This window comes from Atractosteus spatula, chromosome 1, assembly GCF_055471065.1.
Source record: "Atractosteus spatula isolate fAtrSpa1 chromosome 1, fAtrSpa1.hap1, whole genome shotgun sequence".
Classification (NCBI taxonomy): Eukaryota; Metazoa; Chordata; class Actinopteri; order Semionotiformes; family Lepisosteidae; genus Atractosteus; species Atractosteus spatula.
In genome coordinates this window covers 45,349,254-45,405,465 of record NC_142706.1, presented here as the reverse complement: position 1 = coordinate 45,405,465, position 56,212 = coordinate 45,349,254, and the positions used below count along the sequence as shown (strand labels likewise).

The window sequence follows — 56,212 nt, the reverse complement described above, 5'->3', positions numbered from 1 at the left end:
TCTGATATGACCAACCACTGTAAAAGTTGTTGCTTGACATCCATCCATCACCTTGACACCAAGCCCCACTCATTCCAATTTCCCCACAATGACCATTCCAAATGGTGGCTGCAGATATCACTGAACTCCCAGTATCGAGCAAGGGTAATCGTTATGTACTGGTCGTCATGGAGTCATACATAAAATTTGTTAATCTTTACCCACTGCCTGACCAGACTGCTCAATCCATGACACGCTGCATTTTTAAGAATTTTATTTCGCAACATGGAATGCCTGAAACTTTGCACTCAGATCAGGGCTGACAGTTTGAATCAAACCTTATAAAACACCTATGTTCCTTTCCATTCACAAACTTCGATCATACACGTATCATGCGCAGTGTGATGGTGTAGTCAAGCGATACAATGGTATGCTCAAAGAAGAACTTGCCAAGTATTTGTTTGACAAAGGTTCTGAATGGGATGAATACCTTCCCCAGGTTGCCTTGGCACCTAACACCACCATCCACATTAGCAGAGGTTTTACCCCTTTCTTTCTCGCACGGTCGTGAGGCCTGAGTGCCCCTCCGTGCCCTTCTGGCTGATACCAACACAGTTTGCTCAGCCTCACCTGGGGCACCAGCAGCAGATGCAAATATGTTTAAGGTACAATTACATCAAGCTTTTCAGGCAGCATCCACGTTTCGAGAGAAAGAACAACACCAGCAAAAGCTCTTTTATGACCGTCGCATGAGGTATGTGCCTTACAAACCAGGAGGCTTAGTCCTAATTGATAGTCCCGCCAACCGTTGGAACAAATTGGCCCCTCACTGGGGTGGTCCGTATGTGGTGGTTTGTCCTGTGACTTTCCTGTTCCTGTTAACTTTGAAATCAGTGGGTGTGGAAACACTGATGCTAAGCCAAAATGACTGCACTACAACCGCATGCAGCCTTACATTGCAGGCCCCTCTCCAGTCCGCCGCAGCCCGGTTGCCAGAATTGCAAAACCACCACTCACTGCATTGTCAGGGTACCTTCTAAATCCAGTGGTTCTCACGCTGCCAACACAAGTGCAAACACCCACACTCGTTGAAGTGGTGCCCATACCCTCAGCAGGCACCCAGGTGCCACAGTCAGCAACTTCAGGCCCCGCTGGGTCTGTTCCCACCATTGTCACCACACACACCAGGGCATTGGATAACTCCTGACAGTTCTAGGGTTAGGACAACCTCGGGAGGCAGACAGAGACAACTGCCTCTTAGGTTCTCTGACTATCACCTGTATTAATGATTTTTTTTTATTATGCATTGAGTTTGTGTCTGGTGTCCTTAATGGGAATCCTTTTTTCCCCCTTGTTCTCTAGTTACAACAACAACAAAAAAGTTCTGATGTTCTGTTCCTTCTTATTCTAGGCATTCTTTTTCTGTTTAATTTGTTGTTACTCTGCAGTGTCTCATTATACTTAGAAATGAGGACATTTCTTTTGTGGCGAGGGAATGATATAAGACATAATTTGGTAAATGTTCAGAGTTTTGAGTTTTCAAAATAATTGTATGTTTCAGATGTGAGAGGGTGAAAGGTCGTGGTGACGACACGGGAAGGGCAAGAAAGAGTAAGGTGGGCGGCTAAGGGATGAAGTGTGTTAAGCAAGGAGAAGAGTTAGGATCATCGATTTTTGTGTAGCTGGTATGGTGCTGTGTAACGACAAAGCAGACAATAAACAACTTGCCGAGGAAAAAGAGTATACTGCCTCCATCTTTTATACTTCTCCATTGTAACGGCACTTAATCGTGAGGAGGAGCCGGCAGTGGACAGTTACCGAAACTTCCTGGTGAGTGGCTATAAGGCACCTGCCTACCCAAAAGAAAAAAGTAAGCCCCCGCGGCTATACAATATATATACATAGAAAAGTAGCCGCTTACAAGCGTTTCACATTATCTGCACACTCTTTCTAAAAAAGTTCTCAATCAACCTTGAAAATGACACGTTCTCACCTCTTCACAAGCATCTACAGCACTGTGCCTTACTGCCCTTTTCTTCTGAGTTCACGCAGTTTACTCTTGTGTGCCTTATTGAATATTGCTTTTACACATGATATCAAAACCATTTCTTTTGTTTGTTGGAAACCATTCCCTTCATTTCTCTGCTATTTCTTTATCATTTGCCCCTCTGCTTCCTTTAAAAATGAATGCAGTTAACGACTTCCCACATAAACACGACTGAATAATCTTTGGCCCATATCTAACTCTTCTTTGCGAAATATTTAGAAGGTTGCAATGCAAGTAGTCATCTCACTGTAAATCTGGCTCTTGTCGACTTTGCTAATCATCTCCTTATGAAAGCTGGCTCAAGTGCACTTCATCAGTTCTCTTAAGATCTCAGCGCTGAATAAGATCATGTATTGGCAGTGCAAGAAAAGTGTGGCTTTGTTGTTTCATCGAAAAACCAATTTGGCCCAATTTACCGTTTTTGCTAAGCCTGTCAAAAATGGTCGAAAATCAAAAGTTTGAAAACACTTTCTAACATGCTAAGCTGTTTTCTTTTCTGTGTTTAAAATGAAAGGAAATAAGTTTAGCCAAACTATACTGGTAATTGTAATCCTCACATGAAAACAACTCAAAAATAGTAGATTTTAGATGCTATTTCAGCAGCAGATTTAAAAAAAAATGCAAAGACACAAAATTGAAACCCATTCATACTAGGTGCATTGAAAATACTTTTAAATTGGTCATTTGAGTAGATTTTGTAACAGTTTTTTAAGGAATGGATTTGGAAATGCTGTAATGTAAATCGTGGAAATGCTCAGTTGACACCCCAGCTAGGGTTAGGGTTAACATTCACACACTACTTAGACAATTTTTAAGTTCAGTGCTGGATTTTGGGGCCCAAGTCAAGTTTAGATTGAGTGGTTTTCTGCTCCTATCAGAATTTTGTTTTCTGAAACTCTCTGGGGCCTGGATGGCGCGGTGCACCGTGTGGTAATTGTATCCCTAAAATGAGTCGGTTGGATCAAAAGTTGTAACCAAACATTATAGAATCTAAAACATTTGCAAGAGCTTTTATCAATGGTATTGATAGTTTCCCACTCATAATTTTCATGTCATGTCAAAATCATGTCAAAATCCAATGCTCAAAGAGATTAAGATATACGTCGCGGAAATTCTCAGTTGATACCCCAGCTAGGGTTAGCATTCACACACTACTGAGACAATTTTTAATCTCAGTGCTGGATTTTAGGGTCCAAGTCAGGTTTAGGACGGGTGTTTTTTTAGTCCTACCTGAAAATGTTTTTTTCGGAACTCTCTGAGGCTTGGGTGGCGCGGTGCACTGTGTGGTAGTTGTATCCCGAAACCGAGTTGATCGAATCAAAAGTTGTTACCAAGCATTATTGAATAGCATTCAATTGCAATAGCTTTGATCAACAGTCTTGATTGTTTCTCACTCATACATTTTCGTTTGGGGAACTAGTCAAAATCTGATGCCCAGATTGACTCAGATATCGATCGCGGAAATGCTATGTTGACAGCCGAGGTAGGGTTAGGGTTAAGATTCGCACAGTACTTAGATCATTTTTAATCTCAGCACTGCATTATGGGGCCCAAGTCAGGTTACGGACGGGTGGTTTTTTAGTCCTACCTGAAAATGTTTTTTACGGATCTCTCTAGGGATTGGGTGGCGCGGTGCACCTCGCGGTAGTTGCATCTCGAAACTGAGTTGATCGAATCAAGAGTTGTTACTAAACTTTTTTGAATCTCATTTAATTGCAAGAGCTTTCATCTGTAGGCATCCTCTCACGAGGCACCAGTAAATGTAGGGGTTTTGTGCTTAACTGGGACAATTATTAATTGTAGCAGCAAGTCACAAAAATGATTCTTCTGATGGTTATTAGAGTCAACCTTGCGGGATAACTCAAACAACGCACACACACGGGACCTAATACACAAAAATACATTTATTAATACATAAAATATGCATATAAACATAACAGATCTTATCGTGAGGGTTAGCAGAATACAAAAGGTGTATATTCAGTCACAAAGATTTACAAATACCAAGAGGGACATACGTTCAGTATATCATTCATTTAGACCGTTTCGTAAATGAAAATGGTTACAACTTCTACACTAGATACACAAAACAAGTACATCACTCATAGGAATTAAATTGATATCAACTGGTTGAGGTAACAATTGAATTCTCAAGCTGTAATGCAGAATGTTGAATACTCATCCAATCTGTGGGGATTCAGATCTCCTGCAGGCACAAACAGCGGTGGCAGGCTTGTTGCTGTCCAGGCGGCGCTGTCTGGCTTGGTGCCAGGCAGTGCTGGGTGAGGCTTGCGACGTGGTGGTAGAGATTCCTGTGGCGATGCGCTGCTGATGCTCTCTGAAGCTGAAACTAGCAAAGTTTGTACACAGGAGAAAAGTGACTGCGGGTCCCAGCCGGGCAGGAAGAAGACCGGTTCGTTCCTGATGAAGCGCCAGTCTTGAATACTTAGATTCAGATTGGGTTCACGACGCTTGCTGCTGGCTAACCTCGGGTGGATCCTTTGGTTACGCGCTGGCAACCTCCATTCTCGACTCTTAGAACAAAGGAAAGTCCTGCACTTGGACACACTGGCCATTACGTGGTTGTCCGGGCTGAGGCTGAAAATGTCCAGGAGGCGCACTGAGGGGCTCTGTGTTGCCTGTTTTACCTGGAGGACCTACAGTACCATTCGTTCATTGGTTGAAAGTTTCATGGGTATCAGAGACCCACGTGGGGTTAACCTGCCCTACCAGTTCCTGATTGGCTGATGATGAGTAACCATGCCCTCTGACCTTAGAGTTGTAAACAAACTTTGAATCAGACTCTCCCTTGGAATCTCAGACTTTAAGGCACCAGAGATGACCATTTGTTAGGGTGGTTGATGTGTCTCAGCCTTGGGAGTTGTTCCTTATCAGGACACTATCAGCTAGAAAAGCACCTTAATTGTGAACCAAATGGAATGGCCTCTCTGTATCAAGCACCACTGAGATGAAGGAGAGAGGGGCTGGCAAGGGAGCAGCAAACTTAATTCCTGTATTTTAATAAGCCGTGCCGCTACACATCAGTGGTCTTGATTGTTTCCCACTTGTACCTTTAGGTTTGGGGAAAATGTCAAAATCAGTTGCCAAGTGATGCTGAGATAGGATCAAGGAAATGCACTGTTGACAGCCCAGGTAGGGTTAGGGTTAAGATTCACACTGTACTTAGACAATATTTAATCTCAGCACTGGATTTAGGGGCCAAAGTCTTGTTTAGGACGGGTGTTTTTTTAGTCCTGCCTGAAAAAATTGTTTTCAGATACTCTCGGGTTTGGGTGGCGCGGTGCACCTCGCGGTAATTTTATCCCTAATCTGAATTGGTCCCATCAAAAGATATAACCAAGCATTATTGAATATCGTTCAATTGCAAGAACTTTGATCACCAGTCTTGATTGTTTCCCACTTCTACCTTTAAGTTTGGGGAACATGTCAAAATCCTTTGCCAAGTGTGGCTCAGATATCGATTGTGGAAATGCATCGTTGACAGCACAGGTAGGGTTAGGGTTAAGATTCACACAGTACTTAGATCATTTTTAATCTCAGCACTGCATTTTGGGGCCCAAGTCAGGTTAAGGACGGGTGGTTTTTTAGTCCTACCTGAACATTTTTTTTCAGATACTCTCTGGGATATGGGTGGTGCGGTGCACCTCGCATTTGTTGTTTCCTGAAACTGAGTCAATCGAATCAAAAGTTGTTACTAAACTTTATTGAATCTCATTTAATTGCAAGAGCTTTGATCATCGGTCTTGATTGTTTTCCACTTCTACCTTTAGGTTTGGGGAAAATTTCAAAATCCAATGCCCAGAGAGGCTCGGATATCGATCGCGGAAATGCATAGTTGACAGCCCAGGTAGGGTTAGGGTTAAGATTCACACAGTACTTAAACAATTTTTCAGTGCTGGATTTTGGGGCCCAAGTCAGGTTTAGGACGGGTTGTTTTTTAGTCCTACCTGAAAATGTTTTTTTCAGAAACGTGACATTCACTAATGTATTGACGTTAACATCAGTAGATCTTAAATAATTCGGAGCACAATAACTTACCTAGTTTACAGGATTTTTTCAAAACAACAAACTCAAAAAGTGTTAAAAACTGAAATATTCACTATATACATATTATCTGCAATTTTAATATTTGGAGAAGAATATACTGTAACATTACCAGATGCACAATTTTTTCAGGGAGATAGGAAAGACAAAAGAGGGAAAATAATAGAGCTATATATCTATATATATTGAGGTTCAGGCACTGTAACTAGAGGACTGATGTGTCTGAGAATTTATATGGAACTGGTCAAAAATTCTGAGAACCACCAAATACAGATGCTGATTATAATACAACAATGTGTAATGAAATTCATAATCTATGTATTAAAGAAGCTGTTTATACATGAGACCTCAATTGTTTTCCACTTAGACTGGGAAAAACAAATAGGAATGATAGCACCAGAAACTGAAATGGTAGACAAGATTAATGACTACTTTCTTACCGATTGTGCTGTAGCTTGTAATGATGTTGTCTTTTCAAACAATCAAGACAGTGAGGCAAACAGATTAGAGAACTATTAGAGAGCTGTTTTCATAATGTTCTGTGGTATGAAACTATATGTACCGAGTCCAAATCAATAGTTACAATCCAGTTCACAGGAAAGGACACCTTGAAGAAATGCAAGAGTACTTTAGAGATATAGAATGAGATGGGATAGACATGGACTTAGTGTAGAATGGGTTGAAGCACAAAACAGATTTATTCCAATACCTAGTAAAGCTAAACAAAACTCTCAAATTGTTCAACAAATCAGCAAAGAAAATATAAAGTAAAAGAAAGGGCTTTATAAAATGATCAGAAACAACAGGATCCACTAAAAGAAATGGGAGTACAATTAAAGGGGAAGATGGGAAAGAATATTGCAATATAGGCTAAAATACTGTTCAGTACTACAACAACAAAAGAATCATTAATAATGAAGTAAAACATTATGGACAACAATGGGAAACATGCAATGAAAGGGAAATAGCTGATACACTAAAAGAGTGTTTCTTTGCAGTGTTTGCTTTGCATGCTTCAGACACAAGATGGACAAAGTTCTTTATTAGTAGCATAAGCACAGGAGCTATTGCAGTGTTGCAAATACTAGAAACACTCAAGATTAACAAGTCCCCAAGGCCTAACTGATTGTACTCAAGGAAACAGTTATTATTCAGAAGCCATTGACACAACTTTTCCAACAGTCACTCAGGAAAGGTATACTACCTACTGTATGGGCTGGAGAATATGTAGTACCCATCCATACGAAGGGTGAGAAAACTGAGCCAAGTTATTATAGATCAATAAGTCTGATTTGTATTGTCTATAAGGATATAGAAAGAAATAGAACTAAAGAATCACTTCTCAGATCCTGATCCTTTAAGAATCAAATAGATGAGGTCCTTGTATCAATCTATTAATTTCCAGATGGGCTGAATGGGCTCTTGTTTGTAACATGTTTTCTTAACAAAAATATATATTTAATAAATTCTTGCTACAATGTTTCTAGAGGCCTGTGTAATGGATAGCCTTTCACTTCATAAAGTGAACATCAGTCCCCATATACTACATTTTATATTCCGGACAAATCTTTTCTGAAGGCTAGTTCTGACCTCTTTGGAAACTCCTTTGAAGATTTTGTAAGTAGTGTTCTTACTAACCCACCGTGGCAGTGTGTTCTATTTTAACAGACAGCTCTGTGTTGACAGGTTTATAAACAATTAATAAAACCCAGTTTATAAAGCAGTTTTCAATGGAAAAGAGGTGGACAGTGCAATTGATGTAATTTATGAAAAGGATAATTAAACAGATGACTGACAACAAGGAATAAGTGACAGGAATACAGGTCCATTTTATTCAGAAGCAGCTGTTAGATTTATAACATTGACAGTGACATTAATGTTTGGGTTGAGCACACAGAGCAGAATATCTTGTTCTTGTTGTCTTGCAGACTCCAGCTGGAACCCTTGTTAAGGTGAAGTTTGCGATTTCATGTGCTGATAATTGCACTAGCTCACCTTACCAACCCCATTGTACAGCAATTCATTACAGCGTCCCTCCAAGAGGCACTGACTAGGGAAGGAGCTGCTCTGGTGTAAAACTGGTGGCATAGGTATTCAGTTTTCATTCTTCATCTTATATAATATCCCTACCTGTTGGGATAAGTATAACTATAGCCAACTGGGAAATTTTATATTAATCTAAATTTAAATTTAAAAATTATACAGTTGCAAGAAAAAGTTTGTGAGCCCTTTGGAATTACCTGGATTTCTGCATTAATTACTCATAAAAAGGTGGTCTGATCTTCAACTAAGTCACAATAACACAAACACAATCTGCATAAACTAATAACACAAACCAATTGTAAACAATAAACAATATCGAACACTTTAAACATTCACAGTCTAGGTTGGAAGTAGTATGTGAACCCTTGCATTTAGTAACTGGTAGAACCTCCTTTAGCAGCAATAACCTCCACCCAATGCTTTCTGTAGCTGCTGATGAGACTTGCACAACGGTCAGGAGGAAATTTAAGCCATTCCTCCTGACAAAACTGTTTCTGTTCATTGATATTTCTGGGATTCCTTGCGTGAACAGCTCTCTTCAGCTCATGCCACAGCATCTCAATTGGGTTGAGGTCTGGACTCTGACATGGCCATTCCAGAACACAAATATTCTACTGTTTAAGCCATTCTGTTGATTTATTCCTGTGTTTCAGGTCATTGTCTTGTTGCATCACTCAACTTCTGTTAAGCTTCATGTGACGGACCGCATTCTCCTGTAAAATTTCTTGATACAGTTTTGAATTAATTGTTCCCTCTATGATAACAAGCTGTCCAGGCCCTGAGGCAGCAAAGCAGCCCCAAACCATGATGCTCCCTCCACCATGCTTCACAGTTGGGATGAGGTTTTGGAGTTGGTGTGCAGTGCTTTTTTTCCTCCAAACATAGCGTGGCGAGTTTCTCCCAGAGAGAACAACATTTGTCTCATCCGTCCACAAAACATTGTCCCAGAAGCATTGTGGAACATCCAGGTGGTCTTTTGCAAACTTGAGACGTGCAGCAATTTTGGAGAGCAGTGGTTTCCTCTGTGGTGTCCTTCCATTAACACCATTCTTGTTCAGTGTTTGTCTTATAGACTTAGCAAGTTCAGAAGATTTCTGCAGGTCCTTTGCTGTTACCCTACGGTTCTTTTTCACCTCCTTCAGCATTGCATGCTGCGCTCTTGCTGTGATCTTTGCAGGACGCCCACTCCTAGGAAGAGGAGCAACAGTACTGAATTTCTTCCATTTGTAGACAATTTGTCTTACTGTGGATTAATGAACAACCGGACCTTTAGAAATGCTTTTGTAGCCTTTTCCAGCTTTATGCATCTCTACAATTCTTCTTCTAAGGTCCTCTGATATTTCTTTTGATCAGGGCATGGTTCACATGAACAGCTCTTTCTTGAGAAGAGCAGACTCTGTCAGTAACCAACCTTTGTTTGCCTTTTTTATAGGGCACGGCACCTCCAACCCACACCTCCAATCTCATCTCATTGATTGGAACACCTAACTCGAATTAGCTTTTGGTGAAATCATTAGTCTAAAGGTTCAACATACTTTTTCCAACCTAGACTGTTTAGAAACAACCTAGAATGTTTAAACGATGTATTCAGCACTAACAAGATGAAGTACAATTGTTTGTTTGTTATTAGTTTAAGCCGATTGTGTTGTGTTGGTCTATTATTATGACTTAGTTGAAGATCAGACCACATTTTTACGAGTAATGAATGCAGAAATCCAAGTAATTCCAAAGGGTTCACAAACTTTTTCTTGCAATTGTACACAACTACTAACACGTAGATTCCATTAGGGATTTTATACAGTATTGTAGATGAATGCTAATTTCCTATTTATGGTTTTATTTGGTCAGGCACACCACATACACATTAGGAACTTCAGAACAATAAAATACACACTTTCCTGCTATAAATGATGCTTTAATACCTGCACATACAATCTTATATGTGTAGAATATAAATAATAACCAATAAAAGATGTAGAACTGTAATCCTGAACAATCCTGTCTACCTCTTGACTAGGATAATTTTAGCATTAAATCACTTATTTATGACTATATATGCTGCTCAAAGATCCATTTAGGCTTAAAATGCCTGACATTTCTTAATGTATATACTGTATGAAGGTCTACTTCACTACTTCACTAAGTTTTAAAAATATAGTGATAGACACTTTACTTTAGTCTTGACACTAGTTTTTTTTGCGAGTACTCCAATAATATAGGGGGCAGAGCGTTGGCACTGTGGCTAAGGATCTGTGCCTGTGGCCGGTTCAAATCCCGCAGCCAGCAGAGGAATCCTACTCCGTTGGGCCCCTGAGCAAGGCCCTTAACCCAAACTGCTCCACGGGCGCTGTACAATAACTGACCCTGTGCTCTAACCCCAGGCTTCTCTCTCTGTCAGCGTGTCTCATGGAGAGCAAGCTGGGGTATGTGAAAAGAAGAATTCCTAATGCAAGAAATTGTATATGGCTAATAAAGTGATCTTATCTTACAGTATATACATTTTCCATAGTGTCAAGAAATTTCACATACTGTATGATTGAAATATTTGAATTTAGCCAGAGAATTTACCCAGCAAATGAGGGTTTTACCACGTTAATCAATTATATACTTGTAGCTTAGGTACAAGTTGTCTTGGCTGCCATAATTATAAAAGAAAGTATCATAATAAAGTAATGAATTAATAAAAATGTATAGATTTAGCTTCTTTGAAATTTTATGGGGAATACAAAGGTAACAATGCTTTAGCTTTCTTTATTATCCTGCATCTTATCACATTACAAAGGTTTTATAGAAAAATTGCTTTTTTAGTGGATTAAATAAAAAATATAACTGGTCAAGGGGCTTATTGGATTTAGATTAAAAAAACAGGTGTGTGTATTTAAAATGGCACAATTTGAGAAAATGTTGAAGCAGTAATTCACTGTTTCAACACCAAATAAATTTTGTCCTGGTATCATTACCGCCAGCAGCCATATCACTCTGCAACTCACAACTGCCAACCCACTGAAGCTAAACAGGCATGAGCCTGGTCAGTACCTGGATGGGAGACCTCCTCGGAAAAACTAAGGCTGCTGCCGGAAGAGGTGTTAGTGGGACCAGCAGGGGGCGCTCACCCTGTGGTCCATGTGGGTCCTAATGCCCCAGTCTAGTGACAGGGACACTATACTGTAAACAGGTGCCGTCCTTCGGATGAGATGTAAAACTGAGGTCCTGACTCTCTGTGGTCATTAAAAATCCCAGGGCGTTTCTCGAAAAGAGTAGGGGTGTAACCCTGACGTCCTGGCCAAATTTCCCCGTCCCTTACCGATCGTGGCCTCCTAATAATCCCCATCTAGGAATTAGCTTCATTACTCTGCTCTCCCCCCCACTGATAGCTGGTGTGTGGGGAGCGTTCTGGTGCACTATGGCTGTCGTCACATCATCCAGGTGGGGCTGCACATTGGTGGTGGTGGAAGGGAGACCCCATTACCTGTAAAGCGCTTTGAGTAAGGTGGAGTGTCCAGAAAAGTGCTATATAAGTGTAAGCAATTATTATTATTATATCTATACTTTTTTCAAATATCATACTTCAATTTCCAATTCCACAGATAAGACTAGAATTACTGTGGGCAAATGATGGCTGAATTTTTTTTTATACACCTCTCCTGATACAGTATGTACCTTTCAAGAGTTATATCCCCAAAATATATATTTAGTAAATTCTCTAGTTTACTATATATATATATGATGATGCATGATTTGTAATTAAACAAAATGGGAAATCACTGAAAGTGCTGAATACTTTTTGCAAGGCAATGTATGGACCACTTTAAGTGTTTTGCTCTAAAAAGCACTTGTACTGTATATCAGCAGTATAGTTAAGAGAGCCAAAAAAAATGGCCAAATCTGTTCCTTTGTTCTTTTTCTTTAAGATGGTGTATTATGTGCTTGAGAATAAGGTACCTTACTGTATATTTCTGACATTTAGCATGTTTTAAGAGAATTATATATGTAAAATCATAAATCGGTCAATGGTGTGTCCAGGTTCATTTTCCAAGCAAAACATTCATATTACTGTGGTTATAATCCTATTAACAAAAGGACTCAATGATTCATTCACTTTTGATCATTCAGCAAGCTTATAGCTGCCTCACAGAACACAGTTCAATATTGAATCTCTTAAAGACTCAAGCGTCAGATGTTGTCTTGTGAAACTGAATAAGAACACTAAAAATATTGCCAATTTTTAAAGATTTTCTTCAGAGCTCCATTCAAAGCTGGTCTCTCACTTGTCAGTTTTGTTCCTTGCCCAGCAGAAGTTGGTCTTACAAATAGCTCATTCCAATTCATCAATAAGTAAAGAAGTAGGAAACATATGACTTGAATCTGAATATTCTCTCAGGACAGTCAAAAGGAAAATGAATGAAAAAGGAAAACAGCAATTTATTTTTATTAAACAACCTTGATTAGCAATTTTACATGAACAATCTTTCCTATAATCTACCAATATAAACATGCATAAGTATTTTCTAAAACTGTCTTCTACAATTCCAATACTAAACTGACTTAACAGATCAGAAGCAGCAGGCTTTCTGAAATCATAAAGGGAGTTTTATCTATGAATGCGCAGTTTGAATAGCATTAGTTAGTCCCAGCCAAAGTAACACCTTTAAATGCAAATCAAAGTTTTAGATGTCCTAATCTGTATTTAAAAAAAACAGTGCTGCAGTTCATCACCAGTAAGGTAAATCTGCTGATGGACTTACCATCTGAATAAAAAAGGGCAGAAGCACTTGGAATTAAGATGAGCCTCTACTCACAACACTAATGAAACTAATTTCTTAATGTTCACTGAAAAAAAAGTCCTTTAACAGTATAAGTCCCCACAATCAAAACATGAATGTCACTTTCAAATCTTATTGTTTCAGGATTCTTCTCATTACAGAAACTCCAGGGGGATTAAGCGATATTTGCTCTTTGGTCATAAGAAACAATGGCATCTGTGTGCAGCTTGGACTCCGGAGAGACTGGGGTTCACTGCCATCGTGCTCTCAGACCAGGCTGGGCTGTCTCCACACCCTATACATCCTGCAGTTCTGCTTCTCTGCAAGTCTACATGATGTAGACTTTCTCAGCCTGGGAGAAGCTGAAGACTTCTTTGGTTCTTGGGCAGATCACTTTGTCATCTTGACGAATGGAAAGGAGGGACTGAAGAACACGACAAAACATTTAAGAAACAGATTAGATTTTCAGTACAATTCCCCGGCACAGAACTGAATTCTTGATGGTTTATGTCTATCTGGTAACAAGGCAGCAACATTTCACAGTAGGAAAAAACAGACAAATAGTTGGCACACTCAAGTGAGAATAACACATACTTACATTATATCCGTAAACATAGCCATTGGGAAGCATCATTGGGGGATTGTTTTCATTCATCACTTCCCCCGAGATTTTACACACTAGTCTGGAGTTGGCACAGTGGGCCATGGGTAACGGCTGGGCTAGCTTGTTCAGAGACTTGCTGCAGACAGGGCAGTCCGGATTTTTTGAAGTTCCATCTTCCTTATAGCACTGTCTGTGAGCCACGTGATTTAAGGATTAACACATTTTATAATGCTAATTTAGGATGTCAAATGGTATCTAATTGTAATACTAAGCATGTCATATACAATCCCTTGACAGAATTAAGCAGCCCGTTTATAAGTACTTCTATATGTTTATTGTGGGATTGCTAAAGCTTTTTTTTGTATTCCACACTTTGTGTGGAATCCCAGGGTGTTTCTTGAAAAGAGGAAGGGTGTAATAATCCCCATCTATGAATTAGCTTAATTACTCTGCTCTCCTCCCCACTGTTAGCTGGTGTGTGGTGAGGGTTCTGGCACACTATGGCTGCTGTCGCATCATCAAGGTGGATGCTGCACATTGGTGGTGAAGGAGAGTCCCCATTACCTGTACAGCGCTTTGAATGTAGTGTCCAGAAAAGCACTATATAAGTATAAGCAATTATCTGAAATGCAAGAGACTGAAAAGGATACGGTGTTTTGATTGCAGAGAGTCCTGCCTGAAGAGTGATGGTGAACACAGAGTTGTTGCCAAGCTGATGTAATCTGTAGTTATCATATCTGAACTGTTGAATAAGCATCTTCCAGCGAGCCGGGTCCAAGAGGTCCTTTGAAGACAGGATTACATCTTTGAATTTAACTGAATAACAGTTACAGTATGTTCCCTTCTCACTGCTGAACATATTGCCAAACAAAGGATTCTGCTGAAAAAAAAACAGTACTATAGCAATCAAAATCTCAGAAAAGACAGTGAAAAGAATATAATGTGATAGTAGCAATAGAAGATCATTTTGAATTCTACTTAATAGGTCAGGTGTACATTATCCAGTGTTAATGTAATTAACACCATAAATAAAAAGCTGCATCCTCCTTATCAAAACTATATTTACCCACTTCTTCTCAATTAAGTCACTTTTAACATTTTTAACAACAATTTGGCTCATCTGGCCTGTTTCATAGTTAGCAACTAATTGATGCAAGGATCTCAACCAGACATTTCTTGAAAGAAACCAGTGTTTCAGGCTTCAAAAACGCACAGAGTTGTTAATTCCATACTTTGTTTTTTCTTCAAACCATCATTTTTATACATTAAAGGTTTTTTTCCCTCTGAACACTGAATTGACATGAATCTTTTCAATGTTGGAGTTTATGTTCTGTAGCAATACAGAATTGGTTGCTAATGTTCTGTATGCCTTTCTTGCCTTCAGTAGCATTACAAATATAATTGATGGACCAGGTAAAGCATAAAACGTCTAATCTATATAGAAAGACTTACCCTCCAAGATTACACTCACTATTCTAGCACCTAGCAACAAACGATGCAGCCAATAGCAGACACAGCTTTGAAATGATCTAATTCAACTAGCAGAATAATGTTGGCACCTGCTCGCTGCACACACAAGTGATTAAACCAGCTGTGTAACTAACTTTATTACCACAAGAATATGACTTCTAAACACCATCCAATAATAAAATGTCACAAATAGAATGTACAACCATGCATTAAGTGATCCTCAGTAAATGCCTTCCTACTAATCATACAGTCAAAACCTTAAGTACTGCATGGAGTTCTGGAACTGGACATGGATGTATTTAAAGATGGACGATTGCCTAATTCCAAGGCTAGAAGGAACCAATTTTGTTTATGAATTGAAAATAGCGCAAATACATTAGTCTTATAGTAGATGAAAGCTCAGCATGGGTAAGATTAAGTCTCAAGTTCTTTTGGGAAACAAAGAATTTTGATTAAACATCACACAACGTGCCCAGTTGTGGTTAATACGCAGTGCTAATTTAGTCAATGTAAATGATGCCAAAAATGTTCATCAATGACTGGTTTTTAATTTTAGTTTACAAATGAGAAAAGGCTTGTGAAAATAATCCACAATGATTGCTAAATTGCTTAGAATTTTTGAGTGCATTAAGACAAGACAAAATGACCCATTTGACTCAAATTCGTACTGAAATGAAATTCATCACATGAGGCACATTTACCTTCTGTTCGGCAAATAACAGGCTAGCACAACATGCAATATTATGGCATCAAAAGAGTTAGTTAATAATATACTAGTGAGTTAAATGAATGCCAAGTATACATTACTTGTTCTGTCCAGTAGTAATATTTTCAAGTAACACATTCAGTAATTGCAAATTCAGTATTGATAGGAACTGCTGCTGAATAAAGTTGTAATAATTTTGCACTGAAACACTGAAAAAAGTAACTTTACAAAAAAAATAGATTTTCTTATTAGGAAAGACTCATATGATGTCTCCGTACAAGATTATTTATTAACAACAATTATTATTGCACTTTTTTTCTTGTACTTGATATTTTACCTTTGTGGGGATCAATTCACTTTAGATTGTGCAACAAAGACTTATGCTTTTTGACAGAATCTTATCAGATGTGTTAAATGTTTTTTAGAAATACATTTTTTACACCTTTATACATTATACAAGTGAACTAAATTCCCTGATTAAAATGTGACAAAACACAATTCTATTTTGGCTGACAAAAGGAAGACTTATTACAGTCAAAATGTAATTGACTAGACTAAATTAAAAGTGGGTGACTAGAAAGTGACCAACATACACTTTAGTTTACTAAGACTATGGCTAAATCAAAAATTGGTGACTAAATTAACACTGCGAATACCTGATATTCAATTAAATTCAAAATACTTTATTCATTCCCAAGAGGGACAATTTAAGATACTGATTATGTCCCAAGTGACCTTAAACTGAATTGCCATTTACATTTTGTAAATCTTAGATATTCTTGTTCTAGCTCCAGGCTGTTCTCTTTTGTCTTGAATGGTACAGCATGAAAGCTGTGGTCTTCTCTACACTAGTAGAAATGAAGTGGAGAATCAGCAATGACACAAAGGGTCACTATGAACCCTTTCCACCCTGCCAGGACGCGTTACCTTGTATGGAGAAATGTGTGTATCGGAGGGAAACGCCAGCATTCCCATCACCTGTCGGACCTCATCCAGCTGGCCCCCCTCTGCCTGGCTGAAGTGTTTCCTTGCATGCCTGGGAAAAATAAAATACTTGGTTCATATTGTTCAAATACCAGAGTGTATCCATGCAGACATTTGACCAGCACTAAAATGAAAATGTAGCATCACTCAGATCATGACTCATAAATACAGTCGGATAAGGTATAAAGAAATACTGTTTACTTGTCGCTAAATGTCTTCTTACAAACATGGCTTGTGGTGATGGATTCTGATGATCACAACAGCAGTGTTTGAATAAAGCACAATTCAAAATGCATTAGGTCCTTACCCGATAGCAGCCTAGGTTTAGTATAGTTTATCAATACATTACAGGCCTCATTAAGTAAATGGCTATGTAAATTAAGCACAGAAAATGTTTTGTGTGTTAACAGCAGAATCCAATAGCAGTGTGCAACATGGCACTTGAAATGCTGCACATGTAAAAAAAGCATTGTGCTAGAGTAGTTTACTTATAAGGATTAATTTAATGGAAATAAATGAAAACGATGTTGCCAAACACTTGCACGAAGGTAATTAATATGCAAATAGTAGTCACCAAGATAAGTAAATGTCTCTGCACACCTTTGTACATATAAAAAAAAGATTATAATAAAAAGCAAAAATTAGGCACAGTGGCTGCAGAGTCCTAGCACAAACTGGTAAGGGATGAAGGGTCAGTGAGAGGACATTTCAGACCAAGCAGATGTTAAGGACATATTAGGAAGAGGGGATTATGGGATCCATAATGGCCTTGCATGAGGTCCGGTTAGATTTCATGTGGTCAGATCTGAAATCCTGCTATCATGGCAACAGGCAGAACTACAACTGGTCAACAATGAAGGGCAGTCAGATAATTGGTCCCCCAAGAAGTGCCTGTATCTAACAACAGATTACCCAACTATAAATAATTTATCTTCACAATGAAGTAAATGCCATCAAATAGGAGGAGCTGAAAAGTAACTCAAATTTGCTCAATGGTATCCACGACTTCAGCAGCAAGCCAAATAAAGATAACCAAGACTTTCCTAGCCATGGCAGGCAGACTATCTACAGCAGATAAATCACACAGATGTGTCTTTGTAATGGTGTTGCATTTTGGGACCAATAAAACCCTGTAGTGCGGCATGAGGAGTGAAGCAGCAAGTCCAATAAGCAAATTAAGCAAATCATTGGATTATGAAAGATCTTTAAATGTAAAGCAAATTCACATGAGGGCCGTTTTTCTTGAAAAGCTCTGTACAAAATAAATTAATCTGAGCTTGTAAATTTCTAAGACATTCACCAAGTTGTAGCAGTAACTTCACATACAGAGAACGTAAGAGAGATGTGTTGTGCAGTATTTACAGGAGTGGTTTACTTGCAGGACTTCCAAGTTACTTGAGGTGCTGCCTCACCATTATCCAGCCTAGTCAGGGGAGGAGAAAAATGATCAGTTCTGATCAGGTGGGTATTTACTGAATAGGTGGAACTAAAAAGCATGAACTTAGAAACCTGGAACATTCACACTCTGATGAGCCAAGAGAACTGCCAAGGTAAAAAAAACAACAACTTATGGAACCCATTTCACAGGAGCTATATACACCAACAGACATTTCTGCTTTATGACATTTTTCTGGAGAAAAGAAGTTCACTGAAGACCTACACAAGAGAGAAGTGGACTCAATTATTTAATTTTTCTTTAATGCCAATCCCTAGAATATAGATTAAAAAGGATGGTGTAGGCAAGACTAACCACAATTCCCTACTCCAATTGAGGATGTGCTCTTTGAATGACTTCTCAACTTCTAACATGTGCTTTCAGCTTCCTAGCCATGACAAAACTGGCAGGATGCACTCTAGATCAAAACGAGCACTAATATATTACATGACATTTAAAAGATAATAAGACAAGTGATAAGGGGCGTGTGTGGGGATATTGAGCATTGCATCTAAAAGTAAGACTGCACAACCTATAACAAAGTGACACTAGTGGTAAACAGAAACACATCTCTTTTGGCTCTTTTGCCTTATAAGAAACCCATGCCATGAACTATGCTGGTAAAGGTTTAAGGGCACACAGTCTATATGGTCTCCTCAAAAATTCTTGATGCTCCAAGAAGAGACAGGAATTGGTTTGATAGAAACCACAGACGGATCCAGAAACTACTGAATACCAAAACCCCCAGTGTACACTGCCTTACCTCAAGGCTCCAAGACCTGTGGGAAGAAATGAGCACAACAAACATCCGTTTTCCAGAAGAAACGAGAAGTGGAAAATAAACGTTGGCAATATAATTAAAATTCAGCACTTGCAGTCACAAAAATACTACCAATTATATAAAGCACTCGATGGATGCATTGTTGGCAGGTACCCAGCAAGGACAGAAGGTCTCCCTTTTATTAATTTTATGTAATTGTTCAAGCTCATTCAAAAATAGTGTCAATAAAACCATTAAAACGCAATTGTACATAAAAACCAAGCGGTTTTATTGAAGGTTGTGGCTTAATGGCCATGAGCTTAAGTCTCGGACAATTACAAGTATATTGAATACCACCATGTTTTATATGTGACCTTTGTTGACCTTATTAAGCCTTTTTGACTCTGCAGAGAGTCTATGGAAACTACTTAAAATGCCTGGGCATCCAGTCAGGATCCAGGATAAAATCACAATTTCATGATGGTATGACAAGTAGGTTTTGCCTTCTTCAGGCCAATCAGGACCATTTAATTCTACAAATGGGGTAAAAATGTCCTACCTACAAGTATAAAATGGCTCCAATAGCAGAAGTAGTGATCCAGACCAAATCTACTTCATTTACATGCCAAGACTCTCATCAGGGAGACTGCAGAACATGAACTCCAGTATACTAATGACTGTGTGCTCACTGATCATACTGAAGGGGACACGGAACTGCTAACCAGCTCTTATTAATTCATCTACTTATGGATTTCACTATAGGCCTCAAGAAAACAGAGGTCACATAGCATCCAGCTCCAGGAAGTAATGGTATTGGAGCAAGGATCCTGCCTGACCAGCAGCAACATAGCTAAGTCAGTAAGGTCACTTTTCTGGTAAGCACAGAGACAAATTGTAGCAGTCTGTATCAAAAGATCTGAAAAACAAGCACAGCTTCATCAGCTATTGTCCACTTAAAGAGCTATAGAAAATTACCTTAAGGATAAAGTGTTGTGTTTACAGAGAAATTATCACCACTATTCATTACTGGGACCCCTTACTTCACCTTCACTTTTACACCAACAGACTCCAATAAAGACACCTGAGAAGCCTAATGGGGATTGAATGACAAAACCGAGAACAAACTGTACTCTGGCACTTCTCCATTTTAGTCTGTGCTCTGGGATCTCTAAGTACAGCACTGGCACCTCCATAAGACAAGCTTTTACAACTGACATCATTAAAACTGACTTGAAGTGTAAAACAATGGATCAATATATGGAGCTTCACAATTTGCTGTGCAAGCCTTCAGTACAGTATCATATTCTTCTGCTTGAGATAAAAACAGAGAAAGACAATAGATAACGAAATACTACCAGTTATATAAAGGTTGTGCAACCTGCTTAAACCAAAACTCATTTAGCAACAACTAGCATTTCCAAGAAACTAAAGGAGATACTTATTGAAGATCATCATCGATATTCAATCTGAACAAATATCAGAGCGCCACTCCCTAGACAGCGAGTAACTCTGCTGAGCTAAATAACCGGTCTTCTGTCGGGATTATTGGTAGTAACCAATCATCTTCAACAGAACATACCAAGTTAACAAGCCTCCACCTGTGTTAAATTGCGGCGAATCACATGATTTCAAATTAAATGAACGAGTTCCTGTATATTCTCTCAACTGGTTACTGCATTTCAAAGCAAAGAGTCAACCATGTGCACCCACAAGATTTCCAAAGCAATTCAGGACAAAGTTTTGGAGACACAAATCAGAGGATGGGTATAAAAAAAAATTCAAAGGCCGTGAATGTGCCTTGCAGCACAGTCAAGATGATTAAGTGGAAGGTGTGCGACACCACCAAGACCCTGCCTAGATCTTCCATCCCTCTAAACCGGATGGTCGAGCAAGAAGGAAACTGATCAGAGAGGCTACCAAGAAGCCAATGACAACTTTGAAAGAGCTACAGGCTTTTATGGCCTAGATTGGTCAAAGTGTACCTGTGACAACAACAGCATCTCAAGTAATCCATAAATCTGTCTTATACGGAAAGATGGCAAGAAGGAAGCCATTTCTGTAAAAAACAGCAACAAAACATTTAAATGATACTGAAAAAATATAGCAGAAAGTTTTGAGCTTTGACAAAGCTAAAATGGAACTTTTGGCCCTAGTTTAGGGCCAAACCTATGGAGCACATCACCCAAAGAACACCAGCTCTACTGTGAAGAATAACAGAGGCCGCATCTTGTTATGGGAATGTTTCTCATCAGCAGGGACTGGGGCACGTATCAAGACTGAAGGGAAAATAAATGGAGCAAAGTACACAAAAGTCCTGAGGAAAACCTCTGGCCCTCTGCAAGTAAGCTGAAATTGAGATAAGAATTCACCTTTCAGCACGACAACAACCCACAGTACACCCACAGCCAAAGCTACAGTTGGGTGGCTAACGAACAAAAAGGTCAAATATCCTGGAGTGGCCCAGTGAGAGCCCTGACCTAAAGATAATTTGAAATTTGTTGCTTAACTTGAAGGCTGCTGTCCATCAATGCTCTCCAAGGAACCTGACAGAACTTGAAAACTTTCGAAAAGAATAATAATTGCCAATACTTATATAGCACTTTTCTGGACACTCCACTCAAAGCGCTTTACAGGTAATGTGCAGCTTCCACCTTGATGATGCGACAGCAGCCATAGTGCACCAGAACGCTCACCACGCATCAGCTATTCGCGGGGAGGAGAACAGAGTGATGAAGCCAATTCATAGATGGGGATTATTACATCCCTACTCTTTTCGAGAAACACCTTGGGATTTTTAATGACCACAGAGAGTCAGGACCTCGGTTTTAAGTCTCATCTGAAGGATGACGCCTTTTTTTACTGTAAAGTGTCCCCGTCACTATACTGGGGCATCAGGACCCACATTAACCGCAGGGTGAGCGCCCCCTGCTGGCCCCACTAACACCTCTTCCAGCAGCAAGCTTATTTTTTCCCAGGAAGACTCACATCCAGGTACTGACCAGGCTCACACCTGCTTAGCTTCAGTGGGCTGCCAGTTGTGAGATGTAGGGCGATATCGCTGCTAGCAAAAATGCTCAAATGTTGCCAAATCTAGGTGTGCAAGGTGGAAAAGAGATATCCCAACAGACTCACAAAATATTCATTTAAAAGGCACAAAAAAATGAAATAAGAAGTTCAAGGGCGATGCATATTTTCTATAGACACTCTACATAACATACAGTATATAAGGGTAATGGGGGATCATACAGTCAGGTTCTGAAACCCTACAGATGCAACAGGTCCATCACAGTGCAAATGTTTAAAAAATAAGTCTTTCAACACTGTTTGGTAAATGTGGCTCCATGCTGGTAAAATATATTGGCAAATGTACAAAATACAAGTGGAGCTATGCAAAATGGCACTTTTCATTTCTTTTCAATATTAAAAGCACGTTTCTGGACCCTATTAACAGAAATTCATGAAAGAACCAAATCATTATAGTGCACATTTTCAGGATTTTAAAGCATTTTCCAAACTCAGAACAGAATAGGGTATAATTAAGTATGCAGTAAAAGGCTATAAAAATATAGCAATTATATTATGCAAGACATTTAATGTAAAGCACATTTACATGAAGGCTGTTTTTCTTGATAGCCCCTGTACAAAATGAATTGATCAGGTATTATGAATATCTAAGACACGAAGTCGACAGCTAAACGTTATTCAGGTGGGTAGCTGCATCAGCATGCGAAGGCTGCAAAGGAACAAGTAATAGGTTTATTCCATGCTGAAAAGAGAAGAAAGAAAACAACGTTTTGGCTGCGAGTACACCCGAAGAAGGCTCCACAGCCGAAACGTGTTCACCTAAACGTTATTCTTGACTTTTTTTTTTCTTTCTTTTACAACTTGTGTTACCAACATCTGTGTGGTAGAACACCCGTCAAACACGGACAAGCTATGACAAAGGCAAGTTTTTCATTTCTTCAGAACAATTCCTTTTAATTTTTCAGTTTCCAAATCAAGGCAATTTTTACTCAGTTGTATAAATAATTATTTGAGCAGGGAGCTTTGTTAGCATGCATTGGCTGCAAAAGGTACAAGTAAAGGTTAACCCACATTAAAATGTGAGAAGCAGAAACATTTTGGCTATCCAGCCTTTTTCAGGCGCCGCACCTGCACTTGCTTGTTCCTAAACAAATCATTAATCCTTAAGAGGCAACTAAAAGTTATTCCCATCTAACAGCAGCCTAAAGACATTTATTGGAAACTGCCATAGCCGTTTTAATCCAGGTGGTAATTTGGAGCCAGATTTAGCAGTTGGTGTTTGAGTGACACTTGAGTACTTTAATTCCTGAAGTGCTCTAGGTTTTTTTTATGCTCTATTTTCTTTTATGCATCATTATTCAGTGACTGACACTGGTTCTATTCAGTGAGCTTTTCTTCTTCAAAGCTGCATTTTTTGCTATTTGAGCTGCACACGCCCAGGACTTGGTGCTTCCCAGCAGGCACCCAGGAAAGCTTTCAAAACTTCTTTAAGCACCAGCTGTGGCTCAACAAAATGTCACATCTCCCCCTTCCCTGCCTTCACAAACCCACTCACTATGTGGCAATAGCTTCCTAATGCATGTCTGACCTATTTTTTTATTAGTATTTTTTTTTTGATGGCACACAGTACTGCAAGACCCTTACAGCCGTCACTTGGCATTTGTATAAAACAATGCCACTGCTTCAGTAGGTATCGGAGACCACTACAGCATTTAAATAAGAGGCTTGCAGTTCCTTGTTCTTAAGAAATGTCACTTATATTCAGTTTACGCAGGTTTACTTCCCTATTATAACACCATCATTTCACTAGATTGATAATGAAAAGAAAATTCTGACAATGTGGTTTCACTCCTTTTTGTGCACAGGACCATGAAGCTGTAAATCAGAACTGCCTCTGGACATCTGCAGTATTTCAACATTTCATGGATTTTTTAAGAATTATCAAATCCACAAAAAACAAAATCTGGCCTTCCTTTCTTTTTGGACCCTTTAGCCTTATGAGAGATGTACAGATTATAACGTTCCCTAAAACGGTTATAGTAAATGTGCATTATAATGTTAAAACTAATTATTGAAACCTTAACTTGACAGTTTATCTGGATAACTAGTATTACTAGTAAGACTTCATAATGTCTAATAAACTATACTCCCAATAATAAAAAGAAATTTGTCATGATAAAATGGTATTTACATTTATAAGTGAAGAACTGTATGTCATACCTGACTGCGTCCATCCTTTTATTCTGGCGGATAAGCTCGATGAACTCTTGAATTCGGAGGCTGAACTCCAGACAGCTCTGGAAGGAAAACTATATATGCAACCACATACATACGCAAAGTAAGAATATGGAGAGAGTACTGTCACTTCCCATGATCGTCCTCCTCACTCAGGCGTGGAATCAAAATAAAGCAAGGAACAGAGTGAACCTTTTTAACTCCGCTTACAAATATATACTGAAACACTTCAGGAATACAACACACTGCCAAACTTAATTATTTGTTCTGTGTCATTAACTCTTTAATCTATTAAAGAGAAGAGAAATCATTTCACCTTTCCTTCCTGCTTCAATTTTGGATCAATGCCATGTACTGATCCACTGTATCAGCAATTTTATCACTACCAATCAGCTGAAGGAAAAGCTGTGTAAATACAGATCTTATATCAAACACAGCCAAATTACTTCTCTGATCTGGCAGCTTGTTTTCAAACTTGACAGGCAAAAAAATCCCTTTTGCTCATGTAGAACATCTGATTTTAAGTTTTGTCAAAAAATTACACAAGATGAGATGTCACAGCCAAATCCTAAAGAACAAGATAACTATAGCCTATTTAATGTTCATTTTGAATCTCGGGCCTCATTTCTCAAGTGTCTCAGTATTTGGCTTGAGGAAAAAGTGATTCTTAAACACATGAGTATTGCATCCTAGGCTAGAAAATGTGCTTATGATTAAAGGTAAAGTAAAAATAATATGATGCAAAACGGAGGGGATCAGGAACACATTTGTCTTATGCAATCTTTGACAGAATTGCTTAAAGAAAACTGCAATTTAAAACCTTGCTTTACAGACTCCACAGCTTAGTGAGGGGATAATAGCCAGGGCTCGTACTCTCATAAAAAAAAATGTTTCAGCAGCAACTTTCACTGCTGAAACAGGATTCCAAATTGTAGGAAAGTGGTTTAGACAGAAATGGCTTTCAGGTATTTTTTTTAAAAAGGGCTTCACATTAAATTCTAAAATCCGTAAAGTTAGAAATTGAAAAAATAAATATGATCATTTAACACACAACATTTTCTGACATTTGATTGGGCAGTGTTCTAATCCTCATTCTTATTACTTTAAAACATTAGAATCAGCTGTGATAAATCACAGCAATTCATAATTATCTCAACAATGTTTCCCCACACTTGCATTGTATTCAAATCAAGAACAGGTAAGTTGTTTTTTTTCCTCCTGGAACAGGAATATATTTTCCTAGAAAAACTGAATTGTTATATTCAAGATAAATGGTTCTCAACCCATCTCCTGTCTCTTATGGTTTACATTCCAAATGAGCTCTTAGTCAACGACACGTCAATTACTCCAATTATAATTCTTAAGAAGTTGAATGGGATTAGTAATTAGCTCTCAAACCCTGTCTGGGTTTTCCACCTACCCTTATTCAAGGATGAAATCCCATTAATTGCTGTGTTGCAAAAAAGTTTTTTTGGGGGGGTGTTTGATACATCATTTCAACTTGTGTTTGATCACCTATGAAGAGTTAAGACAGAAATAAGAGCTTGCCACGAAGCCAAGTTGAGGACTGAAAGAATGAATTCCAGTGTGCTAAAATCCATTGCTGCAGCAGAATGTTTTTGAAACTAAACGCTGTTGTGCAGAAAATTAAAAAAGTCTTTAAAAGGTCTAACCAAGCAGGAAGTTCAATTACAGGAATCAATACCCCCAGTGATTAAGAACTCAGCTGGAACAAAAGCTAGAAGAGACAGGGGTCCCTCCAGAACCAGGATTGAGAATCAACTGCTCTCAACTCAACTCGGTTTGCTCCGTCACACAGGCACCCAAAATGTTTGTACACCTTCTTTAACATAATAAGACAAATTTGTTGAAGTCTTCCTCTGAAATCAAACTCCTAGTAATGAACTCAAAATGTATTACCCTTTTAGAAACTTTACATTTTTGAAAGAAGCAGAACAATGTAAGAAACATGACCCCATTTCTACAACTAATTAAATAAATGTGCTATAATTTTCCTATTCATTACATACATGAGGTCATTTTATAAATTTAAGTCAGCTGCACTCAGTTTCAAATTGTCAGCTTGTATTTGTGGTGAATTTGCTGTCCATCTCGTGTCACTTGCAGCCTTTGGAGAAAGGTGTTTATCCAGCACCTAATGACAGCACTAGCTAATTAACTGATCCAAGGACCATATCCTGCCCTTTCTTGATAGAAGCCAGGGTGTCTGCTTCAATAACATAGCTGGGTGGCTCTCGTAAGCCTTCGGGTCCCCTGTTTTCAGATTGAAATGCACTTCTATGTAGTTTCCTCTTCTGTTCTCTGGTTCACCGTTTCTCTGTTCCATTGTTGGGTTGGCTATGTCAAAGTCTTTGAAGATTCTGAATACCTGTATCAGTTCTCTTTGTAATCTTCATTGTTCTGCTTGTTAGTGTAAGACATTCCCTTAAGTCCCAAAATGCATCTGGTTGCTCTTCTCTGAAATTATTCCAGAGTAGCAATATCTTTCTTGGAACATTGTAACCAAAAATATAAGCAATTTTCTAAATGAGGTCAAACTAGTTCATTATAGAATTTTAACGCAACATCCCTCGATATTAGTACTCTACTTTTGACTATAAAAAAGCCCCACATACCTAATAAATGACATGTTAACAAACACCCAAGTCTCTTCTAGCACATCATTTCCGGTTTTAAATGTGTAGTTTGTTTTTGCAACCTGCATGCAAAAATCCCACACCTGTCTTCATTTGACAGGTGTTTTTCCTGCCTTTATCTAAATCTTTTTTTAGTTTTATTTACTGCCTCTACATTGTTAGCTAATCATCCTAATTTGATATCTAATGAAAACATTGAATAGTTTACTACTGTAACAGAATCTAGGTAATTTAAATTGGGAAGAACTGTGGTCCAAATACAGTTCCTTGTGGTACTCCAGTAATTACAACATTAATAGGAATGAAATATTTCATGAGGAACTGTATTTAGAGTTTCAGAATGCTTTTGATACACCTTATCATATGCTCTATGGCTATTCCTTACTGCTGTTGCTTGTCCATAGAACTTTAACAACTTGATTAAGCAAGACTTATGTATTCTAAATCCATGCTGACTATTCCCCAGTATCCGTTTTCCATAAGTGATCCTCTAGTTTAGTTCTAATAATTGTTTGAATTACATTACATGCAACACTAAAATTATGTAGCTCAGTTTTCTCCACCTTCTTATGGATGGGCACTACATTAGCAATTTTCCAACCCATGGCTACTACCTCTTTCAGTGTCAATGGTTTCTGCACAACAACTGTTTCCTTGAGTACAATTAGTAAGAAACCATCAGGCCCTGGGGATTTCTTGGTGCTTCCTAGTACTCAAATCAGTCCTGCCTCTTCTATGCTGATTCTATTTAATAGTGTCTATCCACTGCCTAAGGCATGTAGCCGACTCTGTCCTTAGAGAACACCTGAATGAAATACTCATTTAGTACTTTGGACACTTCCCTTGTATAAATCGATACGTTTCCCGATTATTGTCCCAGACATATTTTACTTCATCCTTTATAATTATTTTGCTGCTGTAGTACACAAAAGACTTATTTTAGCCACCATTGCAATAGTCCTTTCATCTTCTTTTGGCCTTTTTAATATTTTTTTACTTGTGCTTGCATTTAACTGAAGCCCTCTTCTTTAAAGGGGAACAGCAGTCCCAATTTCTCAAGCCTGTTATTAAATCTCGATAACAAAATAAATCCATTGGTGATATAAACTTTTTATACAAATTCTGAATTAAGCCTGAAAGTACTGTAAGTCTCCATATTGTCACAAATGCCAGGACTCACCAACGATGAGGGTGAGAGTTGGCACAAATTGTGACATGAAGCAGCCCTTCCTGCTCACTAGTCACTGTAATGACTAACGTAATGCGATGTACGAGCACATAAGTACAGGTTGTGAAACCAACATTTCACAGAAAGTTCCAATGTGATCTGTATGCAGAGTTAACAAGTATTTGTCAGCAGAACTGTCTCAAATTCAACACCAATATTTCTATTGGATTAAAAGAGATGTATTTACAAGCCTGCTTGTTTACAATGCAATAAGGCCGCAACACATCAGAAGTCTTGTTGCCTTGTTCTGAACCACAGAACATGATACTGTGCACACCTGGAAATTCTATCTATTTTGTTATATAAATTGAAGGTTTTACAAGTCACTGTGTACATTTTACTTTTATTGTGGTTTGTAATGCGCTCATCAGTGCTGATTCTCTCTAACCCTGAAATATAAAAATAGCTTTGCAGTTTCCCTTTAACCGGACAACACAAGCTGACATCTTGCAACTGAGTGCAGTTTTAAATTAAACATGTAAATTCGTAAGGATCTGCACATTTACAGGATATCTATTCATTGATGCAATCATTTAAAGAAACATATTCTGACTTATCACATGAATTTTGGAATCAATCATGCTGCTTGCTCTTGAATAGACCACAGAACTAAGTCCTGTGAACACAGTTAATACACAGTGTCTCCCTGCTCATTACAAGTAATCAACACTTTTGAATTTTCTCATTGCCAATTACTGTTATGGGAACACCATTTTACCTGTGGTCCTTTGAGCTCTCTAAATAAGCAAAATAAAAAAAAATTAAAAACCAGACCATTTCCTAGTTTCATATTTTGAAATTAATATAATCCAGAAGTATAATCTGAACTTCAAATTAAGAAGCATAAAAAGGATTATAAAAGCAAATAAATAAACAACTGACTGTGTTACCATATATGAACACAGTAGGGGGTACTGTTTTAGATATACTTGATCTTCTAATAAAAAGCTTTTACCTTCATTTTTCGGAGTCTTGATTTATTGTCGTGGCACCACGCCAAACAGGTGGCTGTTTCCTGTCTTTCCAGAGATTCCTCTACCTCCTTGGCTGTGAGAAACATCTCAATGTTTACTAGATCCTGAAAAAAGGATAAGAAAGTGTAAGTTCCCCATACATGCAAAACATGCCAAAATAGGGGAAAGGGGTCTGTGAGTGCAATCAATATTGCAAGTGGGGAACCTCAGAACACTCCAAAGACCAAAATGTCCAGGTGAAGAAAACTTTCAGCCAAGCTTTTGGCCTCTTAATATGCACACTTTGGATGATGGTGGTTTCATTAAACTTTGTTGTTAGAAGAACTTCCAGCCATGTGACTAGAAAACACTGGAAAAAAAAGCACATAAGGCTGGAATGAGCTTAGACATGTGGTCAGCAAAGAAAAACGCGGTGTCCAATCTTGTCTTAAATTACCAAGCAAAGGGAACCAAAATATCTGTTCACATGAAACGTAAATTGGTATAGACTAAACAGACATCAAAGAGCCAAAGCCACCTATAACTCAGTCTGACACTTCCTTAATTACAGGAAATTCGGCTGATGAGTTAAGATTCCTGCAAAAGAAAATACACATTACATTTACAATGCAGTAAAAAAAAAACTTCACCTCAGTTTATCAGTAATTATTTATGTGTATTCACATATCTACACACAACTCTACAACAGTTTAAAGACCGCTACAGAGGAGAATGCCGTCTCATAAAATTATAATCGGAGTATGATTTACTGGACAGCTTAGTTTCTTGGCAGGTCCTTCGCTTGTACCGACATACAAAAGACTGCAAGCAACTGAGAATAAACTTTCAGTGCCTATGCAAAACACTGGTTGTACAAGCTTTAGCCCTCTCATGAACACTAATATCCTCACCTTAATAGGCACTCTTGTTTTCTTGTTGATTCCAGTTTTACCAACTTCAGAAGCAAAATTTGGTGCAAATCAGAATTATTGGGGAAAAAAACAGGGAACTGCAAATGTATGATAAATACCCAGGCTAAAATAAGCACAGGATGAATATGTATAGATGTCAAAGCAGAACAGGGAGAAACAATGAGAAAACAAAAAATCTAACTGCAGTAATCAGCATTCTCCTTACATTCTCCTTACATCCCACTAACTCCCACTGTGTAAATCTAGCACAATACACTCAGCAGGAGACAGAATAACTGGAGTCCAAGCACTCTAATCTAGAGAAACCCATATTTATGGGGAAGCGCAGCAAACAAAGAGCAACAGCACATTTATTCAGGAGGTCTGAAGGGACCAACCGCGGCTCCAGCATTTACTCCAGAATATGAGCACAGAAGATGCCCTGCCTCTGGCATCAATATTAAAAAGTTGGCACCAGTGCATTGTGAATTTGGATGCAACTGGGTTGTGCAGGAACCGAAAGAGCAAATATTTAACTCCAGATGCTCCAAAAGGAAAAAAAAAACCAAAACAGATGAAGCAAATATTAAAACTTCACCACCCTGAAGGCACGTCACTCTCAGTTTAAGACTTGTCCCATTATACACTCTTTGCAACCCCTGCGGAAACATTTTACCCTACTTTCTTCTTCATCAAGGTGCCAGAGTTGTTTAAAATTGATTTGGCTACCACACAAGCCCTTTCCTTTGTGTTAACAGAAAGGCATGTCCACGCTTGACAGCCCTGAAATCTCAAACGGCCAAACAGGAAGGGCGAAGGAAAATAAAAAAAAGCCTAGTAACAGCTTTCATCAATCCGTTAATAAAATGCTAGCTGCATCATGGACAACAAGGAAAAAAAACCCAATAAACCAAAGCCAAAAGATCGCTGGAGAGCTCACAAGGTTCCAATATGTTATAGGCCAGATATCAAGTGTGCTAATTGAAAAAGGGGAAAATGATTCACTTGAAAGGCTGTGTGTCACCTTGGCCCAAGCACTGGGCTGTAATTGTTTATTCGCAGTTATTATCCACACTAACTCTCTGCCAAACAAGGTAATTATTTTCTAAGAGATGTGATTCTAATGGCATTTTTCAAAAATAAATCTGAAACGTATCACACAATCACAAAACAGAAGGCTCTCAAACATGCAGCAGCAAGTCACCATTGAGACACTGAACTGGAAAACGGCACATAAATAAAATTAAATGCCCAAAGGCTCGGAATAACATGCATAGTAAAGAGAACATACCATTTTTTTTTTTCATTAGCCTGTTTTTTCTCAATTAACATTAAAGCTACCTCATTATGGTCTACCAACACTTTATCACAATGTGCTGAACTGCACAACTGCTGCTTTTGAAGAATTATACTTAGTTTTAAAATGCAACAACAAAATCAAAATAACTGAAACACCTGTTTCATACAGTAACGCTCCAGGGGAAAAGGCAGGTTCAACCAGAAATAAAACCCTGAATGCCAGCTTGCAAAACAAGCAGGTAACCTCATGACCAAAGCAATGAGAAAAGGTGGAAACTCACTCCCTTGGTCCTGTGCCCATCCCAAATCTTATTACTCCCACGCACAATTAGGATTAATATGGCACTGCAACTGTACTGGGCTCCTGGGTTCAATTCCAGACCTGGAGTGCCATCAGTGTGGAGTTCTTGTATTCTCCCTGTGTTCATGTGGGTTTCCTCTAGGTACTCCAGTTTTCTCCCCCAGTCCAAAAACATACTTTTAGTTTAATTGATCATGTGGCAAACTGGCCCTGATGCAAGTATGGACTAGCGTCTCATCCACGATGTACCATGCCTTGTACCCGTGGCTGGACAGGAAAAGCTCCTCCCACAGCCCTGAATTGGAAGAAACGGTTAGAAAACGGATGAATGATGACAAGGAATCCAATCTGGCCTTAAAGTCGTTAGGAATATGTGTAACGGAATGCTGTGAAAGAATTAAGAATTCCTAAAAAGGCCAAAGCCACTTCTTGTTATGAAATGTCTTCATGAAAACATTCCTATGTAATACCAGTAGATAATAACTGGCATGTTTTCAACACACTGAACTGCTACAAAAAAAAAAAGAGGCTTTGATTTGACATCTTTCAGAAACATGTCCTGCTGGTAAAGGCTTGTACTCGACAACAGAGGAAAATTTAGCACTAGATAAGCTTATGTTCCACATGAACGTGCAAAGCCACAGAATTTTATCAGATTACAATTCAGATGTCTAAATTCATTAAATCCTTTCACTGAGAAATTCAATATATCCAAACAATGTTCACATACCGTTAAATGCGGAACTAAGTTACTGAAAAACATCTCCTTCAAATGTGACACTCTAGTATACGGTATCTACCTCAAACAGTAGTGTTACTCTTGGTTGTGGAGGCTGTCAGGCACCTGCAGAATGAATTGTGTTCACAGCAATTGTTTTTTTGGAGGTAATATTTTCAAATGTAGTTAATCATTTCATCATAATATGAAATTTATGATGTTTTTTTTTATTTGAATGATTTTTTCATTTTATATGGTTTGTAATGACTGCATACAATTAACTGCAGACAACCTTCTTGACATTTCAGCTTTTAAAAGTTTTCGTTCCCAAACTTGGAACTTCATTTTCAAGGAAGACTAATCTGATCAAAAGACGTCAAGTAAATTTTATATAGAAAATGTAATGAAAAATGGAAATTCATAAATTGGTTTATTAGAGAACTGACACTTTAAAAAGAACCTTCCAATTCATTATGCGGTAAAAAGGATTAAATTACAGGAAGCAAGACAAATCATGCTATGGATGTACTGGTCGGTAGTTTACACAGGAGAGAGGTTATTATCTTAATAGTTTTCACCCCGATAAGTCAACAAATTCTTATTGTCAATGAAAGCCAATTATACAGGAAGGCTTTAAGAAAGATGTTCTTTGCTCAGGGGTATAACAGCAACATGCCATCAGAATTCAGGCCACAAGCCTCTGGCCAGGAGTCCTGAACCCTACCCAGAACTCCAGTACTGGTATAGAACTATATATGAATAAACCAAGATGAGGCTGATGGACCTAATGGCCTGTGGCCTATCTTATGTTTTAATATTCAACTAAACTGGGATGACTCCTCATAAAAAGTGACTTTCCTGTGAGAACCTCAATGTGAAATTTTTAAGAAGGGGATTTGAAACTAATAAAACAAAGGGCATCGGGAACTAAAACTTTGTTTAATCTGGGAAAAATGATGGAATTACAATGTGGTTTTCAGCTTGAAAATGAGATAAAAACTTTTGTTTGTTACAAGACAAAATATTTGTATGTTGTAAATGCTAAAGGAGAAGGAACAAAGCTGGTTCGGGATTTTTTTAACTGAAAAAAAGACGCTGTAAAATAATGCGTTAAATCTTGAAGTTTGATCCCTCAAATAATTGAATTCAGATTCAGCAAATGCCTCTTTTTTCCTGATGCACGTCAAATTCCAGATGTGACAACTTGAAAAGAGGCAAGAACCGCTCATATTTCCACTTTAAGTGTTCAATACAAACTTGAACTTCTACCATTTGTCATTGTGTCAAAACTATAGGTCCCTTATAATGCCAAAAAACCTCTTAAAATGATAAAAATAGCTGGAAGAGGACAAATTGCAACATTCATTTATCTTTAATAGTATGTTTCTTCATACTTGTTTCCTTATCATCATAAGTCAGTGTCTGTATTACATCTAATGGACTAGGTCTGGACAGAAAAAGAACAATAATACTTAAAGATTATTGTAATATAAATTCATGCTGCAGTAGTGGTCTCAAACCATTGAGTCTAGTTAATTTTGGATTATGTCAACAACAGTGCAAGAACAGTTCCTGAAAAACAGCGCCGAGTTTAACATATTTCCAAAGGGCTCAAAAGTAGTGTAAAAGAGCAACTCTTGCTTGAAGGTTATTCTCTAGTTATTTTAGAGGAAAACAAAAACCCCTTGGGATTTAAACACGATTAAAGCATTTTGCTTATGCAGCACTCACTAACAAGTGTAACTGATAGGTTTTTAAAAATAATTTACCATGCAGCAATCCAAAAACACACAGCCGATAATTAATTGGCTCTAGCAGTGTCCTCTAACATTTGGTGTCACTGGTCATAATATTAGGGTAGATTCAGAAAAGGAAGGCTGGATGGTGAAAATTAGCTCAAGGGCTTTACTAGTACATGTTTCAATTGTGTCTAATCTTCTTAGAATTCTGTTCTTTTTAATTACCAGAAGGCAGTCTCTTTATTTAACACAGCGAATTACAAGGACAATACTTCAGTGAAAGAAGTGATTTTCAAGAATGCAGCGTTACAGAACAGACCAGTGAAAGTACCTTTCTGCACATGCCATTTCAGAAAAAAAGGTTTCATATTTCAAAATGAGAAGGGGAATTAGTTAATTTCAGCAGATTTAAGGTTAAAATAAATGCTTGAGGAGAAAACACATTCCAGACATGACAACAGAATACACAAGAGGACCTGGATGACTGCAAGGAAAATCGCACACTGTTCTGGTACTTGAAAATCAAGTTCTCACTGAAGTGCGATTTCTCCACTTGGGAATCGTGATTCTAACAAATTGCAAGAAGCAGGATTCGAAAACAATTTAATGCCATTCATCACTAAGTGTTGCTAAGGCTATTTAGGCAACGGCTTCTGCTTTTGTGCATCGGTGAAGCTGCAGTCTGACTTCCATTGCAAATAAGATTCCATCATTTGCAATGTCTCAAACACAGCTAAAGAAACGACTATCGCAGGAATCTGAAAAGCTTTTCTCCAGAAGCTGCAAGAAATATCGAGCAGACAGGTGCTTAGAGAACATGAAAGCAAGCCGATATCTTCAATGAATATTTCAAACGTAAAAAAAAAACTTTTGCATGAACTTGAAGGAGCAAGTGCAGGAATTCTTGAAATGGTTCTAAAAGCGTTTTTGAATTTCTTTTCCCAGCCTCTTGGTCTTATGGAGTCGTACATTGCAAGTTGTTTTATCTTGAGAATCAGCCCACCTTATCCAATACAGCTGCCCTTGGATCAGTAAACGCTGCAAGTTTCACATTTAACAAAGATATACAGCATACACTAAACACTTGTCATTTTAAAAATTGTCTATCTACTTCTATAGTATAAATGAAACATCTTGTGGGTGACACCCTTCACTGTTTTTAGAATCTGTGGCAACACACACCATCCTGTCTCACGACCACTGTAGACAGCAGTAAGTACACTACCACTGTTAATATAAAACATAGGACCCCTAAGGCTTAGAGAGCAGCAATCATCTTGTGCGTGCTGCATATCCAAACTGTAGAATGCCGACATGATTAGTGGCATTTGGGTACAGCTAAACTTCAGCGCCACCATCTCTCCACTCTGTTCTAACAAATTTGTGGATTAAGAAAAGGAAGATCACCTCCTCTGGCAGTTTTCAAAAAGCATTTCTCTCGATTAAGGGTTTCTGCATTCTCATGGGAAACGCCACAATCCTCTCTTATTCAGGACTGAATCAATAATAAATAAATCACAGCAAACTCATTTTTCTCCAATACTATAGTTATTTGCGTTCCTTGAATTTGCTACTATATTGTAGGCTACAGAAATCCCCAGTCTACCTGCTAACATTCTTTTGAAATGGAGAACTTATCCATTATTTTTCTAACTTCCTTAACTAAGAAACCAATACTACATTGAATCGAGACCGTATGTGATACACTTTAAGGTTTACAAACAACAGTGATCTGAAAATTTGATTTTGACTCTTCCTACCTGACAGGAAAATAGTTCTTTCAAGAAAAGGGTTAGGTCATGAATGAAAAGTAGTATTTTAATGGAAAGAATATGCATTCATTCAAAGAAGGCTTCTGCTAACAACCCATAGATGAAAGGACTGGAATTCATTATTAGGAGACCAAATGTCATGATGTTACGTCCTGAGAGACGTAGTACTTGTGCTTTTAGTTTTTTTTTAAATTCTGTTCTGGATGCTAATGACATGCTGAATACATTTTATCATGCAAAAAACTGCCTCAGACATAATTGTGAGATAATAACCTCTAAATGAACCTTATCATCGTTGACCTATTGGAATATGGAGATGACCATATTTTAATTCTGTTCTGCCGTTGCGTACAAATTCTGCTAATCTGATTTTTTTTAACTAATGCAGATTTTACTAACGAAGCATACCCATTTCAGACTTAAGCGACCAGTACAGATGCACACTAAGGAAGCATCTTTGTTGACAGAAAGATGTAATCTTAGCATTTCTATGGACAATACTTTTATCATTCCAAACTGAATATGTCAAATGCTTTGTCTACAACAGCTGCTTCATTTATAAAATAAATCCGAAGATGGAAGGCATGAATGTTACACTTAAGTAATAGCCCTTTCAAAGATATCTCATCTATGTGGCCAGACAGCAGTAAAACCTTATATCTCCTCTGGGCCTGCATAAGTGTTACTCATGAACTGGCAAATCTCAATAAGCTATAAAAACAATGTGCAAGGCCTCTTCTTTCTTTAGTTCTTTTCACCCCTCTCCTCCTGTTCCACTACTTCAGGCTTCTTTAGGTGGAACTAAGAACAGGACATTACCCAGATGGTGTGCAAAATATATAAGGGAATGATCATTTATGGTTAAGTCAGGGTCCTCCATGAATAATATTCACTTCTATGTCACTAGTGGTGAGAGCAAATTCTACCCCCACCTCAAAACACACACTACTAGTTTTCCACTTATAATTAGTGATGTATATCAGCTCTGTAGATGAAGCAGACCCAATGTTTTTACAGTTGCTTTTTCAGGGAGGATGCAGTTACCAGACAGGGCACAACAGGTTTGTTGCAGGAGAGACCAAGACTCTGCAGAGAGCGGAATGAAGTCAACATGTTCAGAATGCAGCTGCTGGCGATCTTAAACAACAGACTGAGCCAGCAGATTATTTGAGGGAAGATGGAGTAAACCTGTTCCCCCACTGGAGTGAACCTTTCCAAAAACAATGGAGGACTTAAAGCAATAGACCACTACTGCAGAATATCAAGCACCACGTCTGCTTCAAACTTTTACTGTATTGTCACAAACCTGGTAATAGATACACTGCAGAATAATTAAATAGTTTTGTATAAGAACTTAACATACAAAATATATGTTTTAAGGACAACCCTTTTAACCCACTCATTCTGCAGACAGTTTCAGTTTGAAAATCCCGAAATGCAGGTAAACAAATCCAAAATGATCAAGAGGCCTTCAGTTATTTCTAAATGTATCTCGCTCTAAATTCAGAAGCGTTTATATAATTCTTTAAAGGGCACAACACTACAGATTTCTTGCCATTTATTAAATAACTTCCCCCCCCCCCCCATTTTTTAATTGAACAGCTGTTCAGTTGTCCGACACCAGCCCAACTACATTGTATCACTTCAAATCTTACACTGTGAATATGGCGCAACTTAATTACGGTTCTGTTCGATTGCAATGCTTGCATCTGCAAATTTCACATTCATTAAATTTCCAGCAATCATTTTACTTTACTGAATACAAATCTGACCTTTACTGCTTTACCCTTATTTTTTCTGCAAGACATTTAGCTGTAATTGGCAGAGAAGATGGCTATAATGCAATTGCTGCAAGTTGGTAGCTCCAGATAAAAGCTTTCAACAAATATTACAGCGAAAATTTTCTTCTCCCAAATTAGAGCAATTTTTCATATTAATGTCAGGTTATCTGAATCAGTGACATAGTAAAACATGTTTAGAAGCAAATTCTATATTAAAAATGCCACATTAATGTAATTTTTCATGTACTGCTGATCAGTTGTGGACTCGGGGCACGTTTCCAACAGCATTCATATACTGAAAAAGAAATAATTGCCTTTCTTTTAATGTATTTTATTGCCTTTTCTCCACATTCTCATTTTTCAATTCGCAAGTGGTAGCACCAACTCTGTTCATTACAAAATACACTTTCATTTTGAAAATTATGAAGATTTTAAGCAAAGTCTTAATATCTGATCATTTCATTCTAGCATATTGGAGATTTCATACTAATGTTTGAGCCCACAATAGAAATAATTCAAGTTATGTTCTCGTGCGTTAATTAATACATTAGAAAAAATACCATCAGTATCAATCTGCACTTCAACAAAATCTTTGATTGCACATGGCTGAAGTGAAACACAGAACAGTCTTTCTAGATCGACTTTGATTTGCTATATAACATGTACTGCAGTTGAACTTTAGATGATTTCTCTTTGACAGAGGATACATGAGTTCCCCAACATTTCCAATGAAAACAGCCACACACCAACAGCAAGGTCATGTTACAAAATCCATTGCATCAGGACTAAATACTCTGCAACACTTTAGATTCATTCATTCCATTCTCTCTAAAAGTATTTGACAATAAGTTTGTCAGAAGCACAGCTCAAATGGTACATTCACAGTCAAGTCACACTTCCAACATTATGGGGAAGTGATTGATGCCGATATACATATATTCCCAAATCACCATAATGCAGTAGAATGCATGTTGTTAATCCTGGACTGAAGCAAAAAGTTTGTGAGCCATCACAACAGTAGCAAAGAAGCACTGTGATTTCGAGACAAATTGCCAATGCAAGAAATTGTAGATGGCCAATAAAGTGATCTTATCTTAACCACATGTAGTATCCCAGACAGGATCACCTGAGGGTTTGCTTCTGCACAGCATTTGGTTGATAAATAAAAAGTTGTAGGGGTGCCCGAATAGGACACACACTTTTCCTGAAGTTGGGATTATGGATCTTCAATGATTCAACACTTTATTATCAACCAAATGCTGTGCAGAAGCAAACCCTCAGGTGATCCTGTCTGGGATACTACATGTGGTTAAGATAAGATCACTTTATTGGCCATCTACAATTTCTTGCATTGGGAATTTGTCTTTTCACATAACCCAACTTGCTCTCCATGAGACACACAGACAGGGAGAGAAGCTTGGGGTCAGAGTGCAGGGTCAGCCATTCATACGGCACCCCTGGAGCAGCGGGGGGTTAAGGGCCTTGCTCATGGGCCCAATGGAGTAGGGTTCCTCTGTCGGCCGTGGGATTTGAACCGGCAACCTTCCAGCCACAGGTGCAGATCCTTAGCCACAGAGCCACAGCTCCGCCTCCAACTGGTTCCCAGACTATAGCACAATTATAGTCTAGTGATGGTGGACTGATGAATCCTTAGGGTTTCTTTACTAAGTTACTCTAAGCTGGCCTTGCCAGAGTTGACAAAAAAAAGCAATCGGACAAAGACTGGGAGGCATGACATGGAAATATTTTGTATTTAAATACTGAAGGTGGTACTAATGTTACAAAGGTGGTTGACTGTTTCCGAGAAGTATAAAATTTAAGTTGACCATCTTTTTCTTACACGTTACAAAGTGAACATAGAAAAAGTAACCAGCCACCTGTTATAGTGAAAAATATTCAATAAGCACAGCCTCATTTTCTCAGTATAACTATGAATTCCATAATTCAAATCCAAACAGTCTAGTTGTTCACCACTTTCACTGAAGGTATTTTTGGAATCATTTAACCTTTTCAGCTGTCAGCTTCCCCAGTTTGGGGATGGTGGTACCTGCATGTATAGGGGAGGTGAGGAAGTGCTTCTTGATTCCAGATTAATTTGTTGAATCCAATATATAATAATATATTATATATAATATATATAATAGCTTGCTAGGGGAAAAAAAAAAAAATCAGCGACAAGCCACTACAGGAGGCCCTGAAGCAGTTTCAACAGCCACTCTCCATTGGCCTTTAAAGGCATTTTGTGATTTTTTAGGGATGCAAACCAACAGCCAAAGATAAATCACATTCATCATTACACATCAGATCAAATGGCACAGTTTAAAATATGTGTATAAATTGTTACCATTTATTCCTCAGCTTACTGGGTGCTCATCATTTATGCTGATGTCCTGCAAATCAAGCTTCTCCCGAAGTGCCAACCTAGCTAAATAAAAGTTATATAAATATGCCCGCTGGTTATAGCAGCGGATCTACAGCTACTGACCTCAATGCCACTCTGCCGGGCCAGCTTCACAGCAGTGTTGTAGTAGCCACAGCGCAGCAGGTGCTCCACCATCATGCGATCCATGCGCTTCTTCTTCCAGATGTTCACTGCAGCCGGCTGGTCGCTGCTGTGCTCCTTCAGGTGCTCAATCCTGCGCTTGCACAGCTTCGCGCTCTCGTCTTCAGCTTGGATGGACTCGGCGGCCTGGTAGAGCAACAGAGAGACAGACCGCTGTGACGGACACCAAGCAAACGGAGCAGACTGGTCAGGTGGCATTTGGTCAGGGACTCAACACACCGCTCAAAAAAAAAACCTCCTACGAATGGCATTTGAATTTGAATGGGCTGGTCATTTTGATGAATGGATTTCTTAGTTCATGTCAGAACAGGCCCCCTGTCTTGAGGATGGGGCCACGTGTCACTTGACTGTCGGACTAACTACAGTAACTAACTAATATTTGAGAGGTCAGCTCCGTCTCCTCTCTGTATAATCAGGGCCATAGCCCGGTAGCTGGTAAGCCTTTTCTTGGGGAGAAAATTAAACACCACTCCTGTCTTCCTTGATTAGTGACACAATCTAATGACAATCTTGTGCCCAATTAACTTTAACAAAAAGATAAAGGAAAAGAGACCAATTATATTTCACCACTGCCAAGAGAAAAAGCATAAGGCTTCAACTCCTCTCATACCCAGCAACAAAAAAAAACTACTACTTCATCAATACTTCACCCATAGCCACACTAATACTTACAAAGTCAGAAAAACAAGTGATAACCATCATTCAGTTTAAGGCAGCTGCCTGTTGTTGTATACTTAAACCTATGAGACTTAAATTAAATACTTACACCCCTAATTAAGGATAAAACTTCCCTTGCAAAGACTGTAAAGAGAACTCTGCTAGAAGGACACATACAGGGACTCTCTGGTTTCTCCAAATCAGTACGTTAGCTTTAGCCTTGGGCGGAAAGGTAATTCTTCAGATTTTTAGCAAACTATAGAAAGCAATTATAGTTCAACTGAACAATTTTAATTTAAAAAAACATTACCCAAAACCAATGCTGCTTAGATTTAACACAAAAGTCAGGAATACTGAATAACATTTTGTCTGTGTATGGGTGTCATTACAGGGAAAAAACAAAACAAAACAGTAGTTAAGTCTGATTTACACTTCAGCACCAAGATCCCAAATTGAAACCCATAAAAACATATGCATTTTAAACATTCCTAGGGACACTGTGTCACGCCTGCCTCTATATTTTACAAACATCAGTTCCACCACATTTAGTAATTTAATTTTAATAACTTGAGTATAATGTTGTACACTCAGTACCTTGAAAATTAACAGCTAAAGACTGTAGAATGCCCTTTGTAATTTCTGCAGTGGCAAAAGGAAGCTCGCCATCTTTTCTATACATAACTTATCAAACCCCATTCCATTCTCAAAACCAACAACCCGACCATGACAAACTAAACACCCCGAACCATCAGAATTCTTAGCATCAGGTGATCACCTGTATATATTCCAAAAAATGTTCCAAATGCACAAAATTACTTCTAGAGGTATAACAAAGCTATTTTGGCATCCAATCTACTTATATGCATGTCTGAACCACAGTCTGAAATTTGAATGTATTAACACAGTCATTGGTCCCACCAAAACACCATTTATAGTTTCCATGGGATCAGTTAACTTCATGTTGAAGAATTGTTGCTTCATGGGCAAACTAACAACTACAGTACATAAACCACAGAAATGAGAAAATCTGAAAAAATACCACAAGGAAATTATATTTTATCATTCATTTGTATAAGGCTCATATTAAGAGACAACATAGGACACTTTTTGCAGATCAGATCAAGAGAGACATGATATGGATGCAAAATAACACAAAAGACTGGGAAATTGAACCTTTTGACAGAGATCTGGTAGCACTAATAAACAATGTGCTACATAGTCAGCAGCAGCGAAGTGGGAAATTGTCTTTGTGGAAAAACAGGTTTTCCCCAATACTGTAGTGTACGGACTTGTAAAAAAGCCTCTTTCATTGGTTATAAAGAGAGCCGTTCTGAAAGACTACTCTCTGTTCAGCCAAAAAAAAAAGACTTCACAATTTCACATAATTCCTGTTGGCTCATCCTCAGTAATATGTTACTTCAAAATGAATTTCAGAATTCATGACCCTTTCTATTCCCTCCCCCTTCCACACAGGAATGAAGGAGTGCAACTGAGAAATCGTTATCTCTGAATGCAGAAGAACTTGCAGAAATAAAACTAAATACTTGAACTTTTTAGCTAACAGGCATTCAATTAACAAATAATCGAGAGACTAACCTAAACTGAAGGTTTGTAGAGTGGGATCCTGGCCAAAGGAAGCAACAGTACAAGGTCTTGCTGCTTGAGTGAATACATTAAGGAGAAATTGTAGGCAGCTTGGCATTAGTGGGGAGATGTGCGATTTCTGCATAATTTCATTGCTCTGCAGCTGCAAAGACCTGATATATCCCTCAGGCCCCCCAACAGACTCAGCTGGATAAACTGGGAATTAATTAAAGGCAAAGTGCTGACCAGAGCTGCTCACTCAGGTTGCATTTTCAGATTAGAATAGCTGCGTTGCATTAGCATTTACACCAGATCACACTGCTCCCTGTAAAAACCTGGATTAATTAAGCTCTCATCAAAACGTAAGGGTACAGCGTCAGGTAGTATGTAATACAGAATGGCGATTAGATTGCAAATTAGCCCTTCCCTACTGTAAAAAAAACAAAACAGGTAGAGTTGTGTAATAAAGGACAAGGAAGGCAGCTTTGTTCACATACGTTTTGTCTGAGAGGCAACTGCATTACTGGGAATTTTAACAAAAAAAAAAAGAAGTTAAATGATGTGAACCTAACCTTTCGCACTCTTTAAAAGGAACAGAGTGGATCATCTGTATGATCTCCATGTGTCATTTCCCCACATATTGCACTTCCTTCCTCCTGTAATGTGTGCTCTTCATGATCCTGTTTCAGTTTAAAGCTCTACCACCCAGGTTCAGAATTACAAAACTCAGAGTTAACCGGAAAGCATACGCACAATGGGCTCAACGCTGAAAAGTAGACGGGTACTACCAGAAAGAAACAGCAACAAATGAATTGCATTTCACTAACAAACAGCAGGGTTCCCAAGTCATAGCATTATAAAACATCAGCAATTGGAAAGAAATTACTTAATTCCTCGAATTGCATAAAACCCCTAAAACCCCCTCAAGCACTTTGCATATAGAAGGAGACCATAACAGAGCAGATCAAATAGAGAAGTAAAAAACTGCTTCACCAATTGAAGGTAGCATTAGGTAGGTCACACTATGCAAAGCGAGAGTGGAATTTAGGTACAAAACCGAAAATCTTAAATGACGAAGCAGTTAGGACCTAGGTTTAACAAACCATACAAAGGACTGCACCTCCTTGAGGACACAGTTACCAGACTGGGCATTAGCCTTTACAATTATAGTCCAGGGGAAAGACTGCCACCTAGTGGTCCACAGGCACCACCTACAGAAGCAACCTGGTTTCCCTTGTAGGACTCCATCCCACTACTGATCAGGCTCAACCTTGCTTAGCTTTTTAGACCAAGGAGAGCAAAGTCAAAAAGTTCTTCCCTGCAGGACCTGACAGTACCCCCAAGGCTGTTTTGGTGGAGTTATAATACTGCCAAAGATTACACTCAAAATTCAATGGAAACAACTCTAGCAACTGTACAATAATTAACTTTTAAAATCCTTCATTACTACTATGAGAGGTAGAGTGTTGCAGTGGTTAGCACTGCTGCCTCACAGTACTTGGGCCCCAGGTTCAATTCCAGACCTCCACTGTAACTTGCCACTCACCAAAAACACAATATTACAACTTGTTTAGGTGGCAGCTGTTCTATATGAAACACTAATGATAAGCATGCATCTTCAACTACCTTAATTAAAAAGTGAGTCATTTCACAAGTGAGGTGTTAAGGATTCTCATTTTTCATACAGACCCCTTTCAAACCCTGAAGCAAGTTTACACAGTTAAAAACAAACGGCAGTATCATCTCTCTCAAAACGGCAGCTCAGTCATAAAAACTCAAAAGGTGAGCAATGATTTTAATATTTAGATCAAATTTGACCCACACCAAAAGGCAAAAGCAGCACAGGAAAAATGCCAAAAGCATGTTCATTAAAATGATCTGAGCTGAACATTTCTGTAGTGACTTTTCAATCTCTTCGCCTCCAGAGAAACAGCCCATTTCCTACATCTTCCTGCAATTCGTTTTTTTAATCACATACATCTTTCCGTTAGACCTTGACTCAGAATAGACCTTGAAAATCACACAAAATATAATATTTCTGTGTGGTAATTTAAATAAATTGCGTTGTCTCTCTCACTACCTGCCGCTTTAGAAAATGCGTCAACCTTATACACCACAATTCGAAAGGTACAAAAGGAGCCGCTGATTTAAATAATGAGTTCAGACTTGCAACAAAGTGAGACCAGCCAAGCAGAAGCAAATTGTTAAACATGGGTGTTCTTCATGCACAGCAAAAAAAAACGATTTTAAAATTACACTAAGATAAAGGACGTTGAATGTAACCAGCCTCCTCTCTCTCACTGAACAAAGAGAGGAAATTCCTCCTCCTTTTCATTCCTGCCCAGGGGCCACATCAAATGATCCCAAACCTTGGGAACCATACATCCAAACCTCTGGTAAAAACAACCTGGGAGCTGGGGGTACGTTACTAAAAAAAGAATAGCTTGCAAAACGAATGCAGACTTAATGTCTTTAGTTAGACGTTTTGATTGCATGCAATTCTGTTAACCTGGTTTTCATTAACTAAAGGAAGAAAAAGTGTAACTGCTGCAGTTTCCCAGTGAAATTTTTTGCATAAGCTAGGGACCCGAGGCAAATCTATGGCATTGTTAGTGCTCTTTGTCTGCCTGCCTCATAGAAATGAATGCCATGCATGTAGAACTCATTACTAAACCACATTATTACTGCTGTCTGATCTGTATCCTAAGAGAACCAACTAATCAGCAAAGTCAAACTTGTCCTCAAGAATCTCTGGGTCACCTGGTTTTCATTCCATTTTAATCCCTCAATTCCATACTGGTGTGATCATTCCCTCAGCCGGACATGGCTTTGAACTAGCTTAGCTTTCTTTCAACCTGAAGTATCCATATGTATTCTGTTTAGAATGTATGCTGCTCAGGTATTTAGCCTATTAGTCCAATAATTAAATTAGTCCAAGTTTTAAATTGATTATGACATTTCACAGTTTACAGGTGGAACAAAATTGGAAAAAAAGAGACATTAACATTTGACACCCCTGACCTGAGTAGAGAACTGTAATAGGATTAGAAATTGCCAGATAGCCTCCCTCTGTCAGCAGCTTCCTCAGATAATGACAAGACCAGCTGTCCATGTTCATACTGAATCATCTGCGCCAAGTGACTATAACCATGGAATCTCCCATCTATTAATTTCTGTGCTTCTTAAAACTGCTGCAGGCATCTGGGAATCTATTCAGAGAATGAACACCTGTACAATATACTATACTATGGCCTGCCTAGACTACTTTATTGAAAGTAGCCTCTAATCTCTAAACAGAATTAAATTAGCCAAGGAAACAACTCAGTTTCCAATGAGCTTTTGAGCTTCAGGATTAATAGGTATAATTAAGTAATTTCGGAACTGGTCAAAGATTAATTTATTCTGCTCAAGTTCTTAATGAGTAAATTAAGACAAGGCCCATCCTGAATGTCCCAAGGTTACCTACTGCTGACCTGCACCAATATTCTAGTCAGCTCACTTTGCATATTGGACAGCTGTGAGCACTAATTTAGTCAGTGGACATTTTCTTTGTTTACGGTTATAACACTGGATATGTAAATAATTAATTGATTAAATATTTCCCATTCATACACTGCACAGCAAAATGTTCCTGAATGATTCTGGGTTGCAACGTATAAAGTCTTATATTAGAAACTATAGATTTAAGAACAAACTGAGCAGTGAATTCAAACAGAACTATTATGAATTTTTCCATCATTAGAGTTAGCCAGGGCTTAAACAGAAAATAAGCCCAAAGTCAAATAAAAATTATCTGACTTTTAATAGGTCTATAAATTCATATAAGTGATTGTGGAAAAACTCATTACACAGGAATTGTGCACATAGTGAGCAGGATTGCACAAAACACAACTACAATCTGTTCCTTAAAGAAGTAAAATGATTTAAAAGGACCGGTGCTAATGGACCAAATCTGTGGATGCTGATAGTCCAGCAGGCCTCTAACAGCCTAGTAGCACACTAAAGTCACTTATGTTAATTGCATAAGTAGTCACACCTATGAATTCTATCTGGTGGAAGTACCTTTGGCACCAATTACAGCTACAAATCTTTTCTTCTATGTCTCCACCAATTTTGCAGACCAGCATGCTGCAATTTGTGCCCATTCTTCTTGGGAGTTTTGCTCAAGCACTCTCACATTGCTTATGGATAGCACTTTTTTCCCCAAAGATTCTCAATTGGATTCCAGTCAGCACCTTGATTGGGTCACTCAATGATATCCACCGTCTTCTTATGCCACTCTAATGCAACTTTGGCCAGGTTCTGTGGATCATTATCTTGCTGAAAAGTATAGTGTTGCCCCAGTTTTAATTCTTTAGCAGACTTAAACAGGTTTAACTCTAGCATTCACTTGTACTTTTATCCATTCTTTTTTCCTTCAGTCCTAACAAGCTTTCCAGACCCTGCTGAGGAGACCTACAGTCATGTGAATACAATTCAATGGTTTTACATATCAGAGCATAAATAACAATTGTCTGGTCCTCTCCAACTCCTATAATTAGACAAATCTAGCCTCAGATAACAGACAACAGAACAGATTTCACTATGTCATTATTTATTCAACAAAAAAAAGTAAGCCAAAATGTAGAAACCATGTAGGAAAATAAGTACACCCTTACTGCTTCCATAGGAATTAAGAAAATAATTAGCAGCCAGGTGCTGCTAATCAAATGCCATTGATAAGTTGATCATCAGGAATCTCTATAAAAGCAGAACTTTTGGCAGTTTGGTGGTCTGGAGCATTCAGGTGCGTGTTAACCGTGCCAAGGTGAAAAGACATCAGTAGTGACATCAGAGAAGCAATTGTTGCTGCTCATCAATCTGGGAAGGGTTATAAGGCAATTTCCAAACAATTTGAAATCCATCATTCTACAGTGAGACGGATTATTTACAAATGGAGAACGTTCAAGACCTTTGCGAATCTTCCCAGGAGTGGGTACCCCAGCAAATTCACCCCAAGGTCAGACCGTATAATGCTCAGAGAAAATTGCAAAGAATCAAAGGGCTGCATCTAGGGAGCTACAGGCCTTGGTTAACATGTTAAATGTAAGTTCATGACAGTTTGATCAGAAAAAGACTGAACAAGCATGGCTTTCATGGAAGGGTAGCCAGGAGAAAGCCCCTTCTCTAAAAAAAGAACATGGCTGCACAGCTTAGGTTTGCAAAGCTGCATCTGAACAAACCACAAGATTTCTGGAACAATGTCCTTTGGACAGACGAAATCAAGGTGGAGATGTCTGGTCATTATGCACAACGTCATGTTTGGTGAAAACCAAACACGGCGTATCACCACAAACACCTTATACCAACCGTCAAGCATGGTGGTGGAGGGGTGATGATTTGGGCTTGTTTTGCAGCCACAGGACCTGGGTATCTTGCAGTCATCGAGTCGACCATGAACTCTTTATACCAAAGTATTCTAGAGACAAATGTGAGGCCATGTGTCCAACACCTAAAGCTTGGCCAAAATTGGGTCATGCAACAGGACAATGAGCCCAAGCACACCAGGAAATCTACAACTGAATGGCTGAAAGAGAAAAAGAATCAAGGTACTGGAATGGCCAAGTCAAAGTCCAGACCTCAACCCCATTGAGATGCTGTAGCAGAACCTTAAGAGAGCTGTGGATCAATGAATGCCCTCAAACATCAATGAACTGAAGCAATGTTGTAAAGAAGAGTGGGCCAAAATTATTCCAAAACAATGTGAGAGTGATAAACTCATACAGAAAATGATTACTTCGTTACTTAGTTATTGCTGCTAAAGATAGTTCTATGAGCTACTGAATCATGGGGTGTTCTTATGTTTTTCACACACGGCTTCTGCATGTTGGCTTATTTTTTGTAAATAATGACATAGTGGAATCTGTAGTGTTGTTTGTCACCCAAGGTTAAAATTACCTAATTTTAGGACCTAGTAAGGATCAGATGATTTTTTATGTCCTGATATATAAAACCACAGAATTGAAAGAGGGTGTACTTTCTTTTTCACATGACTGTATGCTATGTAGGATGTAGCATGATGCTGCCATCACACTGGTGTTGATTTTGTGAAATATTTTAACACATGGACATCTCAGCAATGTCTCCCTTTTCAACAACTGAACTATGTAGCTCTTTCAGACACAGTTGGTCTCACAGTGGCATCCTCAGTTTCTACATGCCCAGCTGTTCTGCTGGAGGGACACAGCGACAAAAGAACTAGGCAGTGCCTGGGTATTATAATACACACTCTACTTCTTAATTGTCACCTTCACCATGCTAAATAGGATATTCGTTGTCTTTTGCCAATTGTCATTGCCAATTTTTATCATCTTCTTCTAATGCGTCTTCCTATAACACCATTTTGAAAGTTCCCGGTTCTTCATAGCTGAATTTTTGCTTGAGATTCACTATTTATTTGAAGGACATTACAAATATAAGTGTATTTATTCTGAAATCATGTGAACCTCTATTGCACACTGATAGAGGCCACTCCTCTTTGTGGTTCATTAAAGTAAGTTTAAATCCTAAATTAAATTAGGTTTACATTAGGAAGGGGTTAAATACATACACAATCATGACTTTTCCACCTTTGTATAAATTATCAGGTTACTTATTTCATATCACATCGTTGTGTATTTTGCTTTGAATGTGTTGTGTAAACTTCAAAAAGAGTAATGACTGCAAATTTTAAAGAAACAAAAATGTGAAAACTTTGCAAGAGTCAGAATACTTTTACAAGGACACTGTAAAACAGACATAGCCATTAATAGAGAACGTTTTGCCCCATTAGTCTATTAAATTAAGGTGTAACTCCAATCCATTTGAGATTCATCTCATACATCCCCATTTTGTTTTACTACACAACTGAAATACAGCGTTTGAGTAACTGGTTTGGACCATGAATATTAACCATCGTTACCTAAAGAACACTCCAATATATTTTTTCAATATGTAACTGAGAACACAAATTCCAGTTACATTCGGCAGTCCTTAAAATAACTATATTGACTTCCTTTCAAACTTTCCAACATTTAGTAACTCAGAGAACAAATGAAGTAACTTTTTGAAAGTCCTCTCTCATGCCTCTGTACAGTAAAAGCCTGCCCTTATTCTGAAATGCTAAACTCCACATCTGACGTTAGTTACTACCTTGTGTTTCTTAGAATGTAAAACAGTTGTCAGATACATGTCTGGGTTTCAGCTGCTTTAACATTAATTAACATTAACATCACTTTATTAACCCTTTACAATTTCTTGCATTAGGAATTATCTTTTCGCATACCCCAGCTTGCTCTCCATGAGACACACAGACAGGGAGAGAGCCTGGGGTCAGAGCGCAGGGTCTGCCATTGTACGGCGCCCCTGGAGCAGCTGGGGTTAAGGGCCTTGCTCAGGAACCCAACGGAGTAGGATTCCTCTGCCAGCTGGGATTTGAACCGGCAACCTTCCAGCCACAGGCGCAGATCCTTAGCCACAGAGCCACCGCTCCGCCCCAATGAAGACCTAAAGCTTTTATGCCAGTGAGCTTTACATGCAATTGACTTCCAAGTGTTTGTCCAATGTTTTAAAGAGGAAAATTCAATTAAGAAAGTCTGCAAACCTGCAACAGATTTGCACAGACTAAGTAGTTATGAACCAAACAATTTGTAAAATTTAAAATAACAGCTGAATATTTTTAGCCCACAGAATTCCAATGCCCACCTCAATTAATTTTTCCCATATTCTATTTTTTTTTTGGTGGTGTAGATTTCCTGTTTGTTATAATACAGTTGGTCACCTCACCTCTGAATGGAACAACCTTTTTTTTTATACTGCATTTTATTTTACACAGCTAATGCAGAAGGACGAGCATACTGTACATGACTTAACTATTTCAAGCAAACAATTTTGTGGTTCTATGAGTGACCTTAACGTCCCATAATATTTAAAATAATACATATTACGTGATACGTAATAAGTTGCAGTGTTCAACTGACATTAAATAAAAAATGCAGAATAGGGTGGTCTCCTATACAATTCAGCCTTAAGTGTAATGGAACTGCACATTTTCTGTAAGTAACCCAGTAAACACGAACAGAGGTGTTAATATCTCCATGACCAGCATTTCCAAACGCACTTTTCAGCATCTTTCTCTGCTACTTACCTTTCTTTTCAGAGCACTCAGTTTCTCTACAACTCCGTCCAGCAGAGACACCACAGAATCTACCGCAGGACAGTTGCTCAAGGTCTTCTCCAGTTCTGCCACAACCATGGTGACGTGGCTCGTCTCACGATCAATATTCTTCTGCGCTGCCCGGAAACGCTTGTTCAATGTTTCATATGGTACCTGCCGAAACAAAATAACGAACTGTGACATTCAAATGAGGAAGGGTAACCAGTTCTCGTGTAATACTATCATACTGCAGTAGAGGAAAGTGCTTGCAAATATGAACAAAAGGCTCGGTCTTGACCACTGGAAGCATGGTAAAAAAATTACAGCATGCAGTAGCACTGAACCTCGGTTAATGTCACACAAGGAAAGTAAAAACAAGCTCCTTATCAATGAGTGAGGTTATTGCCACAAAATGCAGTCATTTCGTCATTTGACGCCCACATGTTCTTGAACCGCCTTTACTTCCTTATCGTCCCCGAGAAGGAGAAACAGAAGAGGAAATGTAAGCTACTGAAATCATGACTTCTGTTCTCAATACAAGTATAGTTTCTCAGGTCAGTATTTTCAAACGTTTCTTTTGCATGGTCTCCGCCTAGCTAGCTTTTGAACTACAAGCCATTCCTTAAAAGTGCAACTCCAAACTAAAGACAGATGAAAGCTCTTCACAGCACCACCACAAACAAAAGAGAATGTGAAAGACCGACTCTGATGGAGATGATCAGAAGTAACAGGAAGGATCATTCAATAACTAAATACATAGTAGTTTATGACCAATTCTAGCCTACACTAATGTCAAGGGTAGATGACCCATTACTGTCTTTATTTTACAAAGTGTTATTAATATCAGAATCAAGAAAGGAAATTCGAAGTAAACCACACTATCGTAATACAGAAGGTGAACAAAGATTTCACTTTGGGGGGGTGAGGAAAAAAAAACCTAAATGCAAATCAAAGTGCAGTACTGAAAAAGAACAAAAAACCCTGAGCAGGAATGCAAGCCAGCTGCTGTTCACCACAAAGAGATCCGAGCATAAAGATCTCAGATTATGATGAGATCCAGAAAGCATGTAATGATGTCATTTCAGTAACATCAGTTACAGGCCAAAACAGCTGTGTCTTTATACCAGAAACTCAAAAACAAAATGTGTCAGGACTACCCAGGGCTGCGTGCTACAGCCCAGTATTCACCTGCTTTTCAAACACGGGTATTTGAGGCTTACAGGATCATTACCTGCGGACAACCAATTTGTAAATGTGTTATCACATAGTCAAAACTGCTAAAACATGAAAATTTTAAACAAACAAAAGGAGACCACAGTCTTCAAATGCCAAAAGTGAGGGGGTGGGTGGGGCATGAACTGATATTATGGTACTGTCACAGTTTGATTTTTTGTTTTTTAAATGTGCTCTGTGATCATTTACACACACAGCAAAAAAAAATAAGCCAAACTATCATACCTTAAGCAATATTTTAGATTAACATTAAGAGAAATAAAACTTAGGGTATTTAAATTGTAAATAACCATTTGCTTAAATTACTGCAAAGAAATTTACGCACACATCACCTGCAAACCATTTTTGAATTGTTATATATATTATTTTTAAACATGTTGTAACGATGGCAGCATTGTTGTCAATTTACAAAGCTCCAATAAAGGTACACGTATCCAAGATATACTGGCGGGTCAGTAGATTACCAGATTAATGGAAAACAAAAAACAGAAAAACAAAAACAATATGCTCTGGTGCATGCAAAGAGAAGGTAAAACACATGTCAAAATGAGTTTAAATTCCAATTCTCAAGAACAATTATGTTTGCTAGTACACAAAGCAGCACTCTGCAGAAAGAGTGACTGATCCTGAAGGAAAACTTCAGTTTGTTCTTTTAGGTAGGAAATCCAATCTATGAATCATAAGCATCACTCTCATTATAATTAAGAAAGATGCACATGGAAGGGGAATAGTAAACTATAGAACTAATGCGTTTTCAACCCAGTTGACAGCAGTATTTTTCATAATAAAATATCTTGCAATAATGCATTTAAAATGCTAAAGTAGAAAAGCACTTTTTGTTGCTAATTTTAAGATGAATTGTTAAATTTAGTACAAATGACATTCTTGCACTATGAAGTATGTATTTTTCATTAATTTGTCTCTTAAAAAGCTGTTCATTTTAACAAGAAAAGCAAAACACTTTCTGTCTCAGCCAAAGTTTTTTTTCCCCCCCAAAGTTCTTCAACAGCAGCTTTCACATAACGCAAGAACTGGCGAGAAAAACTGTTTTTCTGCAACATTTTAACAATCCAATAATGCCACCGCGTTCGTTACAATGACTTTCAGTTACCGAAAGGCAGGCAAACTATAGTCATAGAAACGCCGACGACAAATTGTCCAAACAGCAATTGAAATTCCTGTGTAAAAAGCAAGAAATAGTTTTGGTCTGGAAAAAAAACCCCACAAAAGTACCTCTTTTCCATAAACCACAGAACTTGAACAGATGCCTAATTTGCCCCTCCCCCTACCCACTCCATTTTATGCCTTTACACAACATGACTTGGCAGCTATATTTGGGTAAATATACAAAATCTTTGAATGCTTCTGCATCTCAGGCTGGCCTAATTTTGTCCAGGCTCAGAGGAAATCACCTTACATGTCAATAAAAAAAAATGCAGGCTGCACAGGATTGTCTCCTTAGCTCCACCCATTTTTCCTTTTGTCCTCCTTCTTTGCTCCTTTGCCTCATTGACTCCTGCTCCCTCCTTCTCCTCATGCCCCTGGAGAAGCCTCCACACTGAAGCTTTGTGCCTTCTCATCTCTTTCACCTTTCGGCATGGCACAAACCTCCACTTGTTCCTCTGCAGCTCGCATGTTGACTCAGGTCCCCTTTATCATAGGATTACTATTTAACACATGGCTGTATAATTAATAACCCATCCATCTTCTAATCCTCTTACGCAATACAGGGTCACAGGCGAGCTGGAGCCCATCCCAACAAGCAAAGGGTACAAGGCAGGACACACCCCGGACAACACGCCAGTCCATCACAGGGCAGACACACAAACCTGCACCAGGGGCAATTTGTCCAGAAGCCAATTAACCTACCAGTATGTTTTTGTCTTTTGGCTAACATCAAGTGTAGTATGTTTTCAACTGTGGGAGGAAACTGGAGCATCTGGAAGCACACGAAAGCAGGTAGAACATACAACCCCCATGCAGACAGCACCCCTGGGATTGAATCCACAGCCCCAGGGCTGCCAGACAAATTTGTGACACCCAAAATTAAAAAGGAATATTTAATTATATATACACACAGGTATAGAATTTGACTTGAACAAGTTAAAAAAAGCTGGTAACCACAACTTTCTCCATTTTCATGTTTACTTCACCAGAGTTGCATAATACGTATATTGAAAAGACATTGAAGAGTGCATGTACTGTAACCTGTATGCCAATTAATTCATGTTGTTTGGCGTAGCTTTTTTTGTAAAACGTAGCCATCTTCTAATGAATTCTAACTGTGCCAGTTTCAAACACCCAATAGGTGCCCTGAGTTTATTTTAGGTAGTCTAAAGTCTGGTGGAAGAATCATGTTTTGGGTGGGTAGGTAGGTTGGCCAATACTTTAATACATCTTTCCACACCAAAATGAATTTATGTCCCAATATGATCCTGCTCTGTCATGTGTTAAGTGTTAGCAGGGGGATCCTTTTCAAAAAACAGAATGCCCTTTCCATTTGGTTACCAGTTAGATTTGAGTTCTCAAAAGGTGGAATACAAACAAAATAGATGCAGGATGGAACTGAGAAAAATTATGCAAGAGGTCTGAATAGTTAAAAGTATCATGTTTGTACCCTGATGATTATATGCAAGAATTCAAGCAGATGGAATTAGTGCCAAACATTTTTTTACACCTGCTATTAAACGGGCATCTCGTACGTTTAATCCAAAACTAAAATACACATTCATAAATCTTAACCTCTAAATTATGAAAGCAGTTTAAAAATGAGATGCTGTGCAAAGTACAAAATGAAGACATACACCTAACCTCACAAGTACAATTATGTGGAATTTTTCGTTTTCAAAAAATAAACGACGAAAATGTTTATATTGTCAATGTGGAGGTCAATATGGTACGAACAGGTTTTTGGCCAAAGCGCTGAAATAGCAGACAGCGACGAAATGAAGTGTTGTTATGGAGAATAAAAAGTTGATTATTGTCAGGGACAAAAAAATAGTCTACCCCACCAGCTTCTCCAAGTTGCAGCCTATGGCGGCGCTATAACTTCTATATAGCAACCCTTAGTTATTTCAAACCGAAAAGATTAATAATAAGGCCTGTGTAAAATGTTCCTTCTATATTCAGTGGATATCATTCGTATTTAATGTTACACAAATATAAATGGGTAATTATAAGCTTATTTAAATGTTTTCAACTGACGGCAACCCGATGACAGAATTGTGACCGAAGTTCTCCAGCTGGAGAAAAGTAAAAACTGGAAAATAGTAAGTTTTTGACAAACCATCCAGATGTCAGAATTCCGCATTAATATAAAGAATCGTTTTAACAATCTGTCAGCCCGATTCATCAAACAAATACAGCAAAAAAAAAAGTGCCCCTACCTCGAGTACTAGTCTGGGCTCGTATCGCAGACTTGTTAGGGTGATCAGTTTAAGTGACCCAAAAAACAACGATAAACGCATCTGCACTGTGTGTTCACGGAGAAAGTACAAAAACACCGATTTACACATAAAACAGCATCAAGACATCATTTCATCGCTAAACTGTAATCGGGAGATCCAGTCGCTTTCTCGACACCGTTGTTGTGTTTTCTTTCAAAATGAAGGAAGCATTTATCGAGTATTAGATGCATATGCACAGACCTGTCACCCACAATCTTAACGAATACGTTCTGCAATTACATCTGTCCTGCTTGTCAAATTTGGAGATAATTATCACACCTTTAAAGTTGGATATTCTTGAACCTTCAATGCCATGGAGAGTTGAGCAGCTGATTCCTGCACCGCCATCTTCGATTGGGGAAAAAAATCCACATAACTGAGGACCTACAAAACACTGCACTGCATCATGGGTTAACTAGCCTCTCCAGATGCGATAAATACTTTTTCCACGCGAAACAAAATGTGTTGCTATGCTTATTTTTTGTATTAAAGATTTTATTCATCACGATATATGTTACAAAAACCATAAACCATAAGGAAAGTGTAAAATATATAGCTTACTGTAAACTCTGTAACGCCTTTTTAAATTGACAGTGGCATCCACCAATTAGCTTCATCTCTGTTTCTACTTTTTTCTCCTGTCTTTTTAACCTGTGAAAGCCTACCGCTATAGGGGATGGGCCTGTAATTTAATGTTTTTGGCATGTGTCAGAGCCAAATAAAAATTAAGATCAACCATTTTATATGTCACAATACGTAATGATTGCAAGTGCAATTCGTTGTGCCTCCAGCTCTTTAAGCACATGCGTGGGTTAACATTAATGAGTATGATAACTAGTCAAGTGCCTAAAGCAACTAAGTCTAACCTTAGTGTGTACACATGTAATATAGTATGTATGTGTACTTCAGGGGGTAGCCCACTCTGGGACTGGAGAGCCACATCCCAACAGGTTTTATGAGTCACCCTTAAATCATCAATTTGTAAAGATTTGTAACACGTGTGTTTTGATCAGTTTAGTTAGTTAATTGCTTCAGTTAAGCAAGAAACAGACAGCTGCGTCCTTGAGAGCTGCAGGATTTTA

General features: G+C 38.4%; 1 protein-coding gene across 2 annotated transcripts; it reads right to left on the bottom strand.

Annotated features, from left to right (window-relative positions):
- Positions 1-12,536: 12,536 nt before the first annotated feature.
- maea (macrophage erythroblast attacher, E3 ubiquitin ligase) lies at positions 12,537-55,480 on the bottom strand. 2 transcript variants are annotated; one of them, XM_088913002.1, is made up of 9 exons: positions 55,410-55,480; positions 50,443-50,625; positions 39,960-40,163; positions 28,956-29,078; positions 24,101-24,189; positions 16,605-16,713; positions 14,152-14,285; positions 13,496-13,691; positions 12,537-13,321 (listed from the first exon to the last, which is right to left on the bottom strand). In XM_088913002.1, the coding sequence occupies exons 1-9, from the start codon at positions 55,476-55,478 to the stop codon at positions 13,226-13,228; spliced, it is 1,203 nt and encodes a 400-aa protein (XP_088769128.1). In that variant the 5' UTR covers positions 55,479-55,480; the 3' UTR covers positions 12,537-13,225. The 2 variants fall into 2 exon arrangements, with proteins under 2 accessions (XP_088769128.1, XP_088769138.1); XM_088913012.1 differs by having other exon boundaries at positions 24,101-24,177.
- Between the last annotated feature and the right edge of the window lie 732 nt (positions 55,481-56,212).

Excerpts from the sequence above, each read along its gene's own strand:
- maea (XM_088913002.1), bottom strand. The coding sequence starts at position 55,478 with ATGGCGGTGCAGGAATCAGCTGCTCAACTCTCCATGGCATTGAAGGTT. Across the intron at positions 29,079-39,959 it reads CCCGGCAGAGTGGCATTGAG|GATCTAGTAAACATTGAGAT; the intron begins GTCAGTAGCTGT and ends TCCTTTTTTCAG. Across the intron at positions 24,190-28,955 it reads CAAGACTCCGAAAAATGAAG|TTTTCCTTCCAGAGCTGTCT; the intron begins GTAAAAGCTTTT and ends TTGCATATATAG.